A 72089-nucleotide genomic window follows, 5' to 3' on the forward strand; every position below is an offset into this window, starting at 1 on the left:
GGTAGAGGGAGGTTAAAGCAAGAGGTCTGTTACATAGCTGGGGTAAGACTGAGGGACTGGTTTTGAAGGAGAGGTGGAAATGGCCTGCAGGCCACCTGCTTCCCTGGGTGGAGTGGCATGTGGGTCTCCAGGGAGGGCTTGCTTCATTTGGGGCTAGGACAAACAATGAGTGGAGGCAGGGAAGTTAGGCAGGTTAGGGAAGATCTGTGGGATCCTCTGCATAAAGGGGCAGAGAAGGGATGGCTGGTGTTCTGCCGCAGAGTTAAGGATGAGTTGAGGGATTAGATTTAGAGGAGACTCAAGTTCTTTTCTTTTCTTCTCTTCTCTTTTTGCTTTTCTGTTCTTAAGGGGAAAATCTTAAGCTCCTACCTCTCCTCCTCCATCCCATCACCACCCCTTTAGGCCTGCGTATGGTAAATTGAAAGAAGGAAATTTAACCTTACTTATTTGGGCTGTTAAAAATTTGATCATTCTGTGTACAATATTTTAAAGTTTTACTGACATTACAGACATTCCAGTAAAACTTATATTAGCCCATAATTCTTGTCTGTGTTAGCCATGTGACTTGGTATCTTTTTCAGTGAGGCACTCACATCTTGCTTACTCTGTGTCTGGCTTTGCCTCAGTCGAATTTAGACTGAGACTTCTCTCTTCCCCACCTCTACTTCTCTCCTGGTTTCCCTGCCAATACTTCCTGCCTGGCTACTGGCCAATCAGCATTTATTTAAAATACAAGTGACAGGGTACAGACCATTGTCCCACAGCAAGTATATATTAAACACTTATATAATGGGCCTGGTGTAGAGGTGCAGGCTTTAATCCCAGCACTTGAAAGCATCTCTAAAGCATGATGAGGTCCAGAATGCTCTATTTATGCCTATATCAGAGTTAGCCATATATAATGAGATGCACTTGCAGAACTGAAAAGATGTCTCAGTGGTTAAGAATGCTTGCTGCTCTCATTTCCAAATCAACTGTTTTCCAATAGTCTGTAACTTCAGGAGATATGATGCCCTTCCTCCTCGGCTATAGAGGCACCTGCATTCATGTGCATATATCCATACACAGATACACCAATAGCACATAATCAAAAGTAAAAGTAAAATAGGTCCATTTCCCAGTGAGCCTTGTAATAAAGAACTCCTTAAGAACAGTTGCTTTGCTTTCTAGTGTACTGTGTTAGACAAACTTCATGAGATCTTCAATGTTTAGTATTATGCTGACTTTGCTGTCTTTGATTCTGTTAAATGGAGGCTAGTAGAATTATTCTGATGACACTTTTGTTAAACCAGACTGATGATCTTCAGAAGATGATGTATATAAACTATTTTCAAATTATTGTTATTTGTAATTGATGGAAGTTCACAAGTAGGCAGCCTCATAACTGGAGAAAATCTGTCACCTTAGCATCTCAAGTCATAGTGAACTAATAATCAACAGAATTTGAAGGTCATAGGAGTTCTAGACTTGTACATTCTACATAATAATAGCCATTAGATAGGTTCTGAATCTGTAAGTGCATCACTATGGGATTTGCTTTCCTGTGTGTGTCAATGAATTGTTTTGAATTTGGCTCTGTGGAAATAGATTCCATAACTCATACTCCAACCAGAAGCATTAATGTAATCCTGAGTTTCAGGACAGAATGCTTTATCCTAACATATAAGAATATGAGGAATTTAATCTTTCACTGAGACAGAATGTGGGGGGGCAGACCCTTTTGGAATATGAGCACAGCTCTTATGTGCTGATGAATTCCCCTGAATTTGCCTTACCTAAAAGTCTGGCTAACTTCTCCACCAAAGGCTCAGTGAACATTACAGAAGAAGGTACAGAAAGAATGTAAAACCTCAAATACTAGTGTTATGAAAAACCATCTTCTGGAATATTGTCATCATTATGCACATAAACTCACAGCAGCTGTGATTGCTTGAATACAGTCAAGCCAGTTAGGAATTCCTGCATGGACAGGAGATGAACTAACTGAGGCCTCAACATTAACAGAGGTGTCATTGTTAGTTGATGCTCCTGGGGTATAGTAATCACTTTTCTTCATGGGTATGGTCATTTGTATGTTGCCCATGGCCCAGCTAATGAGCCTAAACCCATTTTGTGCAGGAGAAGCACTAATTGTACTTGATATATTAAAAATAAAAATGTGTGAAGTTGGGAGATATGATGTGGGATTTTGTGGAGAGTTGGTGAGAGGTAGTGAAAGATATTTTACTTTGTGAATGTGTGTGTGCATATAATTTTTCAATAATAAAAATACCACTAAGAATCTGTGTAAAACCATTAATCTTGCTGTGCTTATGTCCAAGTGGTGATACCTAGATTATTATGGATAGAAAGAAATCTTTCAATGAAAAAATGATTTTGAAGGCACTGTGGTTTTCAGGTCTTTCCACCCCATCAATGTCACAAAATCTAGATGTGGCATCATGAAGAGCATGGTGAAATCTGTAAAATTCCTTCATCATTCACTTTGTACATTCACTATGTGCTTTAACATCAGAGGGAAAGTGGTCATTTTATTAGTTACCTATTATTATGACAAAATATCTGAGAGAAGTGACATAGGATAGGAAAGGTTTATTTTGGTTCCCTGTTAGAAGGATTCAGTCCATGATGGTGACAGCAGTATGGCAGAGTTCATGTTGGTGTGACTGAACTCATTACATCCTGACAGAGCAGAAAACACAGAGAGAGGCCAGAATTGAGTTTATGGCAATAACCTTAGAAACTTCCCTCCTTGCCTTCCTAAAGCTGAGAACATCTTCTAACTTTTCTACAATTTCCCCAAACAGCGCTACCACCCTGGAGACATATTTCCAAATAAAACAAGCGTATGGGGTAACATTTTATAACCTATCCAAACAGCTGTGTAATGTGATATTTGGAAAGGACATCTGCCTTTTTCTTGTGAAGGCATTATAATGGTCTATTCATTCTAAATAGAGCAGATGAAAATGAGAGAAATTATTCCAATCTTGTCTACCTGTATGAACCTATGAATTTTGAATCATATGTAAGAAGCAGGAATGAAGGGGTACTTACAGGAGCCTGGATGACTCAAAACTTGATACATCACCAAAAGACACCCCACCCCCAGCATGAGTAATGACCTCACAGAAGCTATATCCTAGGTGTTCCACCCTTAGTCAGCCTTTCTCTGACCTGCTAGATAGCAGAAGATAGGAGATTGGCTTGTCCCTAAGGTAGGTTCTTGTGACCCACCTACTCCTATAGTGGAAGGATAACAGCCATCTCACCACCTGCATAGACAGAAGAACGCTGTATTATTTGGCTCACTGCATTTCCATGGCCATGACCACCAAAGCAATCTCTAGTACATGAGGGCCAATGTTGTGAGTGTGTGGGATCCATTTAGTGATCTCTTCTCTGTACTAGCCCGTGGTCATGTTAAGCTCAGAGGAAACAGCTATACCCCACAACCTCCTCTTCCTCAGTCTTTGACATTCCTTCTCTCCATTTTCCTGGGGTATTTTCTGTATCGTTGATGATGGTGGTAGAGGTGGTGGTGGTGTGTGTCTGTCTGTGTATCCTAGAGCACTGGGACACTATGCCACTGTAAAGTGCATTTGTTCTCGGCAATTTTAAGTATTTGCAATTACTGCTGTTTACTGAAAACAAAAAGATATTTGCCCTCTATGACAAAAGATGAGTGTTATAGTAATCTTTTAGCACAATCACAAATGTTTAGAAGTTGATTTTAGAGATGCATTGTATCCATTGAACAACACACCAGCAACTTGTTTACTTGACTATGCCTTCCCCTGCCATAAGAGTTTGTTTAACTTAAAGTACCCAATGGCCATCTACTGTAGATCTCTCTTGGTTGCCATTAGAGTATTTGCTGTATCCATAACAACCATGCCATTTTTGCCCTCTGGGTCCATCTTGGCCAGCATATCGATTCCATAACAGTAAGACTTCACAACCAACCTGGACTGTTGAGGATAGTAATCCATTAGCTGTTTGTATCAATGACTTTTAGCACCGTCTGTGGACGTCCACAGGAAAGAAACTTCCAGTTTAGTTTTAGCTTGATTCTTCCCTGTCCTATAACCATAGCATGTGTGGTCTTCAGAAACAAGCACTTACTGTCCCTATTTCTAGTGTACAACCAACAGTAGTAACAATAGCCTGTATTTTATGGGGCTAAGGGTAACATTGGATAACTGAGTAGCCTACAACATACAGAGCAGTCATTCACTCATGACACTGGGGTTTTCATCTGCATCCTGTCCTCGGGAGCCTTTCCCCAGATTCACCGGCTGTTTGAGTTTCATCACAGTGAGTACCTGGAATCTTTTTATTCTCATGGGCATTGTTGTTTGCCAACCCAACCTCCACAAGGGCAATGTCCACTCTTAACCATCAAGTAGTCTCGTTGGCCCTAATGAAAATGATTTGATCTAGGTAGAAATATTAGTTGAACATTAGAAAGAGGTCAGCTCCCCTTGACTTATATACTGAGATCTATTTTAGAAAGCATATAACATCTCAAAAATGAAATTTTGATATCCACAGAAATTTCATTTTTAAAGTTTGCATTGGTTCACATGTCATGTGTATGTAAAGCTTGGAATGTGGCCAGCAAGAAGAACTCCACAAGTGTGCTATTCATGCCCCCTCCCACTAAATAAAAGGTAAATACATTCAATAATGTTTAAAAGGGAATTTTAAATAAGTCCCCAAAATGCTTTCATGGGTAGATTTTTTCGTGGCCCTCAATCTTAATTGTGTCCTTTTAATTGCCCAAGAAAAAGAAACAAGTGTGTTCTTTGAATTAAAATGAAACTTTGAAATACCCTCTTGCCTGAACAAGAGATTCAAGATGAGGAAGGAGGAAAGTAGAGGAAGTGTACTGGCAGCCTCTCATCCCTGTGGACAGCTGCAGGCCTGTTCTCCTATTAACTCTAACAGCTAGCATGCCACATCTGCAGATTGTTGAGAATTAAGTCTCTTCTCAAGCCACAGAGAAGCTCAGGTAATTGACTCACCCCTGGAAAGAAGGAGGGGAAGTGGGGACACAGATTCCCTGAGGTGGCCTCATCCCCAGCAGTGCTCTAGGGGCCCTGGGCTCCCTGGAGCAGAAGCAGAGGCAGCTGGACCACAGCCAGCCAGAACAGGCAATGGGCAGGTCGCACAGGAGGATAAAAATTGGTGACCAGGTTCCTTCAAGACCCCGGCCAAGCTGGCCCTACTCATGCGAGTATAGTGTCCACATTCACAGGCATTTTCAATCAGAAATTTTATTAGAGGGATCAGATGCAGAGCCGTGACTCTCAGGTTAGTGGCCTTTCCTTTTCATCCACTGCACCACAAAAATCTTGGAAGCCAGTGTCAGCTAGGGATCGAAAGAAGTCACTTGCTTATGCAACTCTTCAAAAAATTCAAGTATATGAGGCAGGGGTCATCAAGACCATGTGACTACTGCACAATAGATTGTGTCTTCTCGGGATCTCCTACTTCATGAGGTAGGTCGTTTAGACAGGTGGGAAAGCTGACTTGCAGAGATCTAAGAGCAGACTCTCTTACCCAGGTTATCTTTCTGTGTTATCATGTGTTGGTCTGTGCAGCCAGAGTCCAGCAGCAGGCTGGGGACAGGCATATGGAAGACAGAATACCCTGAGGACTGAGAGCCCAATTCCAAGGCATGTAAGGAATAAGGATTTCATGAGGAAAGGGGAAGTAATAGATACAAAGAAGGGCAAGGGAGCTGAGAGATGTCAGTGAAGAAGAAACAGGAGGGGCAAAATGGGATCTTAGAAGCTGGATAAGCCATTGCTTCTCAAACACGGTCCATTTTTCGGGACATATTTGACAATTTGTGAAAATCAATGTGTCAGAATTAAGGACACAGGTCTCTCCATAAAGAGACATGGTCTAGGCATAACATCTCCTCATCATCTCTATGAGTTGAACCTTGTTATATTCCACATCATCGAATCACGTAGATTTTGCCTGTTTGTATCTTGTGTGATTGGTGGCCAGAAGCTTGTACTTTGAGGAGAGTGAATGCAGAATTACTGATCACAGGCAGCAAATTCATTAGGATGGGTAACTGTAGTCAGTAAAAATCTATCACATGTGGCAATGAACAAATTGTGTCTGCACACAAACATTTCTAAGCATAAGAGGTGAATTTATTTGGCCAAGAGTTTGATTTAATCATGATACATCTATTAATATATAGATATTCATCAATAATGCATTGTCTTGCATAAATGAATATAATCATGATTAGCCAATCAAATACATTATCAATTCAAAAATAAATGATACTTTCCTAAATTACCCCAATGGCGAATTTGAGAAACACTAAAGAAATTTATGTGTAAGATTTATCCATGCCAGGCTTAGTCTGCAGGTATCTGGATATCAAAGAGGCACCAATCATGGGTACCTGTGAGACTTAGTGTGTTCTGTCTTTCCCCTATGCCTGCCTTTGGCCACTGCCTGAGTGTGTGTGTGTGTGTGTGTGTGTGTGTGTGTGTGTGTGTGTGCGCGCGTGCGCTCCTGAACTCCATGTTTATATTAGGTGTCATTCTTAGTGTTGTACAGTCCCCAGGTTTGGACAATTGTGCAAAGCCATGTGTTCCTCATGATGGACTACAGCACTTTTCCTACCTTTAGAAATCCTCTTCACTGTGTCTTGTCCTCCTTCCTTTTCCTCATAATTCCCTGGAAGCCACAGGTCTTTTATTCTCTTCCCAATTTTTCATTTTTCTGAATGAATAGCCACTCAAGTTCCTGTCATGCCAATGGGTGGCATATACAATCTCAGTCTCCTCTTCACGGGGGTGATCAGCTCTAATTGCAGAGTTCTCTCTTTCTGTGGATTGCTTGGGTCATGGGTAATATAAGGATAGAAGTGGGCACGGTCAGTCACAGAGGAAAGACATCTCTGACTTGAGAGCAGCCTCTGATTTTCTTTTTAACAGTCATGATGAGTAGAATAACAGGAGGTCAAGAAGACAAGCTCTGTGAGCAACAGGTCCTAAGTTCAAATTCTGGCCCCTCTGCTCTACTCTTGTCCTTCCATGGGAAAGAGATGAGTTCTCTGTGGGAATCTCCCTTCTGCTATAGATAACTGGGAGCACAGCAGCTCCTTCCCAAAGCCAGGGAAAGATTCAAGAACCACAGAAGGGTGCTGAGCCTAGTGACAGGTGCACAAGGGTGCACAAGATAGATGCAGAGGACAGATGTTCTTATGGAAATCTGTTGTGTTTAGTACATTATAGCTACACTAATCGTTAGAGTTACAATAGTCATTGATAGAACTCATCATCCAGATCCCCGTGTGATGGAGATCGATGGATCCATGATCAAGTAGTAAGCTGGGTTCATTATAGTCAACTAGGAAAGAGTGACTCATTATGATTTGGGAAGAAAATGCACACAATAACTCTAAAGAGGACATGACATTGAATCTGTGTTTTAAACAGAAGCATGTATTTTCCAAATGGACAAAGGGAACTTGGGCAACAAACTCATGCAGAATGCAGAGGAAGGGTACCCATGAGGCAGCTGTATTCTCCATAGGTCAGCAATTTTTAGCAAGGAGAAACATATCTCTCTATGCAGTCATTCACACTTTCTGGCGATGTTTTTCTTGTCACATTTGGTCAGCAGCTTCGCTATCTACAAAGTAAAGATGAGGGATATTGTTAATCACCACAAAAGGTACAGGAGGGCCCATCACAGAATGAATTATTAGGTTCCAATTTCAATAGGCTTGTGTTAAGAAACCCTGATCTGTGCACAGAGGAATTGTATGAGCACAGAGTCCATGTGTCCTGGTGGCATCCATTCAGTTTTATCTTACAGGATGTTATTTCCAAAAAACATTGAACTCCATGATATCAGAGTGTTGGGGTTGTATGGGGCTGTTGGAACCACCATTTTTGAACTTACTGGAAGGTGCTAACTCTGAAATGGGGAAAATGGTCTAATGATATCTAGAATAGAAGCAAGTATCCTGAAAAATGTGGTATTTGGAGGAGCACAGCTACCATTCCTAAAGTAGATAGTTCTTCTTTGATTTTTTTTTTATGATAAACCTGTAAACACTCAATCAAAGACCTTAGCTTATTGAAGAGGGAGTTCACCAGGGTCTGGAGAGTCAGCTCCGTGATTGACTGCTATACTTCCAGTGTACCCAAACCACACATTGAGGGGCTCAGAAGATCTAGAGGGTATAACACCCTCTTCTCACCTTCTTAGGCATCTGAACATATGATATATGTTCACGCATACACACAAACACACACATGCACACACACAGTAAATACCACCACCAACAACAATAACAATAGAAAATGTACTCACTTGTCCTATCGTTTGGATTTGGAACAATCTTAAAAACCCTATTTCTTAAGGATGTGGTTGTCAGTCCATGGCATTATTGAGAGGTGTTCTTTAGGATTTGGGGCCTAGCAGAAGGTTTTAGGACGTTGGGGGAGGGAGGTTTTGTGGTCCCTTTGAAGAGGATTATGAGATCTTTGTCTCTTTTTGTCACGCTCTTTCAAACATGTACATGCAGTCTCTGGGCTTCCTCTCTCCGTAATATGTTAATGCCATGATGTTCTGCCAGAGGCCCACGTCCATGGGACAACTTGATTGAAGTCTGTAAAACTGTGAGCAAAATAAACCTTTCTCTTGAAAGTGATTTTACAAACGTATTTTTAAAAAGATTTAGTTTTTATTCATGTGTATGAGTATTTGGATTGCATGTGCGTTCGTGTATCACATGTATACCTGGTACCTGCAGAGGTCAGAAGAGGGCATCCTATCCCCTGTATCTGGTGTTGTGGAGAGCTGTGAGCTGCCATGTGGGTGTTAGGAACCAAATCTGCCTCTACAAGAACAACGAGAGCTCTTGGGTGGTGAATCATTCCTCTAGACCCAACCATTTTCTTATATCATGTGTTTGTGTGTGTGTCTTTGTGGATATGCACATAGACAAGCTGGTGCTATTGGAGGCCAGGACATGAAAATTTCTAGACCTGGAGTTACAGGTGGTTGTGAGACACCTGATGTAATGCAGGGAATTGAAATCAAGTCTCTGAAAGAGCAGCAAATGCTCTTAACTACTGAACCATCATTCCAGCCCCCAAACACTTTCCATATATATATATATGTATGTATGTATGTATGTATGTATGTATGTATGTATGTATACACACACACACACACACACACACACACACATACATATTCTTCCCAGAACTCGGGGATGGAATTTGGGACCTTGCACTTGTCCACCACTTAGCTAAAATCTCCAATCCTAAAACTGATTTTTTATTGTGGCAAAATAAACATAATAAATTTTGCCATTTAGGCAGGGAAGTCACCAAGGAATAGAGGTTTGTTGGTAAATGGGCAAAAAGTTTCACATAAAGTTTAAAGAATCGGTATTCCTTAATATATAATATACCTATTGCAGAGCAGAGTGACCATATTAAAAATAAAGTATTATATAGTTTAAATCAACTAAAAGGCAAATTTTAAGTCTTCCCATAAAATAAAGAAAAGGCATAATGTTGCTTAGTAATAGTGCTTGCTCAGTATGAGGTTCTGGGTTTTATCTCTGGCACTGAAAAAAAACCTAAAAACATGTTAAAGAACTGAGTATTTGGCTAAGAGGATAGAATTACTTGTGGATATGGGTTTGAGTCCTCACCATCCATCTAAAAAGCCAGGGGTGGGTAACTGAGCACAGCTATGACTTATTCCTGGGTTGGCTGGAGACTGGAAGATTAATTGACTTAGTTGTCAGACAGCCTACTGCAAAAATTGCCAGCTCCAGATCCTTGAAAAATCCTCCTTCAAGGGAATTGAGAGGTTAGTAACAGAGGCAAACATATGATACAGTTCTCTGGCCTCCACACACGTTTACAGATACATACACCCCCACACACATATGCACACATGCACACATCACACAAAGTACTCTCATAAAATACCACACAAGCACACATGTATATAAAAAACTTAATTATAGAGGTAATGGTAGGACCATGGACTAATTTAATCTTATTGCATCACACACACACACACACACACATGCACATACACACACACATGCACACAACATGTGCTCCATAGAGCATGCAATTTTGATTACTCAACCAAGAATAATGTTAATAATTCTTCTATTGTTACTGTATTAACAATAGTAAGGAAACGGAATGAGCTTAGGTGCCCATCAACAGACCAATGAATAATACAAATGAAGTACATATAGACAAAGTAATTTCATTCAGCCATAAAGAAAAACAAAGGTAGGGAACCCTCAGGAAAATGTGTGGAACTGTGTATCTTTACATGGGTGTAAGTGTTGGTGGATACCAGGACACTAGAAAGGAGCTCATGCACAGGGAAAGGAGGCTGTGAGGGAGAGGGGCAGGGGAGACAATAGAACACACCTGATCTCAAAACGGAAGTTGCAAAGCAAGAGATGGAAGTGTTCAGTGGGGATGCGGGACAGGGAAATGAGGGAGGGTCGCCCAAAGCCAACGTGTATGAAATATCTTAAGGATGCATGCTACTTTGCGTGGAAATTTTTTAAAGTTGAAAAATATTAATTATTCATTTTTTAAAAAATCATCAGAAATATAAGCACTATGTAAAATTCAATGGTAGTGAGCATAATTGTGATATCATAGAACTCAATGTTTCTGTTTAGTGACAGACATTTTATTACCCCAGAAATAAATTCTACAAATATTTTCAGTCATGTCCTATTGTCCTTTTTGCTTCAGACCATGCCAACTTTTTGTTTGTGCTAGACTCATATGAATATATACACTGATACATGACTCACTGAGGCAAAGTGGACAATATAATTCAAATGCCCATCAACTGGGGAAGAGCATCCACATGAGAAAGTATTGTTTGGCTATAACAAAGGAAGTTGTGTGCCTAGAGAGGCAGCTCAGTAGTTACAAGCACTTTCTGTGTAAACCCAAGAACCAGTGTTTGGATGCTAGCACTCACATAACAAGTCAGTCAGCCTATGCATTCCTGTAGTTTGTAGAGTAGAGGGGAGCAGGAAAAAGAGAATCTTATAACTTCTAGTTTCCAGTCTAGCCAATAAAGCTTGAGCTCCAGGTTCAGGGAGAGATCTGGTCTCAAGGAAGTAAGTAGAGAGTGAGCTCTGTGCCTTCTTCTTGCTACCCTGCATGAGCAACAGGAATTGAAGCCTACCCCCACATTTGCAGATACACAACCCACACACATATACAAGCCCATACTGCCGCACCGCAGTTGAACCTTGAAATAGGATGCTTAGCAAAAGCTGTCAAGCACAGATGGCCATATGTTTCAGGATTCCATTTACATAAAGTATTACAACAGGCAAAACCAAGGGACCAGAAAGGAAAACAATGATCTGATCTTTTAAACTTTGAATTGTCTGTTACCAAAGATCATTGAAATATGCTTAAATAATTCATATAGAAATGTGGAGACCTAATTAAATTCAGATTATTTACTAGGCAAAACCAGCATTTCCCTCCAACTTATGTAGACTTAAAAATGCTACATTGCACATTCTGGGTTGTCAACTTTTTGGAAAATTTTAAGAAAAACTTACTATTTCTTTTTTCTTTCTTTCTTTCTTTCTTTCTTTCTTTCTTTCTTTCTTTCTTTCTTCTTTCTTTCTTTCTTCCTTCCTTCTTTCCTTCCTTCCCTCCTTCCTTCCTTCCTTCTTTTCTTCTTTTCTTTTTTAAATTTTTCTAGGAGGGATTTCTTTATGTAGCATTGGACTATCCTGGAACACTCCACGTAGATCAAGCTTGCCTCAACTCACAGAGATGCCCCTGTCTCTGCCACCCGAGTGCTGAGATGAAAGTCATGCTGCACCACTGATGGACATAAAACTTACTATTTCTTACAATAACTTTTGAGATATGAAGAGAGACACAGAGAAAAACAACGGGAACAAATTTACTGAACTTCACAGTAGGCAGAGTAGAGATTGAAACTGGTTCTGCTACTGTACATTGTTACATATTTGAGCTCACTACTTCAGAGCTTACAAATCAAGAGGAATCAGTAGACTGATGTACATTAAGTTGGACTTGAACCTTGCCAAGGCTTATAGTAATGAGTTAATATACACTGGGGTCCCTGAAACTGGGGAAATAGCCTGGATTTCTCACAGGAAAGTGTAAGGGGAGGACAGCAATGGTTGGAAGCTCCAGTAAAGGAACAATTTCACGGGGGATGCAAAGCAAAGGAACACCTGGGATGGAAATCTAAGAGGTCAATACAAGTGTGGGATTGATCGTGGATCAGCCTTTTTAGCAGCTTCACTTTGACAATTTGCCCAATATTGGTACATCCCAACATTCTCAGCGAGTATGAAAAGACACTCAAAATGGAGGAGAAAATAATATCACCTCTATTAATATGATGACTAAATTAAGTTATAGGCTATAACAGTAGGAGCAAGATTAATACATCTGTAATCTTCCCGCAGGATCAACCTCTTTGGTGTGGAAATGGATAACTTTTCTCCATCTAGTAGATGACCTCTGTCTACATCACCTCAGGCATGGCCTCCATGCAGGGAGTCAATCATTCAGGAGTGTCAGAGTTCATCCTCATTGGCTTCTCTACCTTCCCTCACCTTCAGCTGATGTTCTTCCTGCTGTTCCTCCTCATGTACCTCTTCACGCTGCTGGGCAACCTGCTCATCATGGCTACCATCTGGACTGAACACAGCCTCCACACACCCATGTACCTCTTCCTGTGTGCGCTCTCCATCTCTGAGGTTCTCTTCACATTTGCCATCGTCCCACGCATGCTGGCCGACCTGCTCTCCAAGCTTCACTCCATCGCCTTCCTGGCCTGTGCCAGCCAGATGTTCTTCTCCTTCACATTTGGCTTCACCCACTCTTTCCTCCTCACAGTCATGGGCTATGACCGCTATGTGGCCATCTGTCACCCACTGCGCTACAATGTGCTCATGAGTCCCCGTGACTGTGCTTGCTTGGTTGCCTTGTCCTGGGTTGGTGGTTCATTTGTGGGAACAGTGGTGACTACAGCCATTTTCAATCTCACTTTCTGTGGACCCAATGAGATCCACCATTTTGGTTGTCATGTTCATCCTCTATTGAAGTTGGCATGTGGAAAGGATGTACTTGTGGTAGCCAGAGGTGTAGGGATGGTGTGCATTACAACCCTCCTGGGATGCTTGCTCCTCATCCTCCTCTCCTATGCCTTTATTGTGGTAGCCATATTGAAGATACCATCAGCTGAGGGTCGGCAGAAGGCCTTCTCCACCTGTGCATCCCACCTCACTGTGGTGATTGTGCACTATGGCTTTGCCTCTGTCATCTACCTCAAGCCCAAGGGTCCCAAGTCACTGGAAGGAGACACACTGATGGGTATCACCTACACGGTCCTCACCCCCTTCCTCAGCCCCATCATCTTCAGTCTCAGGAACAAGGAGCTGAAGAATGCCATGAAGAAGGCTTTCCTAAGCAAACTCTACCCAGAGAAAATTTAATGACATAAAAGAAAAATCGTATGGATTGGTACACCAAATTTTACTGTTTGTGAAAATTCTCTATAACCATGTGTTTATTTATGATACTTTCATGTCAATGAAAGCTTTGTAGTCATATGTAAGTGTACATGAAAGTGTTAACATCTGGGATTTATTTGTGGATGGAAATAAGTATGAGACAATAGACAGAAAATGGTATTTGACCTTTCCAACCTGGTACAGTACACATTATTACGACTCTACTTGTGTTAAATATTTTTCAGGTGGATTAATACATGCCTCACAATATCGAACAAACCAGAACTAGCTGATGTATTTATTGTGAGAATATTTACTGCCCTCTGTCTCCCAAACTCCTGTCTTTTACAATCCTCAACAACGCATATCCATAAAGCAAAAATAATTGGAAGACTTCATGACATACTTTTGTCTGGTTGTCTGAAAGAGGCACAATATTTAAGTTTACCAAAGCTGAGATGAGAGTGCTTGCACAGGCCTTGATTCCCATTATTCTGGAGGGAGAGGTGGGAGATGCTCTGAATTCAAGGCCAGCCTAGTCTACAGAGAGAGTTCCAGGATAGCATGACAGCTAGGTCTACACAGAGAAACACTATTTCAGAGAAAAAGTATAGTAAAGACTGCCCTTTTGTTGAGTAGTGGAAAAGAAAACACCCTAAGTTTTAGAATTACCAGGATGTAAGCTAAAATGCACAATAAGCAAGGAATGGGCCAAGCGCTTGCTTAATATAAATATGGGACCTAAGTTTGGATGCTAATGTCCATGTTAACAAAAAAGCCAGGAGTGGCAGAGTGCAGCTATAACCTCAGTGATGGTGAGGGAGCACAAGAAAGGACAGGATGCTCCTTGTGCTGGCTAGGTAGTCTAGCTCAATTAGTGAAGACTAGGTTTAGCAATAGATCCTTCCAATATAAGTTTAGATGGAGTAGGGATTGACAGAGGCATCTAACATTGCCTTTTGACCTCTACATTTGTAAGGGTACCTGCATACACACACACACACACACACACACACACACACATACACACCTCTTCCCATTGGTTTTGTTCTTCTAAAGTACCCTGACTAGTACAGTTGTACATACCTGTAACCTTAACAATGGGGAGGTAGGGGCAGGTGGATCAGAAGTTCAAGACAACCCTTGGCTACAGTTTGAAGCCAATCTGAGATCCATGAAATCCTACCAAAAATAAAAAGAAGAAAACAAAGAAATAGAAGAAAGAGAATGAAATCATTATATCAAGAAGCCTGCAATCCCAACATTCACAAAACTGAGACTAGTAAATAGTCATGAATTTAAGGACAGACTGGGCTACATGGTGAATTTTGGGCCAGCCTTGGGTACATCATCATTCATCTCTCAAATGTTCAAAAAAAGGGAGGCCAGGAGAGCTTGGGATGTAGCTCAGTTGGTAGAGCACTTGCCCCGCATGCAAAAACTGAATTTGGTCCTAACATATACTGGGCACTGTGATGCACAGCTGATTTTCTAGCACTTGGGCAGTGGATTCAAGAGGTTCAGAAGATGAAGGCTCTGTAGTTCATAGATAACAGGAGTCCAGCTCGGGTGAGGTGAGGCAGTATAGACACCCCACCCCATACCATTGTAGAGAAAATGGGTCAGGGAAACAACATTCTGACCCTGACTTGACCTCAAGACCAGGACCAAGAAAAGAACACCAGAACATCCTGATCCTAACTTGACCCCAATACTAGGTCCAAAGCACAACACCTTGACCCTAACATGACATGAAACCCAAGGCAGATGCCAAAGAAAAAAATATCCTACCCTTGATTTGACCCTGAACTCCAAGACTTGGAATCCCCTCACCACTTGACTCAACATTAATGACCAAGCAATGTTTCCTGTCCTTACATACTTTCCCAACCAAGCTTTTACATGCTCTAAAAATCTCTATAAAAGCCTTCCCTTCCATTGAATCCTCTGCTGACTCTCTTCCTGATCAGAAGCAGTGGCCATTCTGTATTTCTCCCTAATAAATCTCTTGTGTAATGTTGGTTGCATGGTGTGACTTGGTGGTATTCTTTGGCCCTGGACTGCCAAGATGTCCTTGCACTGGAAAAATTATCACCACTTACAACTGTCCCCAATACTGGCCAAGTATGGGAGCAAGCAGTGTTATGAAGGGCTGTGTCTGGAATTTCATTTCAGTGGGAATCAGGTAGTTAAACAGATTTTCTGTTTTTTTAAAGGCATTATCCCTGGTTCTTTCCTTCCTCCATCCCTCTCTCTCTCTCTTTCTTTCATTTTCTTTGTCTTTCATTCTTTCTTTTGTTGTTTTTCCTTTCTTACTATCTTTCTTTGCTCTATTTAAAATAGAAAAGTTTGGTGAGTGAGCTGTTTTTTTCTACTTCCAGGCTACTGAGGCTCTGGTCCCAGAGAACTACACTTTCTGGGGACTCCATAAAAACCTTCAAAACTAATCAGAATCACTCCACTTTTGGTGCCATTGGACAGAGGTCCTTGGCTGCTCAGGAGATCTTTGTGAACTGTTGGGCTCAGGAGCTAAAGAACGGGGGCTGGCATCAGTTTGAGTGTGGACAATTCTGACAGTAGTAACAGCTGTGATGGTTCCCAAAGTTTTCTCATCCCTCCCAGCTTAGGTGTCCTGTCCTTTGGAGACTGTGGACCCAAAGCCTTCGGTCAATCAGAGCATACAGGCTGTACAAGGCATCCAATCAAGCTGAAAGTGAGAAGAGGGTGTCTCCAGTCTTGTAACTTGTGGGTGCTGTCCTAGGTGTCTGGTTCCTTGCCAACTCTGTGTCAGTTATTCTGATGACACTTTTGTTAAGCCCAGAGTGATGATCTTCAGAAGATGATGTATATTAACTGTTTTTAAATAATCATAATTTTATAATTGATAGATGTTCACAAATAGGCATAACTCTCTTATAACTGGAGAAAGAAATGTCACCTTACCATCTCAATTCTTACTGAAATAACTATCGACAGAATGTGAAGGTCATGGGAGTTCTAGACTTGTGCATTCTACATAGTAATTACCATTGCATAGGTGTTGGAGGACTCTCATTGGTTAATTAAGAAACTGCCTTGGCTTTTTGATAGGGCAGGATTTAGATAGACGGCGTAGACAGAACAGAATGCTGGGAAGAAGGAAGTGAGGCAGATGGCTCAGGCAATCGCCATGCCTCTCCTCTCTGAGACAGATGCGATGGAGCCAGGGGCCAGGTCAGACATGCTGAATCTTTCCCAGTAAGACACCACTTGTGGTGCTACACAGAGTATTAGAAATGGTTTAAGCAAGATGTGAGAACTAGATAAGAGGCTGAAACTAATGGGCCAGGCAGTGTTTAAAAGAATACAGTTTCCGTGTAATTATTTCGGGTGTAAAGCTAGCCATGTGGGAGCCGGGCAGGACGAAAAGCAGGCCTGCCCACAGCTCCTTCTACAGATAGGTTCTGAACCTGTAAGTGCATCACTATGGGATTTGCTTTTTTGTGTGTGTCAATGAATTGTTTTGAATTTGGCTCTGTGGAAATAGATTCCAGAACTCATACTCCAACCTGGAGCATTCATGCAATCTTGAGTTTCTGGTCTGAATGTTTTATCCTATCGTATAAGAATATGAGGAACTTAATCTTTGACTGAGACAGAATGGGGGCAGACCCTTTGATATATAAATACAGCACTTATGTGCTGATGAATGCCCCTGAATTTGCCTTACCTAACAGTCTGGCTAGCCTTCTCCTCAACCAAAGGCTCAGTGAACGTTACAGAAGAGGGGACAGAAAGAATGTAAACCCTCAAAGAAGACTGCTGTGAAATGCCATCTTCTGCAATATTGTGGTTGTTGTGCACATAAACTCACAGCAGCTGTGATTACTGACTGCCAGTTAGGAATTCCTGCAAGGACAGGAGATAAACTAACTGAGGCTGCATCCCTAGCTGAGGTGCCATTGGCAGTTGATGCTGCTGAGGGAAAGTAACCACCACCAGCATGAGTAATGACCTCACAAAAGCTGCATCTTTGGTGTTGCACCCTTAGTGAGCCTATGCCTGATGTGCTAGATAGCAGAAGACAGGAGACTGCCTCGCCTCTATGATGAAGGGCTCGTGACCTCTCCACCTCCAACTTCTACAATGAAAAATAACAGCTGTCTCACCACCTGCATAGACAGCTGAACACTGTATTATTTGGCTCACTGCATTTCCATGGCCATGACCACCAAAGCAATCTAGTACATGAGGGCCAATGCTGTGAGTGTGGGGGGCCATCTAGTGCTCTCTGCTTTGTCTGCCCGTGGTCATGTTAAGCTCAGAGGAAACAGTTATATCCTACAAGATCCTCTTCCTCAGTCTTTGACATTCCTTCTGTCCTATTTTCTGAGGTATTTTCTGCATCAATGATGATGATGATGGTGGTGGTGCTGTGTGTTTGACTGTGTATCCCAGAGTGCTGGGACACTCTGTCACTGTAGAGTGCATTTATTCTCAGCAAGTCATGGAAGAATGCATGTTTACAATTTCTGTTGTTCACTTTAAAAAAGGGGAGCCCTCTAGTACAAAGGCTGAATATTATGGTAACATCTGGGCATAATCACAAATGTTTAGAAGTTGATTTCCAAGGTACACTGTATCCATTTATCAAAATATAAGTAGTTTCCTTACTTGACTATTCTTCCCCAGCCATAAAGTTTTGCTTAGTTTACAGTACCCAGTTGCTATCTCCTGTAGATCTACCTTAATTTCAATTAAAGGGCCAGTTATACCCATAACAACTGTCAGGGACCATTTTCCTAAGGATAGATTTGTCAGGGAACATCGTCCTTACAGGGATAGCAGAGGTCATTGCCCTAAGGATGTTTACAGAGAACCCACCCCTCATCCCACTATCTTGAGAGCTATCCGTTAACGGAACCCACCCCTTACTCCAATGCTAATGGATCACATCTGTTAAGGGAACCCACCCCTTACTCCAATGTTAATGAATCACATGCTTCGGCTTACTCCAGGTGCTGGCTGATGACCTTCAGTTACCCTGGCAGAGTTCCTGCCTACCTACCTCCACCCCATTCAAGGGTATATAAGCTGTAACTTTCACCCCAATAAACGGAGACCTTGACAATAGAATCTTGCTTGGTCTCCTTCCTCTTTTACAGCTCATGTCTTGCAGGTTAGCGCCCCTTCAGAGGACCCTGAATAGCTGACCCTGCCAAGCGGGGGTTACAGTGGCGCCTGAACAGGGACCCTGAAGTACGGCCAACTAATCGGACGACGAGGCGCAGTCCCGGGACGAAGGAAAATAAGGTCCTGACCAGCTGTGATACTCGGACAGGTCTGCAGGACGGAGGTAGGCGCAGGTTCGTTGTCGTCTATAGGACATGGGACAATCGCTTTCAAAGGAAGAGAAATTCATATGGGAATTTCAACAGTCACTTAGGGAAAGAGGAGTAAGAGTTAAAAAGAGAGATTTAGCTGAATTCTTTTGTTTTATAGATGAAAAATGCCCTTGGTTAGTTTTAACAGGCCCAGAGATACATCCCAAAATTTGGGACAAGGTGGGCAAAGATCTTAGTAAGATGATTAGAGGAGGTGATTCTGTGCCAGAAATTGTTTTTAGTTACTGGTCCCTGATCAGGGACGTCATAAATAGTCCAGAAAAAGGAGGGGATGGTTCCCATCTCCTAACGATAGTCACTGAATTCTTAGAGGCATCCCGCCCGCCATCTTGTAAAAATGAAGAGGGTGGGTGTTCTTCCCCCTGTCCTTCGGTTGTTATTAGTATCCCTGAGGACCCCTCCCCAGGACCTATTAAATCTATAACAGCTCCCCAAAAAGAGACCGTGCCCGCTGAAGATGAGATCCAAAAGCCGCCTAAAAGCATTTATCCATCGCTGGTCGCTTTTAAAAATGAAATCAAACCCGGCCTGCAGGACTCGGATCGCTGGATTCAAAGTTCAGAGGAGCCTTTGGATTCAGGGTCCGAAAATGAGTTAGAGGTAGAAGCGGCTAGTTATGAGAAAGGAAGGTATGGTAGAGGGGATAAAGCCCCCCGCGTCTTTCTTAGTCAGCCAAAAAGGACTCCGCGGCCACCGCCTTATGTTCTGACTGCCCCCGATAGCATGCCTTTGCCCATCCCTTGATTCAGGAATTACTTAATACAAAAGCTGCCCTTAAGGCGCAAGTAGGAGGTTTTAAACAAGTGCTTGCATTACAACATGAGCTCTCAGACCTTTCTGTTCAGATTCAGGATTTACAGTTTACTATGGGAAAGGGCACGACTTTAGACAAACGGGCAAACTCTAAACTTAATCGTAAAATGGCTTAACCAGTCCTGAGCCGGTCACGAGCCAGACAAGTGGAAGAGGCTGCTGAGTCTCAGCCTGATACCACAGAAACCCCCCCAGGGCTAGAGCCAAGGCAAGAGGGCAATTATGAGCAAGATCAGATGGCCTCTGATTCGGAGGAAGAGCCTGAACAAAATGAATATGAAACTTTCCGGCCCATATATAAAAAATTAAAAATTAAACATATTAAAGATCTTCACTCTGCTGTTAAAAATTATGGGATGAATGCACCTTTTACTTTTTCTATATTGGAGGGATTGGCAGGAGAAGGATTTATGCTGCCCATAGAATGGAGCAGGGTGGTCCAGTCAGTATTGAATAGAGGACAATACCTGACTTGGAAGTCTGAGTTTCTCGATAGGGCTGAAGCCCTTGCAAACGAAAATAGAAGGAACCCATTAAGTCAGACTGCCTCCTGGACAGTTGATAAAATTGCTGGTAAAGGCAAGTTTGCAGATGAAGACAAGCAAAAAGGACTGTCCACTGGGATACTTTCCCAGACGGCACAGGCTGCTTTGGCAGCTTGGAGGGCAGTTCCCTCCACTGGCGCCACTACCACCCCGCTCACTAAAATCATCCAGGGACCTCAGGAACCATATGCTCAGTTTATGGGTCGGCTCCAAGAAACAGCAGAAAGAATCTTGGGGCCAGAGGAAATGGAAGGGACCTTGGTCAAACAGCTGGCCTTTGAGAATGCCAATACTGCATGTAAAGCTGCATTAAGGGGAAAAATGAGGAACATTGATGTTTCTGGTATGATTAAGGTGTGCAATGAGGTAGACAATTTTGGTCACCAGCTATCAAAGTCAATCAGCCTGGCCATCGGCGCAGTATTTCAGGGACAAAGGGGACACTCTCGCCCCGGAGGGAAGACATGTTTCACCTGTGGTCAACTGGGACACTTTGCGAGAGAATGCCCCTCTCGATCGATAGTTGAGAATAACCAAAATTGTCCTGAGGATAGAGGGGGTGGCCCTCCAGGACCCTGCCCCCGATGTAGGCGGGGCAAACATTGGGCAAGGTATTGCAAATCCAAGACTGATAATATGGGCAACTCCCTAACCCCTGTCTCAGCTACTGCGGTTCAGGGAAACGGGAGAGGGGCCCCGATCGGGGGCCCTTACTCACCAATTCTGTACCAGCCAGCTCATGCAAGGGGAACGACCCAACGTCAAAACCCCTTTACAGGGCCACCCCAGGGAGCGCAGGATTGGACTTGTGCCCCTCCTCCACCCGGATTATAACCCCTGAGGATGGGACCACGATTGTAGAGACTGGGCTGTATGGACCTCCTCCTCCTGGCATGTTCTATCTTATTATAGGGCGAGCTTCATGCTCCCTAAAGGGGCTTTCTGTTACTCCCTCTGTGGTTGATGCTGATTATGAAGGAGAAATTAAATTGCTTGCCACTGCTACTGAAGGCCCCTTAACTCTTAGAGCTGGACATCGCATAGCACAAGCCCTGCCATTACCTATGATGGGACAATTCCCCTGCCAAGGAAACAAACGTGGTGCCTCGAGCCCCGGCTCTTCTGACATATATTGGGTACAACAGCTTTCTGATACCCGACCTATGATGACTTTATGGCTAGATAATAAACAATTCCAGGGTCTTTTAGACACAGGTGCGGATGCCACTGTACTATCATCCAGGTACTGGCCTAAAGCATGGCCTGTAGATTCCACTGCCACCCACTTACAAGGTATAGGACAAACCCAGAATACTTTAAAAAGTTCTAAGTTATTAACCTGGAAAGACAAAGAGGGTAATTCAGGCACCATTCAGCCTTTTATAGTCCCAGGCCTCCCAGTTAACCTCTGGGGAAGGGACATCTTAAAACAAATGGGAGTTATTATGCTTAGTCCTAATAAAATTGTCACTAAACAGATGCTTAAAATGGGATTCCTCCCTGGTAAAGGATTAGGAAAGAAAGAACAAGGACTTACAGACCCTATTGCTACTGGCCAACACCAAGGTAGGTTAGGCTTAGGCGTGGACCTTTTTTCCTAAGGGCCACTGATCCTCCTGCACTCCAGGCTGATAAGATATCTTGGAGGTCTAATGACCCAGTCTGGATAGACCAGTGGTCCATGCCTCAGGAAAAGGTTCAGGCTGCCCTGCTGTTGGTGCCGGAACAATTAGAGCAAGGACATCTTGAGCCCTCCACATCCCCATGGAACACCCCTATATTTGTCATTAAAAAGAAAAATGGGGACTGGAGACTGTTACAGGACTTAAGGGAAGTTAATAAGACCATGCTACCCATGGGAGCTTTACAGCCTGGCCTGCCATCACCAGTTGCTATTCCCAAAGATTTTCACAAGATTGTTATCGACATAAAAAACTGCTTTTTTTCTATACCCCTTCACCCGGCAGATTGTAAGCGATTTGCGTTTTCCATCCCAATTACTAATCATGTTGGCCCAAACCCTCGGTTTCAGTGGCGAGTCTTACCACAGGGCATGGCCAACTCGCCCACCCTATGCCAGCGTTTTGTGGCACAATCTGTGGATCCCATAAGGTTACTTTACCCCTCTGCGTACCTCATCCACTACATGGATGACTTGTTAATAGCTGCAGACAAGGCTGATATGGCACAAAAAATAGCTCAGGATTTAGTCTTGGCTTTACAATATAGGGGCTTTATTATATCCCCAGAAAAAATTCAGACTTGCTATCCCTTTTTGTTTTTGGGGTTTCAATTGGAACCAACCTTAATTCGCACCTCAAAAATCCATATAAAAAGAACGAGTTTACGTTGCCTGAATGATTTTCAAAAACTTTTAGGTGATATTAATTGGTTACACCCTTATTTGCGACTCACAACAGGAGATTTAAAACCTTTATTTAATATATTACAAGGAGATCCTGACCCTAGTTCCCCTAGGAGCCTTACATTAGAGGCAGAAGCCGCACTTATAAGGGTAGAAGAAGCTATCTCCCAGCAAGGCTCAGGATATTTTGACCCTGAAAAAATCCTTTATCTATTGACATTTGCCACTGATTATATGCCATCAGGGCTCCTGTGGCAAGAGGAGCAGCCGCTTCTTTGGATACATGCGCCTGCTACCTCATCCAAGGTTTTGCCCTCCTATCCTTTTTTAGTGAATCAGGTTCTGTTCTCAGGTATCAAGACTGCGGTTTGATACTTTGGCCGTGACCCAGATGTTATTGTTACCCCATATTCGGGAGATCAAATAGCCTGGCTACAACAAAGACATGATGAATGGGCTGTGCTACTTGCTGGGTTTCGGGGAAAGTTTGATACCCACATGCCAGGAAACAGGCTTATCCAATTTCTTAATATTACACCTTTTACATTTTTAAAGAATACACGCTTGCAGCCCATTCCAAATGCCTTACTTGTGTTTATAGATGGCTCAAAAAATGGAAAAGCTTCATATGTTATTAATGATAAGGCCTACTCTATTGATACCCCATACAGATCTGCCCAGATGGTAGAATTATATGCAGCTTTAACCATATTCCAATTGATCCACCACCAAGAATTTAATTTGTTCTCTGATAGCCAATATGTTGTGAGGGCTATTCAGGTTCTCGAAATGGTTCCTACCATTCAGCCTTCAACACCAACGTTTCAATTGTTCTCCAAAATTCAAAGATTAATTAGAGACCGTTCATATTTGTTTTTTGTGGGCCATATTCGAGCACATTCTGGTTTGCCTGGACCTTTGACACGGGGAAATGAATTGGCGGACAAGAGCACTCGTTTAGTTGCCTCGGTCTCTGTACAGGATCCTGTACAGGAGGCTCAGGCTGCTCACTTACTCCATCATCTTAATGCCTCAACCTTGCGTCTTAGATTTGGTATAACTAGAGAACAAGCCAGACAAATTGTTAAAAATTGCAAGAATTGTGTGACCTTTTTACCTGAACCTCATCTGGGAGTCAACCCTCGGGGCCTGATCCCAGGGGAACTATGGCAAATGGATGTTACTCATGTCCCCTCCTTTGGTAAACTTAAATATGTTCATGTTACTATTGATACTTATAGTGGCTTCCTGTATGCATCTGCTCAGACGGGGGAAGCAACTAAACAGGTCATTGCTCACTTATTTCTTGCATTTTCTGCTATGGGACATCCCCAAATGCTTAAGACTGACAATGGACCTGGCTATACTAGCCAAAAAATTTAAACAATTCTATGCCCAGTTAAATATAAAACATCGTACTGGTATTCCCTACAATCCACAAGGCCAGGGCATTGTTAAACGTGCCAATCAGACTCTTAAGCATACCATCTCTAAGTTAATGACACAAGAGACTCTTTACCCCATAAAAGGCAATGCCAAGACAATATTGGCTCATGCTCTCTTTGTGCTCAATTTTCTAACTTTGGACAATCAAGGGCAGTCCGCTGCGGACAGATTGTGGCACCCTTCTACCCAATCTACTTATGCACAAGCCCTATGGAAGGACCCCCTGTTGGGAGTCTGGGCTGGCCCTGACCCTGTGCTTATTTGGGGAAAAGGCCATGCATGTATTTATGATACCAAGGCTCAAAATGCCAGGTGGCTCCCTGAGCGTTTGATAAAATTGTATAATCCAACCAGGGAAAGTAAACCCTGAGAAAATTTCCTCTTGCTGGCAGAAATCTTGAAACCACCTTGGCTATGGCTCCTTCTAATTTGGACCAACCATATCAGAGTGACGACACCCCTGTATCAACTTTTCAATTTTACCTGGCAGGTCATAAATGAAGCAGGTGACACTGCTAACTCCTCCTCCACCATAGCCGCAACTCCTGATTGGGGCCCTCTAGAGGTAGATCTCTGCAAACTGGCTCTGGGAGGCCATACAGATTGGGGAGTGGCCGATAAGTTCCCCCCTTTAACTCAGGCTCCAGAAGATTCATGTCATACCACGGAGCCTGGCTGTGCCAACAAACTTAGTAGGACCTCCCTTGCCCTTACACCAATATATGTTTGCCCTGGGGCCTCCCACAGAAATCGCTCCCTGGCCTCCAAATGTGGATATAGCTCTGATTATTTCTGTGCCTCATGGGGCTGTGAAACTACTGGGGATACATATTGGAATCCCTCTTCTTCCTGGGATTATATTCAAGTAAAGAGAAAAGATCCAGCCCAAAAACTATCTGCTCAATGTGTATCTGACAGCCAATCTAGGGGCTGGTGTAACCCCTTGGTAATTTCCTTTACAGAAGCAGGAAAAAAATTTGACTGGGCCAGCTCTAGAGGGGTAGAATGGGGGCTCCGTCTCTATAAGGCCGGAAGGGATTTTGGGGTGACTTTTAAAATAAAGTTACTAAGAACGGTCCCCCAATCCTCCGTTACCGCAGTAGGCCCCAATAAGGCATTACATTCTCTGGCTAGTGGGCAACCTAGTCGTCCATCTCACAAACAACCCCCAACCAATGGTTCCTCTGTAACAGCCCCTCCTTTTCAACCCACCTTACCCCAAGGACTTCCCTCTTCTGCTGATCTTATTCTATCTATGGTCAATGCTTCTATAACTGCTTTACATGCCATTAATAATTCCCTATATGAGGAATGCTGGGTTTGCTTTTTACCAAAGCCCCCCTTTTATGAAGGTGTGGCTGCCTTTGGCTCCCCCCATCTAACTAATGATACAAAGCATTTAAGGTGGCATCCTGTCCATGGTGAAGGTATTACGATAGGCCAGGTCTCTGGCATAGGACTATGCCTTAGGGGACCAGCTTTACGCTTTCCCCAACCATTGCAGTATACCTGCAATCAGACATTTATTGTTAATATCTCTTTTTCTTATATTTCTGCACCTGAAGAATTTTATTTTGCTTGTGCCTCGGGCCTCACCACTTATATAATTACCAATAACTTTTTGATCAATAGAGATTATTGTGTGCTTGTGCGGCTGGTGCCTCGTCTGACGATACATGAGTCAGAGGATCTCCTCCACTTTTGGGAACAGGGCACTACTATGCCCCGAAACAAGAGAGAACCTATTACAGCCATCACTTTAGCTATTATTTTGGGATTAGGAGCCACAGGTGCAGGAACAGGGATAGCCTCTCTTATCACCTCCCAACAGCAATATGCCCAACTCAGTTTGGCGGTGGACAGAGACATCCAGGAATTACAAAAGGGCCTGGAGAACCTAAAGGACTCATTAGTCTCTCTGTCAGAGGTGGTTCTGCAGAATAGACGAGGCCTTGATCTTGTTTTTCTTAAAGAAGGGGGACTTTGTGTCGCCCTTAAAGAAGAATGTTGCTTTTATTCAGATAAAACAGGCCTAGTACAGGATAGCATACAAAAGGTAAAAAACAGTTTAGAAGAAAGAAAAAGAAACAGAGAAAAACAGGAATCTTGGTATCAAAACTGGTTTTCTACCTCCCCCTGGTTATCCACACTCTTGCCCAGTTTGTTGGGCCCTCTTTTGGGACTATTATTGCTTTTATCCTTTGGCCCATAGGCCTTTTCAAAACTAACCCGCTTTATTAAGACCCAGGTTGACGAAATAACAAAAGATTCCGTTGCTGTTCATTATCATCGCCTAAATACTCGTGGCTCCACGGAGGACCTCAGAACTTCGGAGACAGAACGACATGTAGCTGCTCTTCAATTTTCTACCCTTGTTACAGACCCCAAACCCGTTAGACCTTGGAATCCCTGGAAAAAAATTTTTGGCAAGCAGCACTCGTAATCTTATATTGGAGTAGGCACTTAGGAAGGAGTTTATACCATAGGTCAGACTAAAAGGTGAATACTGGGTTTGGAAGGTGCCCTTTCTTCTTGTCCAGAGATGGAGTCATTGGTGTCCAAATTACATCTTTTATACCTTTTGTTTTAGAAGCTCCTCGCAGTCTTTTCATTAATATCCACGCAGAGGCCCAATGACGGGAATATTGTGGAGCCCTCCCCTGAACAGCACATCATACAGAGGCCGTACAGGCCGGCTCAACATGGCATGATGTCAGGGGATGAGGATTGCCCTCCACATAGCCTAAGACAGGGACCCTGCAGTCAAAGACCTGCTTACTTTGGTCTTGCTAGATACCTTTTTGAGGAGCTTCAAGGATGGGCATCTGATGGCGGGACCGCCCCCAACCTAAGACAGGGCCCTGGGAACCCTATGACGGGTAATGGGGAGAAAAACCTGGTCCCCACTCGACCTAAGACAAGAGCCCTCATCACAGGCCATCATTAAGGGCCAAAAAATAATTAATACTAACCATAAGACACCCCTCTGTTCCCAGGAGAGGATAGGAGACTCCACTCGAGAGAAGGGTCCTCCTTGCCCCAGTCCCTTCTCCTATAGGTCTGACTATGTGGTTAGATTCTGACCAGTGCTCTCCACTTATTAGCTGCCTTCCTTAATAAAAGGAAGGGGGATTTGTCAGGGACCATTTTCCTAAGGATAGATTTGTCAGGGAACATCGTCCTTACAGGGATAGCAGAGGTCATTGCCCTAAGGATGTTTACAGAGAACCCACCCCTCATCCCACTATCTTGAGAGCTATCCGTTAACGGAACCCACCCCTTACTCCAATGCTAATGGATCACATCTGTTAAGGGAACCCACCCCTTACTCCAATGTTAATGAATCACATGCTTCGGCTTACTCCAGGTGCTGGCTGATGACCTTCAGTTACCCTGGCAGAGTTCCTGCCTACCTACCTCCACCCCATTCAAGGGTATATAAGCTGTAACTTTCACCCCAATAAACGGAGACCTTGACAATAGAATCTTGCTTGGTCTCCTTCCTCTTTTACAGCTCATGTCTTGCAGGTTAGCGCCCCTTCAGAGGACCCTGAATAGCTGACCCTGCCAAGCGGGGGTTACAAACAACCATGCCACTATTGCCCTGTGAGAACATCTTGTCTGGCATATTGCTTTCATAACACTCTGGATCCATAACAAATATGCACTGTTGGTGATAGTTATCTCCTAAAAGCATGTATTAATGCATTTTAGCAGTGTCTATGGGAATCCTCAGGAAAGAGACTCCCAGTTTAGTTTTAGCTCAATTCTTCCCTGTCCTGTGACTACAGCATGTGTGGTCTTCAGAAACAAGTACTTACTGTCTCTATTTCTAGTGTACAACCAACAGTAGTAACAATAGCCTGCATATGGAAGCTGAGGATAACATTAGATAACTCAGTAGCCTACAACTTACAGAGCAATCCCTCATCCATGACACTTGGGTTTTCATCTGCATCCTGTCTTTGGAGTACATCTCCCCAGTTTAACTGGCTATTTGAGTTTCATTACAGTGAGTGCCTGGAATCTTTACATTCTCAATGGCATAGTTGTTAGCAATCCTGACTTTTGGTTATGTTTGTTTGGGGAGAGATCACAGTATCCACCTCATCTGGTTCTCTTTCCAGTTTCTAAACTCACATAGAGCATTTTAGATTTCCCTTCTTATGTACATTTTATGTAACACACACAGAAGGAAGACATGGCCTCTCATGGCTTCATATTAAAAGGATCGTATGAAGCATCATCAGTTGGCTCACTTACTGTTAGTGTGAAGCAACTCAATGACCTGGAGGAGTGGTTGAGTCTAAGATGATGCAAATTTTGAACCTTAATAACGGGGTGCTTTTGTTTGGATGTGAATTTGCCCCCTAAAGGCTCATATGTTACGTGGTCCCTGAATAGTAAATCCAAACATTGGGAGGCTACTTAATCAGGAAAACTCAATAGATTAATATATTAATGGGTTAATGGTTTCAAGATGTGTTTGAGAGGTGGTATAAATTTCAAGAGATAGAATCTAATTGGAGGCAGTAAGGTGCTGGAGGCATTTTCTAGTGAGTCTATCTTATCTCAGGCCTCTGTCTACCTATGATAGTTCCTCCCCCCTCTCTCTTTGTCTCTCTCTTTGTCTCTCTCTTCCTCTCTCTCCTTCCTCTCTCTCCTTCCTTCCCTCCCTCTCTTTCTTTTTTTACCTTTTGATTTTGAGACAGGGTTCTTCTGTGTAATAGCCCTTGTTGTCATGGAACTCTCTTTGTAGATCAGCTTGGCCTCAAACTCACAGAGATCTGCCTGTCTCTGCCTCCTGAGTTTTGGGATTAAAGGCATGTGCTTCCACCACCTGGCTCAATTAAAATTCTTTTATGCAACATATTTTGGTCAAGTTTTTCCTTCCCTACAAGTCCTCCCTGATGCCCTGAATCTCCCTACCCATCCAATTTCATGTTCTTTTTTTCTATTGCCAAAAAAGTAAGTAAAAAAAAATGAAACAAGATATATAAGAACAAAACAAAAATCCACATGGAATCTGCTTTGTGTTGGCCACTATTTCTGGGCATGGCATTTGCTATGGAGTGTGGTTAATGTACTATGTTGTGCATGTATAACACTGATTGTCCCTTTGTCAACAGGTATCAATTGGCAATAGCTTTTTAGTTAGGTCCAACCCATCTTGACTGAGTCCTTGCAGGCCATATGTGTGATACCATGGTCTCTGAGCTTATATGAGCATCAGCCCTGTTGTGTCTGTAAGACACTGTTCCTTGGAGTCATCTATCACCTTTGACTCTTACAATCTTCTCCTCCTCTTTCACAAAGATCCTGAATCCTTGAGGGAAGGGATTTGATGAAAACATCCCATTCACAATTGAGTAATCCAAAGTCTCTCACTCTATGCTCATTGTTCAGCTGTAAGTCTTTGAATTAATTGCCAACTACTGCAAGCAGAAGCTTCCCTGATGATGTGTGATAGCAGAAATGTGGATCAACTTCCTGCTATTCACCATCTTGTCATCACCAAAAAGCATGACCTGTCCAGAATGACAGGACTGAAAGATTGAAAATCCTTGGTCATTACAAATTTTACTTCAAAATATTCAGAGAAAAGATGCAGAATAAAAGAAAAAGCTACAACTCTTCCATTTCCCCTTATGTGAAAAGGTCCAAAGAGGCAAATTCAAGGTAGAAACGAACCTGGAGATTTTCAATAGTTGCGGGGATAGATCGAACTGTGTATGCTTAATCATGGTGTTCTTTTTATTTCTGTTTATATATTTGTGTCCTAACATGTGCATGTATGTCCAGACAGGGACCAAAAAGAGGGCATCTGGTACCCTAAACTGGAGTTATAGGCATTTGTAAGCTGCTTGACATAGGAGCTGGGAACTGAATTCAGGTCCTTTGCAAGGTCAATGTCCACTCTTAACCACAGAGTGGTCTCATGAGCCTAACGAAAATGATTTGATCTAGGTATAAATGTTAGTTGAACAATAGAAAGATGTAAACTCCCCTTGACTTATATACTGAGATCTATTATATAAAGCATATAACATCTGAAAAATAAAATTATGTTATCCAGAGTAATGTCATTTTTAAGGTTTGCATTGGTTCACATGTCATGTATATGTAACACTGTGAATGTGGCCAGCAAGGTGAACTCCACAAGTGTGTTATTCATGCCCCCCACTAAATAAAAGGTAAATACATCCAATAATGTTTAAAAAGGTATTTTAAAGGATTCCCACAAAATTATTTCATGACTCAATTTTTCTTAGCCCACAACCTTATTTTGTGGTCTTTTAATTGCTCAAGAAAAAGAAACAAGTATGTTCTCTGAATTAAAGATGTAACTTTGAAAATCCCTCTACCTGGACTAGAGATTAAAGATGAGGAAGGAGGAAAGTGGAGAAGTGTACTGGCAGCCTCTCATCCCTGTGGACAGCTGCAGGCCTGTTCTCCTATTAACTCTAACAGCTAGCATGCCACATCTGCAGATTGTTGAGAATTAAGTCTCTTCTCAAGCCACAGAGAAGCTCAGGTAATTGACTCACCCCTGGAAAGAAGGAGGGGAAGTGGGGACACAGATTCCCTGAGGTGGCCTCATCCCCAGCAGTGCTCTAGGGGCCCTGGGCTCCCTGGAGCAGAAGCAGAGGCAGCTGGACCACAGCCAGCCAGAACAGGCAATGGGCAGGTCGCACAGGAGGATAAAAATTGGTGACCAGGTTCCTTCAAGACCCCGGCCAAGCTGGCCCTACTCATGCGAGTATAGTGTCCACATTCACAGGCATTTTCAATCAGAAATTTTATTAGAGGTATCCGGTGCAGAGCCGTGACTCTCAGGTTAGTGGCCTTTCCTTTTCATCCACTTTACCGCAAAAACCTGGAAAGTCAGAGGCAGCCAGGGATTGAAAGAAGTCACTTGCTTATGCATCTCTTCAAGAAATTCAAGTATATGAGGCAGGGGTCATGAAGACCGTGTAACAACTGCACAATAGATTGTATCTTCTTGGGATCTCCTACTTCATGAGGTAGGTCGTTTAGACAGGTGGGAAAGCTGACTTGCAGAGATCTAAGAGCAGACTCTCTTACCCAGGTTATCTTTCTGTGTTATCATGTGTTGGTCTGTGCAGCCAGAGTCCAGCAGCAGGCTGGGGACAGGCATATGGAAGACAGAATACCCTGAGGACTGAGAGCCCAATTCCAAGGCATGTAAGGAATAAGGATTTCATGAGGAAAGGGGAAGTAATAGATACAAAGAAGGGCAAGGGAGCTGAGAGATGTCAGTGAAGAAGAAACAGGAGGGGCAAAATGGGATCTTAGAGAGAAGCTGGATAAGCCATTGCTTCTCAAACACGGTCCATTTTTCGGGACATATTTGACAATTTGTGAAAATCAATGTGTCAGAATTAAGGACACAGGTCTCTCCATAAAGAGACATGGTCTAGGCATAACATCTCCTCATCATCTCTATGAGTTGAACCTTGTTATATTCCTCATCATCGAATCACGTAGATTTTGCCTGTTTGTATCTTGTGTGATTGGTGGCCAGAAGCTTGTACTTTGAGGAGAGTGAATGCAGAATTACTGATCACAGGCAGCAAATTCATTAGGATGGGTAACTGTAGTCAGTAAAAATCTATCACATGTGGCAATGAGCAAATTGTGTCTGCACACAAAACTTTCTAAGCATAAGAGGTGAATTTATTTGGCCAAGAGTTTGATTTAATGATGATACATCTATTAATATATAGGTATTCATCAATAATGCATTGTCTTGCATAAATGAATATAATCATGATTAGCCAATCAAATACATTATCAATTCAAAAATAAATGATACTTTCCTAAATTACCCCAATGGTGAATTTGAGAAACACTAAAGAAATTTATGGGTAGGATTTATCCATGCCAGGCTTAGTCTGCAGGTATCTAGATATCAAAGAGGCACCTACCATTGGTACTTGTGAGACTTAGTGTGTCCTGTCCTACCCTCAAGCCTGCCACTCGGCCTTTCGCTGTGTGTGTGTGTGTGTGTGTGTGTGTGTGTGTGTGTGTATGCGTGTGTTTGTATGTGTGTTTCTGATCTCCATGTTTATATTAAGTGTCATTCTTAGTGTTGTACAGTCCCTAGGTTTGGACAATTGTACAAAGCCATGTGTTCCTCCTGAAAGTCTGCAGCATTCTTACTACCTTTAGAAATCCTCTTCACTGTGTCTTCTCCTCCTTTCTTTGTCCTCACCATTCCCTGGAAGCCACAGGTCTTTTATTCTCCTCCTGATTTTTCATTTTTCTGAACAAATAACCACTCAAGTTCCTGTCATGCCAATGGGTGGCATATGCAATCTCAGTCTCCTCTTCACGGGGGTGATCAGCTCTAATTGCAGAGTTCTCCCTTTCTGTGTATTGCTTGGGTCATGGGTAATATAAGGATAGAAGTGGGCACGGTCAGTCACAGAGGAAAGACATCTCTGACTTGAGAGCAGCCTCTGATTTTCTGTTTAACAGTCATGATGAGTAGAATAACAGGAGGTCAAGAAGACAAGCTCTGTGAGCAACGGGTCCTAAGTTCAAATCCTGACCCCTCTGCTCCAAATTTGTCTTTCCCTGGGAGAGAGATGAGTTCTCTGTGGTAGTCTCCCTTCTGCTAAAGATAATCGGGAGCACAGCAGCTCCTTCCCAAAGCCAGGGAAAGATTCAAGAACCACAGAAAGGTGCTGAGCCTAGTGACAGGTGCATAAGGGTGCACAAGACAGACACAGAGGACAGATGTGCTTATGGGAATCCATTTTGTTTAGTACATTATTCTTACAGCAGTAATTAGAGTTACAACAGTCATTGATAAAAGAACTCACAGCCCGGTTCCACAAGCAGAAGTGAGCCTAGTGTGATGCAGATCGATGGATCCATGATCAAGTAGTAAGCTGGGTTCATTATAGTCGCTTAGGAAAGAGTGACTCGATCTGATTTGGGAAGAAAATGTACACAAAAACTCTAAAGAGGACATGACATTGAATCTGTGACTTAAGCAGAAACATGTATTTGCCAAATGGACAAAAGGAACTTGGGCAACAAACTCATGCAGAATGCAGAGCAAGGGTACCCATGAGGCAACTGTAGTCTTTATAGGTCAGCGATTTTTAGCAAGGACAAATGTGTCTCTACGGAGTCATTCATGCTTTCTGGAATGTTTTCCTTGTCACATTTGGTCAGCAGCTCCTGCTTTCTACACAGTAGAGACAAGTGATATTGTTAAACACCACAAAGGACACGGGAGGATCCATCACAGAATGAATTATTAGGTTCCAATTTCAATAGTCTTGTGTTAAGAAACCATGCTCTGTGCACAGAGGAACTGTATAAGTGTAGAGTCCATGTGTCCTGGTGGCATCCATTCAGTTTTAACCTACAGGATGTAATTTCCAAAAACCATTGACCTCCATGATATCAGAGTGTTGAGGTTGTATGAGGCTCTACCATCTTTGGACAGATTGGAAGGTGGTAAGCTTGAAATGAAGGAAATGATCAAATGACATCTAGCATAGAGGCCAGTAACCTGAATATTGGTGGTATTTGGGAAACACAGCCACCACTCACTAAAATAGATGATAAACCTGTAAACAATCAAATACTTAGCTGACTGAAGAGGGTATTCATCAGGGTCTGAAGAGGGGACTCAGTGGTTTACTGTTTTATGAAGTTCCAGTGAACTTTCAAAAGCCCACATTGAGGGGTCAGAAGTTCTAGGGAATCTAACATTATCTTCTGGCCTTTTCAGGCACTTGGACACATGTTACACACACACATGTGCACACACACACACACACACACACCTGTGCACAAACAAATGTGCACACACACAGTAAATAGCAACAACAACAGCAGTAATATTAGAAAAAGATAATCACTTGTACAAAAGTTGTCAAACACAGTAGACCATATATCTCAGGATTCTATATATATAAAGTATGTACAACAGGCAAAACCGAGAGCCCAGAAAACAGAACAATGATATTATCTTTCAGACTTTGCATTTTCTATTACCAAATATGTACAGTTAAGAGATTCATATTGAAATGTGGAGACCTCATTAAATTCAGATTATTTACTGGGCAAAACCAGCATTTTCCCCTTTCATGTAGTCTTAAATATGCTACATTGCACCTTCTGGGTTAGCACATTTCAAGAAAAATTTTAAAAACACTTATTTATCTTTTATCTTGTTTTTGGATTTTCAAGCCAGGGTTTCTTTGTGTAGCTTTGGATCCTGCCCTAGAACTCAATATGTAGACTAGACTAGCCTCAAACTCACAGACATCCCCTGGCCACTGCCGCCCGAGTGCTTAGATTAAAAGCCTGTGCCACCATGGATGAATCTAAAACTTACTATCTCTTACAACAACTTTTGTGATATTTAGAGAAATACAGAGAAAAACAGAGTAGATAAATTTACTGAAGTTCACAGTGGGCAGAGTAGGGATTGAAACTGGTTCTGCTACTGTACATTGTTACACAGTTGAGCTGATTACCTCAGAGCTTGCAATCCAAGAGGAATCAGTAGACTGTTGTACATTAAGTTGGACTTGAACCTTGCCAGGGCTTATAGTCATGAGTTGGTATACACTGGGGCCCCTGAACTTGGGAAAATAACCAGGATTTCTCACAGGAAAGTGTAAGGGGAGGACAGCAATGGTTGGAAGCTCCAGAAAAGGAACAATTTCACTGGGGATGCAAAGCAAAGGAACACCTGGGATATACAATCTAAGAGGTCAGTACAAGTGTGGGGTTGATCTTGGATCTGCCTTTTTAGCAGATTCACTTTGACAATTTGCCTAAGATTCCTATGTCCCAATATTCGTAGTAAATGTGCCAAAGACATTCAAAATAAGGAGAAAATAATATCACCTCTATTAATATGATGGCTGAATTAATTTTTAATCTATAACAATAGAAGCAAGATTAATAGATCTGTAATTTTCTCCCAGGATCAACCTCTTTGGTGTGGAAACGATTAACTTTTTTCCATCAAGTAGATCACCTCTGCCTGCCTCACCTCAGGCATGGCCTCCATGCAGGGAGTCAATCACTCAGGAGTGTCAGAGTTCATCCTCATTGGCTTCTCTACCTTCCCTCACCTTCAGCTGATGTTCTTCCTGCTGTTCCTCCTCATGTACCTCTTCACGCTGCTGGGCAACCTGCTCATCATGGCCACCATCTGGACTGAACACAGCCTCCACACACCCATGTACCTCTTCCTGTGTGCGCTCTCCATCTCTGAGATTTTCTACACCTTTGCCATCATCCCACGCATGCTGGCCAACCTGCTCTCCACGCTTCACTCCATCGCCTTCCTGGCCTGTGCCAGCCAGATGTTCTTCTCCTTCACATTCGGCTTTACCCACTCTTTCCTCCTCACAGTCATGGGCTATGACCGCTATGTGGCCATCTGTCACCCACTGCGCTACAATGTGCTCATGAGCCCTGGTGGCTGTGCCTGCTTGGTGGCTGAGTCCTGGGTTGGTGGTTCATTTGTGGGAACAGTGGTAACAACAGCCATTTTCAATCTCACTTTCTGTGGACCCAATGAGATCCATCATTTTGTTTGTCATGTTCCCCCTCTATTGAAGTTGGCATGTGGGGAGAATGTACTGGTAGTAGCCAGAGGTGTAGGTCTTGTGTGCATCACAGGCCTCCTGGGATGCTTTCTTCTCATCCTCCTCTCCTATGCCTTCATTGTGATAGCCATCTTGAAGATACCATCAGCTGAGGGTCGGCAAAAGGCCTTCTCCACCTGTGCATCCCACCTCACTGTGGTGATTGTGCACTATGGCTTTGCCTCTGTCATCTACCTCAAGCCCAAGGGTCCCAAATCACTGGAAGGAGACACCCTGATGGGTATCACCTACACAGTCCTTACCCCCTTCCTCAGCCCCATCATCTTCAGTCTCAGGAACAAGGAGCTGAAGAATGCCATGAAAAAGGCTTTCCTAAGCAAACTCTACCCAGAGAAATTTTAATGACCTATAAGAAAATTCGCATGTATTGGTACACCAAATTTTACTGTTTGTGAAAATTCTCTATCACCATGTGTTTATTTATGATACTTTCATATCAATGAAACCTTTGTAGTCATATGTATGTGTACATGAAATTATTAACATCTGGGATTTATTTTGGGATAGAAATAACTATGAGAGAATAAAAAAACGTCATAACCTTTCTGACCAGGTACAGGACAATTATTAGCACTCAAACTGTCTTGAGTATTTCTCTGGTGGTTAATACAAGTCTTACAATACTGAACAAACCAGAACTGGCTGATGTATTTATTGTGAGAATATTTACTGCCCTTTGTCTCCCAAACTCCTGTCTTCTACAATCCTCAACAACGCATATCCATAATGCAACAAGAATTGGAAGACTTCATGACATACTTTTGTCTGGTTGTCTGAAAGAGGCACAATATTTAAGTTTACCAAAGCTGAGATGAGAGTGCTTGCACAGGCCTTGATTCCCATTATTCTGGAGGGAGAGGCAGGAGATGCTCTGAATTCAAGGCCAGCCTAGTCTACAGAGAGAGTTCCAGGACAGCATGACAGCTAGGCCTACACAGAGAAACACTATCTCAGAATAAAGTTTACTAAACACTGCCCTCTGTGTATATAGCAGTGGAAAAGAAAATACCCCAAGTTTCAGAACTGCCAGGATGTAAGCTACCAAGCACAATAAGCAAGGACTGTGGAAATGACTCAGTGGGCCAAGTGCTTGCTTAATATAAATATGGAACCTAAGTTTGGATGCTAATGTCCATGTTAACAAAATAGCCAGGAGTGGCAGAGTGCAGCTATAACCTCAGTGCTGGTGACACGAGAAGGGTCAGGATGCTCCTTGGATCTGGCTAGGTAGTCTAGCTCAATTAGTGAAGACTAGGTTTAGCAATAGACCCTTCCTATATGAGTTAAGATGAAGTAGGTATTGACAAAGGCATCTAACATTGCCTTTTGACCTCTACATTTGTTAGGGTACCTGCACACTCACATACACACACCTGCACACAACACATGCACGTACACACAGACATGCATATACACATAAACATACATACAGTTAAAGAGTAATAATGGGACTGGGGAGATAGCTCAATTGGTCAGTGCTTTCTGTACAAGCATGAGGACCAACCTGAATTTGATCACTGGCGTCCACATAAAAAGCCGAGAATAGCAGTGTGTACTTGTAATCTTATCACTGGGGAGGAAGAGACAGGAGGATGGAGGACTTGAGCTTACTGACCAGCTAGTTTATGTAAAGGAGGTTGTTGTTGCAGGTTTGGTAAGAGAGTCTTGAGAGAGAAATACAAAGAGCAGGAGAGGGACAGAGGGAAAGAGAAAGGGACAGATTCATGCAGGAGGCAGTAGAGGCAGAGACAAAAAAGATCAATAACCAGAATTTATGTGTCAAGTTGATGAGGCTTAGATTATCACAGTTTGTTTGAATGTCAACTTAACACAAATTTGAATCCCTGTGTAAGGATCCCCAACTAAAGAACTGGCCTGATTACTTAACTGACATATATGCACAAATACAAACACACACACACACACACACACACACACACACACACACACACACCTCTTCCCATTGGTTTTGTTCTTCTAAAGTACCCTGACTAGTACAGTTGTACATAACTGTAACCTTAACAATGGGGAGGTAGGGGCAGGTGGATCAGAAGTTCAAGACAACCCTTGGCTACAGTTTGAAGCCAATCTGAGATTCATGAAATCCTACCAAAAATAAAAAGAAGAAAACAAAGAAATAGAAGAAAGAGAATGACATCATTATATCAAGAAGCCTGCAATCCCAACATTCACAAAACTGAGACTAGTAAATAGCCATGAATTTAAGGACAGACTGGGCTACATGGTGAGTTTTAGGCCAGCCTTGGGTACATCATCGTTCATCTCTCAAATGTTCAAAAAAAGGGAGGCCAGGAGAGCTTGGGATATAGCTCAGTTGGTAGAGCACTTGCCCCACATGCAAGAACTGAATTTGGTCCTAACATATACTGGGCACTGTGATGCACAGCTGATTTTCTAGCACTTGGGCGGTGGATTCAAGAGGTTCAGAAGATGAAGGCTCTGTAGTTCATAGATAACAGGAGTCCAGCTCAGGTGAGGTGAGGCAGTATAGACACCCCACCCCATACCATTGTAGGGAAAATGGGTCAGGGAAACAACATTCTGACCCTGACTTGACCTCAAGACCAGGACCAAGAAAAGAACACCAGAACATCCTGACCCTAACTTGACCCCAATATCATGTCCAAAGAACAACACCTTGAGCCTGACTTGACATGAAACCCAAGGCAGATTCCAAAGAAAAAATATCCTACCCTTGACTTGACCCTGAACTCCAAGACTTGAAACCCCTCACCACTTGACTCAACATTAATGACCAAACAGTGTTTCCTATCCTTACATACTTTCCCAACCAAGCTCAATGTACATGCTCCAAAAATCTCTATAAAAGCCTTCCCTTCCATTGAATCCACAGCTGACTCTCTTCCTGATCAGAAGCCGTGGCCAATCTGTATTTCTCCCCCATAAATCTCTTGTGTAAGGTTGGTTGCATGGTCTGACTTTGTGATATTCTTTGGCTCTGTCTTCTAACTTTTCTACAATCTAACAAAACAGGGCTACCACCCTGGCGAAATGTTTCCAAATAAACCAAGCCTATGGGGTAATACAAACTATCCAAACAGCCATGTAATGTGACATTTGAAAAGGACATCTGCCTTTTTCTTGTGAATTCATTATAATTGTCTATTCATTCTCAATAGAGCAGAAAAAAAAAATAAGAGAAATTTTTCCAACCTTGTCTACCTGTATGAACCTATGAATCGTGTGTAAGAAATATGAATGAGGGGGTACTTACAGGAGCCTGTATGACTCAAAACTTGATACATCACCAAAAGACACACCACCCCCGGCATGAGTAATGACCTCACAGAAGCTATATCCTAGGTGTTCCACCCTTAGTCAGCCTTTCTCTGACCTGCTAGATAGCAGAAGATAGGAGATTGGCTTGTCCCTAAGGTAGGTTCTTGTGACCCACCTACTCCTACAGTGGAAGGATAACAGCCATCTCACCACCTGCATAGAAAGAAGAACGCTGTATTATTTGGCCTGCTCCATGTCCATGGCCATGACCATCAAAGCAATCTCTAGTACATGAGGGCCAATGCTGTGAGTGTGGGGGGCCATCTAGTGCTCTCTGCTTTGTCTGCCCGTGGTCATGTTAAGCTCAGAGGAAACAGGTATACCCTACAACCTCCTTTTCCTCAGTCTTTGACATTCCTTCTGTCCTATTTTCTGAGGTATTTTCTGCATCATTGATGATGATGATGGTGGTGGTGCTGTGTGTTTGACTGTGTATCCCAGAGTGCTGGGACACTCTGTCACTGTAGAGTGCATTTATTCTCAGCAAGTCATGGAGGAATGCATGTTTGCAATTTCTGTTGTTCACTTTAAAAAAAGGGAGCCCTCTATTACAAAGGCTGAATATTATGGTAACATCTGGGCATAATCACAAATGTTTAGAAGTTGATTTCCAAGGTACACTATCCATTTATCAAAATATAAGTAGTTTCCTTACTTGACTATTCTTCCCCAGCCATAAAGTTTTGCTTAGTTTACAGTACCCAGTTGCTATCTCCTGTAGATCTACCTTAATTTCAATTAAAGGGCCAGTTGTACCCATAACAACCATGCCACTATTGCCCTGTGAGAACATCTTGTCTGGCATATTGCTTCCATAACACTCTGGATCCATAACAAATCTGCACTGTTGGTGATAGTTATCCCCTTAAAGCTTGTATTAATGCATTTTAGCAGTGTCTATGGGAATCCTCAGGAAAGAGACTCCCAGTTTAGTTTTAGCTCAATTCTTCCCTGTCCTGTGACTACAGCATGTGTGGTCTTCAGAAACAAGCACTTACTGTCTCTATTTCTAGTGTACAACCAACAGTAGTAACAATAGCCTCTATATATTGGGGCTGAGGATAACATTAGATAACTCAGTAGCCTACAACTTACAGAGCAGTCCCTCATCCATGACTCTGGGGTTTTCATCTGCATCCTGTCTTTGGAGGTACATCTCCCAAGTTTCACTGGGTGTTTGAGTTTCATCACTATGAGTTCCTGGAATCTCTACATTCTTAAGGGCATAGTTGTTTGCCAACCTAATTTTTGGTTTTGTTTGTTTGGGGAGAGATCACAGTATCCCCCTCATCTGGTTCTATCCCCAGTTTCTAAACCCACATAGAGCCTTTTAGATTTCCCTTCTTATGTGCATTTTAAGTAAACACAGAAGGAAGACATGGCCTCTCCTGGCTTCATATTCAAAGATGGTATGCAACATCCTTGCCTGGCTCACTTACTGTTAGTGTGAAGCAACTCAGTGACCTGAAGGAGTGGTTGAGTCTAAGATGATGCAAATTCTGGACCTTATTAAGGGGGTGTTATTGTTTGAATATGAATTTGCCCCCTAAAGGCTCATATGTTATGTTATGTAAAGACCATATGTTATGGTCCTTAGATAGTAAGTCCAAACATTGAGGGGCTACTGTATCAGAAAGACTCAATAGGTTAATATAGTAACAGGTTAATAGTTAATAAACATGGGTTTGGGAGGTATTATACATTCCAAGAGATAGAATCTAATTGCAGGCCATAGGATCCTGGAGGAATTTTTTAGTGAGTCTATCTTATCTCAGGCCTCTATCTACCTGTGATAGTTTCTCCCCATCTGTCTTTCTGTCTCTCTCTTCTTCTTCTCTCTCTCTCCTTCTTCCTCTCCCTCCCTCCCTCCCTCCCTCTCTCCCTCTCTCCCTCCCTTCTCCCCTCTCTCTGTGTCTCTCTCTCACTGTGTGTGTGTGTGTGTGTGTGTGTGTGTGTGTGTGTGCATGTGTGTGTCTCTGTCTTCCTCTCTCTCCTTCTTTCCCTCCTCCAAATCTGGCTTTCTTTTTTACCTTTTGGTTTTGAGACAGGGTTCTTCTGTGTAATAGCCCTTGTTGTCATGGAACTCTCTTTGTAGATCAGCTTGGCCTCAAACTCACAGAGATCTGCCTGTCTCTGCCTCCTGAGTTTTGGGATTAAAGGCATGTGCTTCCACCACCTGGCTCAATTAAAATTCTTTTATGCAACATATTTTGGTCAAGTTTTTCCTTCCCTACAAGTCCTCCCTGATGCCCTGAATCTCCCTACCCATCCAATTTCATGTTCTTTTTTTCTATTGCCAAAAAAGTAAGTAAAAAAAAAAACAATGAAACAAGATATATAAGAACAAAACAAAAATCCACATGGAATCTGCTTTGTGTTGGCCACTATTTCTGGGCATGGCACTTGCTATGGAGTGTGGTTAATGTACTATGTTGTGCATGTATAACACTGATTGTCCCTTTGTCAACAGGTATCAATTGGCAATAGCTTTTTAGTTAGGTCCAACCCATCTTGACTGAGTCCTTGCAGGCCATATGTGTGATGCCATGGTCTCTGAGCTCATATGAGCATCAGCCCTGTTGTGTCTGTAAGACACTGTTCCTTGGAGTCATCCATCACCTTTGACTCTTACAATCTTCTCCTCCTCTTTCACAAAGATCCTGAATCCTTGAGGGAAGGGATTTGATGAAAACATCCCATTCACGATTGAGTAATCCAAAGTCTCTCACGCTATGCTCTATCCTCAGCTGTAAGTCTTTGAATTAATTGCCAACTACTGCAAGCAGAAGCTTCCCTGATGATGTTTGATAGCAGAAATGTGGATCAACTTCCTGCTATTCACCATCTTGTCATCACCAAAAAGCATGACCTGTCCAGAATGTCAGGACTGAAAGGTTGACAATCTTTGGTCATTACAAATTTTCCCTCAAAATGTTCAGAAAAAAAACATGTGTTATTTGCAGATACCATCCAGGCATGGATATCCAAACTGGCTCCCACAGGTTGTCCTCTTAGTTTGATGCATATGCTGTGGCTGGCACACACACGCACACACACACACATGGGTGTGCGTGTGCGCGTGCACACAAACAATAAATAAACAATTTTACACCTGTAATAAAGGCACTATTTACATGTCACAAGGTAGAAAAGACTTAAGTGGTATACAGAAAGGGCTAGATCCACATAGCAGGTGCATATTCAGCTTCATAAAGGAATGAATTGCTAATACATAATACACAAGGAAAGAACGTTGAAAGTGCTGTACTCAGTTAAGAAAAAGCCACAGCTCTTCTGTTTCCACTTATGTGAAATGGTACAAATAGGCGAATCCAAGGAGGAGACGAACCTGGAGATTTCCACTGGCTTCAGGGATAGACTGAACTGTGGCTGCTGTGGAAACGAAGTTTCCTTTGGCGATTCTGAAAATTATGGTGTTCTTTTTATTTCTATTCATGTGTATGTGTCCTAATGTGTCCCCACTGGGACCAGAAAGAGGGCATCTGATACCCTGAACTGGAGTTATAGGCATTATTAAGCTGCCTGACATGGGAGCCGGGAACTGAATTCAGGTCCTTTGCAAGGTCAATGTCCACTCTTAACCACAGAGTGGTCTCATGAGCCTAACGAAAATGATTTGATCTAGGTATAAATGTTAGTTGAACACTAGAAAGATGTAAACTCCCCTTGACTTATATACTGAGTTCTATTATATAAAAAATATAATATAATATCTCAAAAATGAAATTATGTTATCCAGAGCAATGTCATTTTTAAGGTTTGCATTGGTTCACATGTCATGTATATGTAACGCTGTGAATGTGGCCAGCAAGGTGAACTGCACAAGTGTGTTATCCATGCCCCCTCCCACTAAATAAAGGGTAAATACATCCAATAATGTTCAGAAAAGGTGTTTTAAAAGATTCGCATAAAATGTTTTCGTGACTGAATTTTTCGTGGCCCTCAACCTTATTTTGTGGCCTTTTAATTGCTCAAGAAAAAGAAGCAAGTATGTTCTCTGAATTAAAGATGTAACTTTGAAAATCCCTCCTGCCTGAACATGAGATTCAAGATGAGGAAGGAGGAAAGTGGAGGAAGTGTTCTGGCAGCCTCTCATCTCTGTGGGCAGCCGCAGGCCTATTCTCCTATTAATTCTAACAGCTAGCGTGCCACATGTGCAGATTGTCAAGAATTAAGTCTCTTCTCAAGCCACAGAGAAGCTCAGGTAATTGACTCACCCCTGGAAAGCAGTGAGAGGAAAGTCAGGACACAGATTCCCCGAGGTGGCCTCATTCCCAGCAATGCCTTAGGGGCCTTGGGCTCCCTGTAGCAGAAGCAGAGGCTGCTGGACCACAGCCAGCCAGAAAAGGCAGTGGGTAGGTAGCACAGGAAGGATAGATAATGGTGACCAGGCTCCTCTAAACTGCCGGCCATGCTGGCCCTAGTCATACCAGTACAGTGTCCACATTCACAGGCATTTTCAATCAGGGATTTCTATTAGAGGGATCAGGTGCAGAGCCGCGACCCTCAGGTTAGTTGCTTGTTCCTCGCGTCCACCTCACCAGGAAAGACCTCGGAAGCCAGCTTCAGCCAGGGACTCAGAGAAGTCACTTGCTTCTGCATCTCTTCAAGAAATTCAAGTATATGAGGCAGGGGTCATGAAGACCGTGTGACAACTGCACAATAGATTGTATCTTCTCGGGATCTCCTACTTCATGAGGTAGGTCGTTTAGACAGGTGGGAAAGCTGACTTGCAGAGATCTAAGAGCAGACTCTCTTACCCAGGTTATCTTTCTGTGTTATCATGTGTTGGTCTGTGCAGCCAGAGTCCAGCAGCAGGCTGGGGACAGGCATATGGAAGACAGATTACCCTGAGGACTGAGAGGCCAATTCCAAGGCATGTAAGGAATAAGGATTTCATGAGGAAAGGGGAAGTAATAGATGCAAAGAAGGGCAAGGGAGCTGAGAGATGTCAGTGAAGAAGAAACAGGAGGGACAAAATGGGATCTTAGAGGGAAGCTGGATAAGCCATTGTTTCTCAAACACAGTCCATCCTTCAGGAAATGTGTCAAAATTCAAGGCACAGGTCCCTCCATAAAGACAGGGTCTAGGCATAACATCTCCTCATCATCTCTATGAGTTCAACCTTGTTATATTCCTCATCATCGGTATCACGTAGAATTTGCCTGTTTGTATCTTGTGTGATTGGTGGCCAGAAGCTTGTACTTTGAGGAGAGTGAATGCAGAATTACTGATCACAGGCAGCAAATTCATTAGGATGGGTAACTGTAGTCAATAAAAATCTATCATATGTGGCAATGTTAAAATTGCCTCTGGCACAACACAGAAACTCCTGAGCACTGAGGTGAACTTATTTGGCCAACAGTTTGACTTAATCATGACACATCTACTAATAAATAGGTATTCACCTAAATAGTCATTGTTTTGCATAAATGTACATATCCATGATTATCCAATCAAATATATTATCAATTTAAAAATAAATGATAGTATTCTAAATGTCCCTAATGCTGAATTTGAGAAACACTAAAGAAATTTATGGGTAGCATTTATCCATACCAGGTATCTAGATATCAAAGTGGCACCAACCATGGGTACTTGTAAGACTTACTGTGTCTTGTCCTTCTCATATACCTGCCTCTTGGCCTCTCCCTGTGTTCCTGTGTGTGTATATATGTGTGTGTGTGAGTATGTGTGTGTGTGTTTGTATGTATGCTCCTGAATTTCATGTTTATATTAGGTTTCATTCTTAGTGTTGTACAGTCCCTAGGTTTGGACAATTGTACAAAGCCATGTGTTCCTCCTGAAAGTCTGCAGCATTCTTACTACCTTTAGAAATCCTCTTCACTGTGTCTTCTCCTCCTTTCTTTGTCCTCACCATTCCCTGGAAGCCACAGGTCTTTTATTCTCCTCCTGATTTTTCATTTTTCTGAACAAATAACCACTCAAGTTCCTGTCATGCCAATGGGTGGCATATGCAATCTCAGTCTCCTCTTCACGGGGGTGATCAGCTCTAATTGCAGAGTTCTCCCTTTCTGTGTATTGCTTGGGTCATGGGTAATATAAGGATAGAAGTGGGCACGGTCAGTCACAGAGGAAAGACATCTCTGACTTGAGAGCAGCCTCTGATTTTCTGTTTAACAGTCATGATGAGTAGAATAACAGGAGGTCAAGAAGACAAGCTCTGTGAGCAACGGGTCCTAAGTTCAAATCCTGACCCCTCTGCTCCAAATTTGTCCTTCCCTGGGAGAGAGATGAGTTCTCTGTGGGAATCTCCCTTCTGCTATAAATAACTGAGAGCACAGCAGCTCCTTCCCACAGCCAGGGAAAGATTCAAGAACCACAGAAGGGTGCTGAGCCTAGTGACAGGTGCACAAGGGTGCACATGACAGACACAGAAGACAGATGTTCCTATGGGAATCCATTGCATTTAGTACATTAAGCTAGAGTAATCATTACGGTTATACAGTCATTGATAGAAGAACTCACAATCCAGATCTACAAGCAGATGTGAGCCCAGCATGATGCAGATCAATGGATCCATGACCAAGTTGTAAGCTGGGTTTATTATAGTCACTTAGAATAGCGTGACTCGATCTGATTTGGGAAGAAAATGAACACAAAAACTCTAAGGAGGACATGATGTTGAATCTGTGCCTTAAGCAGAAACACATGTTTGCCAAATGGACAAAGGGAGCTTGGGCAACAATCTCATGCAGAATGCAGAGCAAGGGTACCCATGAGGCAACTGTATGCTTTGTAGGTCAGCGATTTTTAACAAGGACAAATGTTTCTCTACGAAGTCACTCATACTTTCTGGAATGATTTCCTTGTCACATTTGGTCAGCAGCTTCTGCTACCTACACAGTAAAGATGAGAGATGTTGTTAAACACCACAAAAAGGCACAGGAGGGCCCATAACAGAATAAATTATTAGGTTTCAATTTCAATAGGCTTGTGTTAAGAAATCCTGCTTTGTGCACAGAGAAATTGTATGAGCACAGAGTCCATGTGTCCTGGTGGCATCCATTCAGTTTTATCTTAGAGGATGTTAATTCCTAAAACCATTCACCTCCATGATCGAGTTGGTTGGGGTTGTATGGGGCTGCTAGAACCACCATCTTTGAACTGATTGGAAGGTGCTAACCTTGAAAAGCAGGAAATGATTAAGTGGCATCTAGACTAAAAGCCGGTAACCTGAAAGTTGGTGGTATTTGAGGAACACAGCCACCACTCACTAAAACAGATAGTTTTTCTTTGATTTCTCATGATAAACCTTTAAGCAATCGAAGACCTTAGCTGATCGAAGAGGGCATTCACCAGTGCCTGGAGAGTCAACTCAGAAGTTAATGCTATATTTCCAGTGCACCCTTGTTTGGTTTCCAAACCTCACGTGAGGAGCTCAGAAGCTCTAGGGGATCTAACATTCTCTTCTGGCCTTCTCAGGCACCTGAATGCATTTTACATACACAGATGTGCACACACACACACACACACACACACACACACACCTGTGCACAAACAAATGTGCACAATGCAGTAAATAGCCACAACAGCAACAATAATAATAGAAAAATGTAGTCACTTGTACAAAAGTTGTCAAACACTGAAGGATATATATCTCAGGATTCCATTTACATCAAGTATGTACAATAGGCAAAACCAAGGGACTAGGAAACAGAAAAATGATCTGATCTTTCAAACTTTGTATTGTCTGTTACCAAATATGTTATAGTTAAGTGATTCATATTGAAATGTGGAGACCTCATTAAATCACATAATTTACTGGACAAAAACAGCATTTTCCCCTCTTATGTATACTTAAATATGTTACATTGCACCTTCTGGGTTGGCACCTTTTAATAAAAATTTAAGAAACACTTATTATTTCATTTTCCTTGTTTTGGATTTTCAAGCCAGGGTTTCTTTTTGTAGCTTTGGATCCTGTCCTGGAACTCAATATGTAGACTAGACTAGCCTCAAACTCACAGACATCCCCCTGCCTCTGCCACCCGATTGCTGAGGTTGAATGTGTGTGCCACCATGGATTTAAAACTTATTCTTTCTTACAACAACTTTTGTGATATTGAGAGAAATACAGAGAAAAACAGTGTGAATAAATTTACTGAAGTTCACCGTAGACAGAGTAGGGACTGAAACTGGTTCTGCTACTGTACATGGTTACACATTTGAGCTGATTACCTCAGCGCTTGCAATCCAAGAGGAATCAGTAGACTGTTGTACATTAAGTTGGACTTGAACCTTGCCAGGGCTTATAGTCATGAGTTGGTATACACTGGGGCCCCTGAAACTGGGAAAATAACCAGGATTTCTCACAGGAAAGTGTAAGGGCAGGAGAGCAATGGTTGGAAGCTCCAGTAAAGGAACAATTTCACGGGGGATGCAAAGCAAAGGAACACCTGGGATGGAAATCTAAGAGGTCAATACAAGTGTGGGATTGATCGTGGATCTGCCTTTTTAGCAGATTCACTTTGACAATTTGCCCAATATTGGTGCATCCCAACATTCGCAGCGAGTATGCGAAAGACATTCAAAATGGAGGAGAAAATAATATCACCTCTATTAATGTGATGACTGAATTAAGTTATAGGCTATAACAGTAGGAACAAGATTAATACATCTGCAATCTTCTCACAGGATCAACCTCTTTGGTGTGTCCAGGTAGGGTGGAAACTGATAATTTTTCTCCATCAAGTACATTACCTCTCCCTACCTCACCTCAGGCATGGCCTCCGTGCAGGGAGTCAATCACTCAGGAGTGTCAGAGTTCATCCTCATCGGCTTCTCTACCTTCCCTCACCTTCAGCTGATGTTCTTCCTGCTGTTCCTCCTCATGTACCTCTTCACGCTGCTGGGCAACCTGCTCATCATGGCCACCATCTGGACTGAACACAGCCTCCACACACCCATGTACCTCTTCCTGTGTGCGCTCTCCATCTCTGAGATTTTCTACACCTTTGCCATCATCCCACGCATGCTGGCCGACCTGCTCTCCACGCTTCACTCCATCGCCTTCCTGGCCTGTGCCAGCCAGATGTTCTTCTCCTTCACATTCGGCTTCACCCACTCTTTCCTCCTCACAGTCATGGGCTATGACCGCTATGTGGCCATCTGTCACCCACTGCGCTACAATGTGCTCATGAGCCCTGGTGGCTGTGCCTGCTTGGTTGCCTGGTCCTGGGTTGGTGGTTCATTAATGGGGACACTGGTGACAACAGCCATTTTCAATCTCACTTTCTGTGGACCCAATGAGATCCACCATTTTGCTTGTCATGTTCCCCCTCTATTGAAGCTGGCATGTGGAAAGGATGTACTTGTGGTAGCCAGAGGTGTAGGTCTTGTGTGCATCACAGCCCTCCTGGGATGCTTTCTCCTCATCCTCCTCTCCTATACCTTCATTGTGGCAGCCATCTTGAAGATACCATCAGCTGAGGGTCGGCAGAAGGCCTTCTCCACCTGTGCATCCCACCTCACTGTGGTGATTGTGCACTATGGCTTTGCCTCTGTCATCTACCTCAAGCCCAAGGGTCCCAAGTCTCTAGAAGGAGACACCCTGATGGGTATCACCTACACGGTCCTCACCCCCTTCCTCAGCCCCATCATCTTCAGTCTCAGGAACAAGGAGCTGAAGAATGCCATGAAAAAGGCTTTCCTAAGCAAACTCTACCCAGAGAAATTTTAATGACCTATAAGAAAATTCTTGTGAATTGGTACGCCAAATTTTACTGCTTGTGAAAATTCTCTATAACCATGTGTTTATTTATGATACTTTCATATCAATGAAACCTTTGTAGTCATATGTAAGGGTACATGAAAGGGTTAACATCTGAGATTTATTTAGGGATGGAAATAACTATGAGAGAATAAAAAGAAAGTCATAACCTTGCTGACCAGCTACAGGACACATATGAGCACTCAATTTGTTTTGAGTATTTCTCTGGTGAACTAATAGAAGCCTCACAATACTGAACAAACCAGAATTGCCTTTGTATTTATTGTGAGATATTTACTGCCCTCTGCCTCCCAAACTCCAGCCTTCTACAATCCCCAACAACACATATCCATAAAGCAACAAGAAATGGAAGGCTTAATGACATACTTTTGTCTGGTTGTACTAGAGAGGCATAATCTTTAAGTTTACTAAAGACAAGATGACAGAAGTGGCATACACCTTGACTCTTAGTCTTTTGGAGGCAGAAGCAGGCGATGCTCTGAGTTCAAGGTTAGCCTCATCTACAGAGTAAGATTCTAGAAACCCTACTTCCAGGAAAAAAAAAGTTTACTGAAGACTGCCCTTTTGTTATAGCAGAGGAAAACAAAACACCCTAAGCTTCAGAATTCCCAGAATTTGTATACATAGAAGTTACAAAGCAGAATAAGAAAAGACTAGGGAAATGACTCAGTGGGCCAAGTGCTTGCCTAATATAAATATAGGACCAAAGTTTGGATGCTAATGTCCATGGCAACAACAAAACCAGATGTGGAAGAATGCAGCTGTAACCTCAGTGCTGGTGAGGGAGCATGAGAAGGGACAGGATGCTCCTTGTGCTGACTAGGTATTCTAGCTCAATTAATAAAGACTAGGTTCAGCAATAGACCCTTCTAATATAAATTAAGGTGGTATAGTGATTGATGAAGGCATCCAGCATTGACTTTTGGCCTCTTTATCTGTAAGTGTACCTGCACACACACACACACACACACACACACACATGCATATACACATAAACATACATACAGATAAAGAGCAATGACGGGTCTGGGGAGATGGCTCAGTTGGTCAGTGCTTTCTGTACAAGCATGAAGACCAACCTGAGTTTGATCCCTGGCATCCATATAAAAAGCTGAACATAACAGTGTGTACTTGTAATCTCATCACTGGGGAGGAAGAAACAGGAGGATGTATTACTGGAGCTTGCCAGCCAGATAATTTAGGTAAAGGAGAGGGCTGCAGGTTCAGTAAGAGACTTTGGAGAGGGAAATACAAAGAGAGGGGGAGGGACGAGGGAAGGAGGGAAAGAGGGTGTAGGCAAGCCGAGGTAAGGGCAGGACAAGAAAAGAGAAAGTGGATTCTCAGAATAAATTGATGAAACCTTGTGTGAAACTCAAACACTTATAGACAGACATCGATTTCTTTATTGTTGAGTCAAGTAAACACTCCCACTGTGAGATATTGTCTGCTAAGATTGCAGAGACCACAGGTAGCTCTATTGAACAGAGTGATTGTGGGGCCCAGGGTAGATGTTTAGGTCATGGTTCTAAGGACTAAATGATTACTAGTTTTTCCATAAAGAGGGACTTCAGTATGGTATTTTAACTTGTTAAAACAGACATTTTCATATAGAGATTGAATAAAAAGAGACTGCACATCACTACTTCTGAAGTATGAATTCATTGAGCAATGAGAATATTTGGCAAATGTGTGCAGCCAGAGGCAAGTCGCAAACAGTTTTATCTAAAGTTTGGAAACTCAGAAAAGTCCCTTTGCAGAACATGTACTGTGCTGCTTGTTTCTATCTTTTTGTTCTTTTCACATATCAGGCAGCTTGTCATTACAGACTCTTAAGGCAGGAGCAGGACGAAGAGAATCTACCTTTGCCATGTGATGAGGTGGACCTGTTGCTCCAAAGATGCACGATTTGTCAAAGATCACCAAAACCAAAGTTCCCAGTTTCCAACATGAGTCTTTTCTGACTACACATCTTTTCCACTGCATGTGTTTCATGCAATGTTCTTACAAACTTTATGGGATCAAATTCCAGAGAAGCTGGCATTCCCCATATTCGAGAGTCTAAAGTCTCAGAGTGTGTAATGGTACAGGTGGACACATGCAGCCCACCACGCACTGACACATGCATCCTTCAATAGTAATGAAAGATTTCAAGTCTGAGTCTTTCAGGACTTTAAGTTTTATCGTTTAGGAATTTGCCAGCAATTCCTATGCATTGAGCTTCCCCAGGAACAAAACCAATATGGACAAGAATGAGAGTTAGATTCTTCATTCTTCTCCCCTTTTGAATTTATTTGGCTATTTCATACATGTATATAATACATTTCAATATTATTTACCCCCAACTTTCTCCTCTCCTTCCTTCTGACTCAGTAGTCCCATTTCCCTCCTCCTTCTCCACCTCCGTCTCCTTCCTGTAAGCCATTATTACTGCTTGTTGAAATGTTGACTCATCATGTTGGCTTGATCTTATGCAGGTAACTCTAGTTCTTGTGCACAACAATCATATCATATCCATAAGACAACTTTTCATAGAAATCCTCTACATCCCCTGGCTATGTTTCTTCTGCCCCACGAGCCTCTAAGGGGAGTAGGGATCCCAGGTAGTGTTGAGCAGTCAGCTGTCACTGATTCTCATTGCTTTGTCTAGTTATGATAGTTATGAGTTGCTACAGAAACTGCTGCCTACTGTAGAAAGTTAGGTCACTAGGCAAGGTTGAGCACAACACGAATCTATTCATATAACATAAATAGAAGGCAGTTTGACATGTAAATTTAGCAGAACAACAATAAAAGATTCCTTCCCGCCACAACTTATGATCTCCAGAGTCTTTCATTTTCTTAAAGATCCACTTGACTCTTGGCTGTGCTGTTTTCTGTGTGAATAGAAATCCTGAATAATGGAGAACTGTCTACTGTGACTTGGGCAATGTCTCAGGCTAATTTGTGATGACTTGGGCTACAAGCTTTGTAGTATCAGGATATTTGCTTATTCTGTCCCTCTTTCAAACAGCGCCAACACATTTATATATCATCAATTGTCCCATGATAATGAACAACCCAGACTGTTGGCTTGTTTATTTACTGTGAGAGACCTCATTGTCCTTCAAAAAATAGCAAATCCAGGGTGATCTGGCTTCAAATATTGCTTATGGATGATATTCCCCATCCAAAAAGATCAATACCTTACACGTACATTCTACACCTGTGTGAAAAAAGATTGTACACAGTATTGGCATTTGTTATCTGAAAATAATGGATAAATTCACTAATAAAGAACTGTTATACAAAATTAGTTCAGTTTATAAAGTGGAACACAAGATATCTCTTCCCTTGCTCTCATTTCTGTCCTTCTTCCATCTTGACTATCCCGTTCTGTCAAGTTCTCCTCAACTCTCCCCTTCTCCCCTCCTCTTCTCCCCCCCCAGTCCCATGCTCCCAATTTTGTCTGATGATCTTGTCTGTTTCCAATTTCCAGGTGGATCTATCTATCTATCTATGTATCTATGTATCTATCTATGTATCTATGTATCTATCTATCTATCTATCTATCTCTTTGGGTTCACCTTATTACTTAACTTCTCTAAGATCATGAACTATAGGCTCAATGTTCTTTATTTATAGCTAGTATCCACTTATGAGTGAGTAGATACCATCTTCATCTTTTTGTATCTGGGTTACCTCACTCAGGATGGTGTTTTCTAGTTCCCATCCATTTCCATTCAAATTTCAAGATGTCATTTTTTTAACCACTTAGTAGTACTCAAATGTGTAAATGTGCCACATTTTCTTTATCCATTCTTCACTTGAGGGGCGTCTAAGTTGTTTCCAGGTTCTGGCTATTACAAATAATGCTGCTATGAACATAGTTGAAGAAATGTTTTTATAGTATGATTGGGCATCTCTAGGGTATATGTCCAAGAGTGGTATTGCTGGATCCTGAGGTAGGCTGATTTCCAATTTTCTGAGAAGCTGCCATGCTGATTTCCAAAGTGATTGTACAAGTTTGCATTCCCACCAGCAATGAATGAGTGTTCCCCTTACTCCACATCCTCTTTAGCATAAGATAACATTGGTGGTTTTTATCTTAACCATTCTGACAGATGTAAGATGGTATTTCGTTTTTCTTTTTTTCAAGGACCATACAAAGGTATTTATATGAATTTTTATCATATTAGGGAGTTTCTTTTTTATTAGACTTTTAAAATATACCAATCCAAATTTCCACTCCCTTCCCTCCTCCCATTCCTTCCCCACACCCTCCAACCCCACCCCCTCTAATCCCAAGAGAGGGTAAGGCACTTTACTTTGTAGAAGGTCCAAAACACTACCTACTACATCTAGGCTGAGCAAGGTATACATCCAAAGAGAATTTTCATGGTAGCTAAAGATGTTGAACATTTCCTTAAGAATCTTTTGGTCATTTGAGATTCTTCTATTGAGAATTCTTTATTTAGAGGTATCTTGATTGAGGGAGCTATTATAGGGATAGCAGAAACCTTGCTCTAGAGAAATTCCCAGGAATCCACAAGGATGACCTCAGCTAAGACCCTAAGCAGTAGAGGAGAAGGGACCAGATCTTGACTTTCCCTGTAGTCAGACTGATGAATATTTTAAATATCACCATAGAACCTTCATCCAACAACTTATGGAAACAGAGGCAGAGACCCACATTGGAGCATTGGACTGAGTTCCCAAAGCCAAGTTGAAGAGTGGGAGGAATGAGAATATGAGCAAAGAAGCCAAGACCATGATGGGTTCACCCACTGAAACAGCCTACCTGAGCTAATGGGAGCTCACCAACTCCAGCTGGACTGGGAAGGAACAAGCATATGACCAAACTAGTTCCTCTCAATGTGGTTGAAAGTTGCATGGCTGGGGCAGACTGAGAGGCCACTGGCAGTGGCACTGGGATTTGTCTCTACTGTTGTACTGGCCTTTTTGGATCCAGTTCTCTTTGGATGGATTCCTTGCTCAGCCTAGATATAGTAGGGAGGGCCTTGTACGTTCCCCAAAGCAATGTGCCTTACCCTCTCTGAGAAATGGATGGGGTGGATTGGGAAGGTATGTGGAGGGAGTGGGAGGAGGGTACGGAGTGGATACTAGGATTAGTATTTTTTTTAAAAAGTCTAATAAATTAAAATAAATAAAGTGGAACACAGACAACCATGACAATAGCTCCATCTTGTACTTCATTCAAATCCCTCCCTAGGTGTCCCATTAGATATAACTTTATATATCATCTACAGAGGGATAAACCCTGAATTCCAAACCTTCCCAACCTGTTTTTGACATCTTTTCATGAATGTGGAGTAGGCATCTTGAACCTAATGAGTAACTCTCAGATATTCTGTTTTTTATTTTTATGTTTTCATGAGAGAGGCATACAAGCACATCTTTATATTTTTGTATTAATGCATTTGAGAGAGAGAGAGAGAGCATGTATAGGTGTGATTTGGATGTTGAGAAACATTCTCAATCACTCTTCCAACCTATTTTTTGAGGACAAAAAAACATTCAAATCTAGAGGTCCCTGATAGGATTAGTCTCACTGGTCATCTTGTTCTGGGGATCCCTTGTATTAATCTTCTAGTGCTGGGATTAATTTAGGCTACCACTCTCACCAAAATTTTATGTGGATTTCAGAGGCCCAAGCTGCAGTCCTCATGCTTTTATGGCTAATTCTTTAAAGCTGCTGATCTGTGTCCTTAGACCCTCTAATATTATGATTGTCTCTACCACCCCCTCACATCAGAGAAAACACAAATCCAACTCCATATTTTGGAACATTCTGACTCCTTCCTTTTACCTTACATCCCACCCACCTGCAAATAAAGATTAGATCTTGTTTTAAAGTGTTTACATCTGGCTTGGTTTGCTACTTAAAACAACTCTTTTGACTCTTCCCTAGTCACACTCCTGTCATGTATTCTTTCTCTTGGTGTTTACTCTCATCTATGTTCATATTATCATGCAGCTTCTTTGTGTTTGCTAGTTTAAGTCTACTTCTAGCCAATGGCTTATAGAGGAGTACGGGGCTTATCTGATCCATTGCTAAATGGTAGCATATGATAGACTCCCAAATATTTGTTGAATAAATTGATTTAGAACACAGAGAAGTAAATCTAACCAGGTGAAACAAATTTGTCTCTTCAGTTGTTAAGATTGTGTAGTAAATGTGTAGATATAAACTTTTTCATCCTTTGTATAAGCCTGCCCTGTAAGAAGTACCTGCCTTCTAAGACAAAGATCAAAGATAAAAAACACAAGATCAAATGGAGGCAATGTCTGTGAATGTCATTGCATGGTGCTTCGCACACACATTCAAAAAAAAGTACCCATGATTCAGTCATACTAGACGTCTGACTTGAATTTTTCATCAGACTGATATGAGACAAAGAACTGTCCTCTTGAAGACCAACAACCTTATTGCATATGTCTTGACACGTAGTGTGGGAGATTCTACAGGACACTGGACCAAAGCCTGTGGTCTACAAGGAAGACATATTAATAGTGCTCCAATTGAAAGTCACAGTCTCTTCCCCAGAATCTGTTTTGCCAGGAACAGCCTACTCCCTGTGGTGCTTCACCTCCAAGAATGGTCCCCATTCCTTATCACGTGACAGCAGTTCACAGAAGTGACAAGGAACTTGCTTTCAAAAAGAAATGATGACCTGTCGGAACAATTATGCACAGTACTTGGACGATAGAAAGAAATTTTCCTTGGGTAAATTGTTCTTTATTAGACTTAGTTTGCTAGCACTGAAATGGCTGTAATTACAATGGATTAGGAGGGCTGCTAGAACTAAGGAACACATCTGATGTAGGACAACTGACAGTTTGCGGCACAAAGAAAGCAAACCCGAAGTGGCCAGCAAGGAGGCTCAGTGGGTAAAGACACTTGCCACCAAGCCTGATAACTTGAGATCGATTCCTGGGATCTTCATGGTAGAAGGACGGAACCAACATGCACAAGATGTCAAGAACACAATATACAGAACAGCTCCCTGTCTTTGCTGACTATACATAAATGGAAAAAAGACACAACCCTGCTATGTTTATTCAACAAATACACTGAGCTCCTGTTGTGTGCCAGACAGTTTCACATTGCTGATGTTAAAACATTGACTCAGAGAGTGAAGTCAATGGCTAAGAGTACATGCTGTGTTTGCAGAGGACCCAAGTTCAGTTTCCAGCATCCACATCAGGCAGCCTACAAGCACCTATGACTCGAGCTCCCATAAGCCCAACACTCTCTTCTGCTCTTTGTAGGCACTAACCTATATGCACAAACCTGCAAACACACGCACACAATTAAAAATGAAAATAAACTCTTAAACAATTACGACCCAATTAGACAGGAACAACAATCTCAGTGGTTACATTTGACAGGGAATATATATACAAATGATAAACACATATATGACACTATGTACATAGTATACAAACACATGTATCACATGTAGGATATATGTGCTATATATGACATGTAAATGTTAATACAACACATAACATATAGCACATACGTGTGTTTATATGTACATAAACAACTGTGTAGTCAGAACTCCACTTCTATGGGCTCCACATCCTTAGATTTAACCAAATGCAGATTGAACATATTAAACAACATTTCATTTATTTATTTATGTGTGCATAGTATGTATATGTTGTGCATATCTCTGAACATGTAGAGGGACAGCTTGCAGGAATCAGTTCTCTCCTTCCCTCATGTTGGACCTGGGATTAAATTCAGACCAAAAGGAGGATCTTTTACCCACTGACCCATCTCACTGGCCTTGACCTTATTTAAAAGTGGCATTTTTACTGTTTTCTGCTTATCACCTAAACAATGTAGGACATAACTGTTTATATAGCATTTATATTGTATTACCCTTTCCAAATAATATATAGGTGATATAAAGTACATGGATTTTATTTTTGTTTCCATTGTATATGACACTACATTATATGAGAAATATGAATATTTTCAGAGTTTGGTTTCTTGCAGGGATAAGCTAGAAGCAGTCTTCACAGAAAGCCACATGTGGTTGTATTATTTAATATGTGTAATAAATTTTGACAAACTACAAGTTTTAATACAGGAGAAGAGCCATTCGGGGGGCATCGGTGAAGACACTCCTAAGGAGGTGGCATTCAGGTCAGACCTTAATGCACATAGAAATAAAAGAAACGGAATCCCAGATAGATGCTAGAGCAAATGCAAGGAGCCTGAGGTATGAGTGGGCTTGCTTTTCCACAGGAGAATGCTGAGGTTGGAAAGCTGAAAAGACTCAGAGATTGAATATAAATGCAAAGTGGTGATTTATTGTGTGGTTCTCACAATAAACCTAGAATTATATATAACAAAGCAGTGTTTTCAGAGTTTCCCTTTGGGAAGTTCCTTCTGGCTGCTGGGTAGAGTCAGCTTATAGTACGATAAGAGAAAAAAAAATACCCTGTGTAGGAGCCTAGAATTTACCCACAAGCAAGGCCATTGGGTCAGTGTGGAAGGAAAGGAAAACAGTGGATTGAAGGCAGCTTGTCTCCTCTCCCAAGCTGGCCTTGTTCTCTAACAATTAGTTTCAGAATACTTAGCTCCAATTAGTTCAGAAAGGGGTGTCTGAAGGTCTGGGGACCTCCATGTCAACAGCCCTGTCTTTGCGTACCTGCCCTTTAATTACTTTTCTGGGCTCTGCCCCAGGGAGACCAAAGAATGCACAGAGGGAACCATTAAGAAGGAAGGAAGAGCAAACAGTAAAGAACGCAGGGAGTATGGGATTCAAAATTAGAAGCTGATTAACAGAGAGGTGAGGACAGGGTTTCTGGGTCCTGGTGGGAATTACCAATGTTAGCGGTCAGAATTTGAGGTTATCTCCTCTCCTACAACATGCGGGTCTCATTAGTCACACACTGCTGTATTTGCAGGCTTTTAAACAATTTTGCATTTACTCATATTCTATATTTAGAAAATTAATAATGGCTTGTATTTGTAGTCTATGGAAAGAAAAGAAATGTAAGCATTTGTCATCATTGAGGAAAGATTAGCTGGAAAGATAGTCGTGATGAGCACTTAACATAGAGACACCAAAAATTTCATTAACCAGCTTAAACTATTTTCAGCATAATGCTTTTCCCTCCACATTTTCCTCACTTTTAAAGTGTATATATACTTTATACACACAGCTGTATGGATCACACTGCTCAAATGCAGTTACACTAAAACTATTGCATGAAGTTGCATTAAATCTGCACATAGGATGCTTATGAAACATAAATATATTTTATATTTACATTTGGGTCCTATTCCCAAAGTATTTTACTATATATATGGACATATTCTAAGATCTAAAAATATGGTCTGAGACATTGCTGGTTCTAGACATTTTAGATAATAGAGACTTTTCCTATATCTACTCATGATGCTATTTTTTATATCAATGCATCTATGATCTCTGCTTTAAAACACGAGAGCCAGTTTGTCTCAATTTACAATGTACCCCCTCAAGTCTTATACACTTAATATTTCTTTCCAAATCATGATTAGAGTATGTCCTGTATTTTTGACTCATTTGGTTCATGCATTCCAGATTTTGTCTCTTGTTCCCATGAACCTTCCTTTCCCAACCTGGAAAAGGCCGACTTTCTGAACTTACAACCCATGAGAAATACACTCCGAGAAGAAATTCCATTCTAACATTGTAGTTTACTGGGTAAGACTTTAGTTAAATGTCTTAGTCTCGTTATAGCTCAATTTGCTCATCTTCAAAATGGAACTAATGACCCTACCTCCTCTGTAAAGCAAAACAACTCATATGCTTTTCCTTGTTTTACTTAAGATCTCTTGTTACTCTTTAGGGAAATGCAAATCAAAAGCCCAATAAGACTGGGACTATAGCTCACTGAACTATAATCTATTATAGACTAGTAAGTAGAATGCCTGCCTACCATACACTGCCCCCTTGGTCTGAGTAGCAGCCCTGCAAGTTTTAATTAAAATAAAGGTTCTAGCACAGTGACTCCAGTGGGCAAAGGTATCAGCAAGGAGAGTCCTGAATTTTAACCCAGAAAGATGGAGGGAGAGAACTGACTCTACAAAATTGTCCTCTGACCTCCATTTCATGGTACACACACACCCTCACACATAGACACATAATAAATACCATAATATTAAATCTTTTAAATAACATAAAAATCATTTAAGCATACCAAAGTGGCTATAATCTGAAAGTCAGGAAATAATGAAGAGTTGTCAAGGATGTGGAGAAATCAGAACCCTCACACCCTGCTGGTAGGAATATAAGCTGAAGTAGTTACTTTGGAAGACATTGTGCCAGTAATTCATATAATTAAGTGTAAATATACATTATCACCCATAAATTTCATTCCAGTATGTACAGTAAAAGGTATGCCCAGGTGGTGGTGGCACATACCTTTAATCCCAGCACTTGAGAGGCAAAGGCAGACAGATCTCTGTGAGTTCAAGCCCAGCCTGGTCTACAGAGTGAGTTCCAGGACAGACTCCAAAGCTATACAGAGAAAGCCTGTCTCAAAGAACAAAAAAAAGTTATGAGGACATACATTCATAAAAAAAACCTCTATATAACCATGTATACCAGCATAGTTTGTAATGGCCCAAAAGGTGAAAACAGTGCAAATGCCCACTAATTGTGGAATGAATGTAGACTGCTCAATGAGTGGAATAGTATGAGTCCATGTAAAGGAATAAAGCAATGATCCACACTACAATGGAGATGAATCTTAGACATGATGCTGTGTAGAAAGATCCATCATAAAAGAATATACATTGGCCGAACAGTAGTGGCGCAAGCCTTTAATCCAAGCACTTGGGAGGCAAAGGCAGGCAGATCTCAGTGAGTGTGAGGCCAGCCTAGTCTACAAAGTAAGTTCCAGAAAAGCCAGGACTGTTGCACAGAAAAACCCTGTCTTAAAAAACAAAACAAACGAATAATATATATTGTATGTATGATTCTATTTATTTATAAAAAATCTGAAGAAATAAATTCACAGATACAGTATATTAGTGGTTTTGAGGAACTGACAGAAAGAGATAGTTGAAGGTTGAGAGTTCATTCTAGGATGGAGAGGTGATTTAATTGGAAAAGCGATTGCCTCACAAATTTGAAGTCCTGAGTTTGATCCCCAGTATTCACCGTGATGGCTGGCATGCACTTATAATTCCAGCCTCGATGAGGCAGAGACGGAAGGATCAGTAGGGCTTGAAAGTCAGCCAGCCTACTTTACTTGGTGAACCCCAAATTCAGCGAGAGACCCTGTCTCAAAAATAAAAAAATAGATAGTTTTTCTGGGTAGTGGTGATATACACCTTTAATCCCAGCACTTGGGAGACAGAGGCAGGCAGATCTCTAAATTCAAGAACAATCTGGTCTTCAGAGTGAGTTTCAGGACAGCCAGGAATACACAGAGAAACAATGTCTCAAAAATACCCCCAATAAAAAGGGTAGACAATACTCCTGATGAGCTACATTTGAGTTTATCCTCTGGATTCAAACATACATACAAACCACCACATACATAAACACTCAAAAGATCTATCTTCCCCTCCTCCCCGCCCTTTGAGACAGAGCCTCACTATGTAGTCCAGGTATGTCTTTACCTCACAGTGTAATCCAGGCTGGTCATCTCTTTAGCCTCCCAAGTACTGAGATTATATTTTACAACACTGAACTCAGTTGGGATTCAGAGAAGGGGGTTAGATGAGATAAAAAGAGTTCTAATAAATAGTGTCAGCTATTGGTTGTGTAAACCTTAAAATGGTAAATTATATGGTATGTTAAATTTGGGATGGAGATACATATAAATAACTATTAAGAAGAAAGAAGGTGCAAGTAGAAGGGTGAGGAAAAGAGAGAAGAGCAGGAAGGGAGGGGAGCAGAGAAGGAGGTGAGGGGGAGAATGGAAATGAGTAAAAGAAAGAAGAGAGAAGAAGGAGTAGGAGGAGAGGAGGAGAAGGCAGAAGAGGAGAAATAGAGAATAGAAAGACAGAAGGAGGACAAAAGAATTTCTCCCTATAACACTTCTTCCAGAAAACAAGTCTCTTCAGGAGTTTCGCAGAAATAATTTGTTGAGGAAAGCCTTCTTCATGGTTACCTTCAGCTCCTTGTTCCTGAGACTGAAGATGATGGGGCTGAGGAAGGGGGTGAGGACTGTGTAGGTGATACCCATCAGAGTGTCTCCTTCCAGTGACTTGGGACCCTTGGGCTTGAGGTAGATGACAGAGGCAAAGCCATAGTGCACAATCACCACGGTGAGGTGGGATGCACAGGTGGAGAAGGCCTTTTGCCGACCCTCAGCTGATGGTATCTTCAAGATGGCTGCCACAATGAAGGCATAGGAGAGGAGGATGAGGAGAAAGCATCCCAGGAGGGCCGTGATGCACACCAGACCTACACCCTTTGCCACTTCCAGTACATTCTCTCCACAGGCCAACTTCAATAGAGGGGGAACATGGCAGAAAAAATGGTGGATCTCGCTGGGTCCACAGAAAGTAAAACTGAAAATAGCTGTTGTCACCAGTGTCCCCATTAATGAACCACCAACCCAGGACCCAGCCACCAAGCAGGCACAGCCACCAGGGCTCATGAGCTCATTGTAGCGCAGTGGGTGACAGATGGCCACATAGCGGTCATAGCCCATGACTGTGAGGAGGAAAGAGTGGGTGAAGCCAAATGTGAAAGAGAAGAACATCTGGCTGGCACAGGCCAGGAAGGCGATGGAGTGAAGCGTGGAGAGCAGGTCGGCCAGCATGCGTGGGATGATGGCAAAGGTGTAGAAAATCTCAGAGATGGAGAGCGCACACAGGAAGAGGTACATGGGTGTGTGGAGGCTGTGTTCAGTCCAGATGGTGGCCATGATGAGCAGGTTGCCCAGCAGTGTGAAGAGGTACATGAGGAGGAACAGCAGGAAGAACATCAGCTGAAGGTGAGGGAAGGTAGAGAAGCCAATGAGGAGGAACTCTGACACCAATGAGTAATTTAGCCCCAACATGGTAGCCAGACCTAAAAAGGGTAAAGGCGCATGACTTAGTAATTAGGTTCACAATGTTTGCCTGTTTGTTTCTTGCTTTGTGTGTGTGTGTGTACTCTTCTTAAAAAGATATCTGAGAAGTTTATCTATCTAAAACATGATTAACGTACCTAAAACATGTATTTTTGCAGTCATCCCTTGGTAGTCACAGGAATTGTTTCCAAGACTCCTCACCATACACTAAAATGTTTTGCTACTCAAGTGCATTATGTAATATACGGTCGTATTTGCATAGTCTATGAGGATCCTCTCCAGACTTTAAATCATGTCTAAATAGCTTAGAATATCTAACATTATGTACACATCACATAAGTAGTTGTTATACTGAATTATTTAACAGCCAATGACAAGGGCATGGGGATTTAACTCCACTGTAAAATTGTTTGTCATGAAAGCATATGGATATGAGTTCATTTTCATAAGCCACACTTTATTTTATTATTTGTTTTAAAATCTTATTTTACGTACGAATCCCAGTTTCCTCTCCCTCCTCCCACTCCCCCACTTCATCCCCCATCCTCTCCTCAAGGAGGAAGAGACCTCTCATAGGGAGTCAACAAAGCCTATCACATCACTTGAGGCAGGACCAAAGCCCTCCCCCCAACACACCCTGTATCTAGGCCGAACAAGGTATCCCTCTATAGGGAATGAGCTCCAAAGAGTCAATTAATGCACTAGGGATAAATACTGGTTTCAGCACTAGTGGAACCACAAACTGTCCAAGCCACACAACTGTCACCCACATTCAGAGGGCCTAGTTTGATATTATGCAGGTTCCCTAACTGCCAGTCCTACTAGCTTGGGTCAGTTGTTTCTGTAAGTTTTTCTATCATGGTCTTGACCCCTTTGGTCCTAATATCGCTCTTCCTTCTTCAATAGCTGTACTCCAGGAATTCAGGCCAGTGCTTAGCTGTAGATCGCTGCATCTGTTTCCATCAGATACTGAATGAAGGTTCTATGATGACAGATATAGTAGTCATCAATCTGATTACAGGGGAATGGCATTTTAGGTACCCTCTCCACTGTTGCTTAGATTCTAAGCTGGGGTCATCTTTGTGGATTCCTGGGAATTTCCCTAGTGCCAGGTTTCTTGCTAAACCCATAACGGCTCCTTCTTTCAGGATATCTCTTTCCTTGCTCTCCCTCTCTGTCTTTCACCTAACTTGATCTTCCTAATCCCTCATGTCCTCCCCCCTTCTCCTTCTCCCCTCCTCTCTCCCCTATCACCTTCCCCTGTCCATCCATGCTGCCACGTTACAAAAGAGTTCGTGTCTACTGCTCCTTCCCTGGGGGAATCCATGTATGTCTCTCTTAGGATTCTCCTTGTTTCCTGTCTTCTCTGGGGTTGTGGACTGTAGGCTGTTTATCCTTTACTTTATGTCTAATAGCCACTTATGATTGAGTACATACCATGTTTGTCTTTCTGTGTCTGGGTTACCTCACACAGGATGTTTTCTCCAGTTCCACCCATTTGCCTGCAAATTTCAGGATGCCATTGTTTTGTTGTTGTTGTTGTTGTTGTTGTTGTTGTTGTTGTTTTACCACTGGGTAGTACTCCACTGTGTAAATAAACCATATTTTTGTCCATTCTTTGTTTAAGGGGCATATGGTTGTTGCAGGTTCTGGCTATTACCTATAATATTGCTATGAACATAACTGAGCAAATGTCCTTGTGATATGGGTCTGCATTCTTTGGGTATATGCCCAAGAGTGGTATTGATCAGTCTTCAGGTAGATTAATTCCCAATTTTCTGAGAAACTGCCATACTGATTTCCAAAGTGACTGTACAAGTTTGTGCTTCCACCAGCAATAGAGGAGTGTTCCCTTACTCTGAATCCTCTCCAGCATAAGCTATCTTCAGTGTTTTTGATCTTAGCCATTCTGAGTGGTGTAAGATGGTATCTCAGAGTCATTTTGCTTTGCATTTCCCTGATGGCTAAAGTTCCTGAGCATTTTCTTAAGTGCCTTCCAGTCATTTGAGATTCCTTTGTTGATATCTGCACCCCATTTTTTTAAAATCTGGATTATTTGTTATTTTGCTATCTAGTTTCTTGAGTTCTTTGTATATTTTGGAGATCAGTCCTCTGTCAGACATGGGGTTGGTGAAGATCTTTTCCCATTCTGGAGGCTGTCATTTTGTCTTGTTGACCATGTCCTTTGCCTTACAGAAGCTTCTCAGTTTTAGGAGGTTCCATTTATTAATAGTTGATCTTAGTGTCTGTGCTATTGGTATTATATTCAGGAAGTAGTCTCCTGTACCAATGCATTCAAGGTTCTTTCCCATGTTCTCTTCTATGAGGTTCAGTATGATAAGCCACATCTTAAAAGCTGGGCGTGATGGGTTACACTTATAATCTCAACACTAGGTATGTGGAGAAAGGAAGATTCCTGGGTAGCACTAGTCACCTAACATAGCCTTGTCAGTAAGCCTCAGGAACAACCAAGAGACCCTGTCTCAGAAAACGAAGTGAGCAGTATCTGAGGAATGACTTCCAAGGTTGGCCTCTGGCTACATACAAGCACAGGGGCACAAATACATAATACACATATACCACACACTCACATACACACACACACACACACAGAGAGAGAGAGAGAGAGAGAGAGAGAGAGAGAGAGAGAGAGAGAGAGAGAGAGAGAGAGAGAGAGAGAGAGAGAGAGAGAGAGAGAAATATTGAAAAGACCCTTCCCAGGAGAGCTGGCCTAACTCTTGATGGCCTGGAAGAACTGCCCTCTCCCTTACCAGTGGCTTTAATGGGAGAGCTGGTCCTGAACACTTGCCCCAACCCCCACCATGTGTGCATGAGACCTGGCCCTGACTCTCACTGGAGGCAGGAGATCTGGTGGAGGCCCAGACTGACCCACTCACCTACCACCCAGGCCCACATCCAGGGCTCTGAGTTGGTCCACTTCAACATCTACCCAACCTATGACCTATGGGAGCACATGAACGGAACAGTCCTGTAGAATCATAGTCTAGGATCTCCATGACTGGGGTCAACAGCAGGATATCTGAGAGAAGTTTCAGTGAGGGTTCATTATTGATGTTGTACCAGGAACCAGAGGCCTTGAACCAGACCAACAGCAACAATTTCAATTAATATTTGCAAGCACAACTGTCTGGGCATAAGAGTCTGCTGCATGACACGTCACAGCTCCCGGTGCCTCTAAGAGGAATGAGTAGACAGTGGAGAGGCAAGAGAGATAGAGGAGTGAAGTGGTCTTGTCTGTTTGTTTAAAATTATATTTAGTTTTTAGTCCTTCTTTTCAAGGAACAGGCTACATGTGTGGAGCGCAGACATAAAAGGACTGGGAAATGAGTGGGATTGGGATGCATCATGTGAAATTTCCAAAGAATCAATAAAAACTATGTTAATAAAAAAAAGAATATTGAAAAGGAAACAGGGTAGTTTATTTTCAATGCAGACACATAAAACCTAGATAGGACTACATTTGAGACACAAGTAAAACCCATGGGTACAGTGAACAGACTGTAATAATTTGTGCAGGGTCAAACAAAATCAAGGATGCTAGGTTTGTGGTCAGAACTCACTAAATAGTAAAAATTACTTACTTACTTAATTAAAAAATTAGTACTAATACTACTATTTTCAAGAAATTTATTTGATGCCAGGAGAAATTGCTCATCTATCTCATCTCTGAAAAGCAATGGCTACGGTTGAACAGGAATTGGGTTTTGTTCCTAGAATCCATGCTGGGTGGCCTACAACTTCTCATGACTCCAGTTCCAGGGAATCTGAAGTGTGTGCATATGTGTGTGTGTGTTTGTGTGTGTGTGTGTGTGTTTGTGCGCGTGCACGTGCGTGTGGTATACCAATCAGAACTTTCAACCACAATAGATGGAGAAAACGAAACATTTCATGATAAAACAAAATTTAAACAATATATATCTGTAAATCCAGTTCTACAGAAGGTGCTAGAAGAAAAACATCAACATAAAAAGGATAACCACACCCATCAAAACACAGCAAATGAATAATCTCAGACCAGTACGCGATGAAGAGATGCTACATACACACACACGCGTGGACACACACACACACACCATACTCATGTATGCATATACATATTTTTAAAAGATTATGTACGTGTCTAAGTGTGTGCTTGGGTGTATGTATGTATATGCATGCCTATGGATTCCAGAAAAAGGTGTCAGATCCCCTGGAACTGGAGTAATGGACAATTGTGAACCCAATATAGATGCTAGGAACAAAACATGATTCAGTGAGAGACTGTCTCAAAGCAAAGGTGGAGAGTGATAGATGATACCTGACATCCTTCTCTGGCTTCACAGACTTGTACATCTGCACACATATGTACACATACACTAGACACACATACACACATATCACACTCATAACATGCACATGCACACACAAATAAGAGAAGAGAGAGGGAGAAAGTAGGAGGAAAATCCTAAGAACTAATCAAAATGAAAAGTTGGAATTGAGACAGGAACATTGAAAGAATGTTAACAGAAAATGTCACAGACTGTAAGGAAGACCTACCACTTGTTTAAAAGTGTTCTTATAGATGTTAGTGCTCTTGTAGTTGCCTTAAGCTTATGTGTGGTGCTCTCAAGAGAAGGTAGGTGATATTCAGAGGACCAAACTTTAAATCCCTGCACCCACATTGCGCTGTCCACAATCGCCTCTAATTCAGCTCCAGGAGATCTGATGCCTCTGGCTTCTGCAGGCACCTGCAGTCATGTGCACATACCTACCCATACACATAAATAAAAATAAACTAAATCTTTAAAATATAATAAAAGGAAGTTCTCTATTCTGCTTGTGATTTTTTGGGGTGGGTAATATCAAAGTTAGCTAAAAGTAAAACAGTAAAAACAAGGTTTTTATTCAAAGTAACAGATAAAATATATAGGAAGTAGTTTAATAGGAACCATAGAAGTCCTCCATGGAGATCAGTTAGACCATCTAGGTGCATGAAGCATAATGGGTACTTTAAATACCTTTATGAAAGTGAAAGACCAAAACAGTAAGGTATTAATTCTTCTTGAGGTGAGCTTAAAAAACAAAAAACAAAAAACTGTGCTCTCAAAACGGCTGTTGGATCTTTTCCCGACAAAGTGAAAATTCAAAATAAAACAAAACTAGACAAAAACTTCCATAGTAGAGCAAAGGTTCATGAATAATTAATTGAACCGTGAAAATGATTAAGAGAAGGAGCAGGCAGGAAAGCACCTTCCAGGTCACTGAGTCAGATGAGTAAACTTTCCAAATAATGCACTAGGGATTAGAGCAAGACCAAAGAGACTAACTTCAGAATGGAGGCATCAGCTACTGAGAAGAATGAAGATTGCTTTCTTACAGCACAGATCCATACCCAGAGAAGGAATTGTTTAGGGGATGCTGTGGGAGAAAGTATCTTTTTATAGAGGTGAAAGCAAAGCTGGCCTCCCTGTGAGATCACAATCAAAGAGAATGAAGAACATTGAAAGAGCTGTCAAGATAGCTTGCTGGGTAAAGACATTTACTGCCAAGCCTGAAAATCTGAGTTCAATCTCCAGGACCCACTTAGTAGAAGGCGGGAACCAACTCTCTTAAGTTTTCTTCTGACCTCATGCACACCCTGGAACATTTGAAGAAAACACACACACACACATGCACACATGCGCGCGCACACACACGCATGCATGTACACAGACATACACCTCTAAATATATATATGATTTTAAATGCTAATATTAAGGATAAAATCATAGTTACTCAAAGAAATGTTGTGTGATGTTTGTAGTTGACAAAAGACTTCTTTAAAACTAAACATTAGAAAACAAAAGCCCAATCTGGGCAGGGTGCCACTAAGCCTTACAACCTGCATTTGGTCTCCCGTGGTAGGAGAGAACTGCTCCCTGCAAGTTGTTCTCCAACTTCCACATATGCACCATGGCAGACACACCTGCACAATACATGCACACACACACACACATTCGTACACACACATGCACACATGCACACACACACGCAAAGAGAGGGGGCACACATGCACAATCACACACAGGGGCACATGTACAAATAACCATAGAAAAGTTTTAAAATGTCATATGGTGGAATACAATGAACTCAAAAGTCTGCATTTTGACAAGAATTTGTGTGTAGATATTTTTCATATATGTTTACATGCACCTCTGTCACTATCCAGGCTCCTGTTTTCATAAGAGAGTTTCAAATGCTAAATAACTATGCAATTAGACTCACTCCAATATTACAAACTTGACTCTACCATGCACAGAGGGTTCTTGAGTCTGTGACTTCTGAGCCAAGAATCCTGGAAAATGAACAATTTAGCTTTACTCAAAGAAGGGTCATGCATGAAAGAAGCAATTATAGTCTACAGGGAACCCTCCCAGTTGAGCTCATGCCTAGTGCCACTTCTCTGTCCTTCCTGCCCATTAGCCACCATTTCTGGACTTCATGCCCTGTGTGTCCAGTACATACCCCCAGCCTCAGCTTTGGTTTTGTGTCCCATCTCTTGAAACACTGTACCTTCATAGTTCCTCTCCTTTTCTCCCAGTCTTCTCTCACAGTAGAGATAATTCTCTGAGTCGATTACGGGTTGTGGAATCATGTGGACCTGTGGCTCCAGTCACGGGTTTTAGCTGAGTATCTTCGGATCACAGAGAGGATGCCATGCCAAGTGCTCAGCATAAAGCCCACCAGCTGGCATTGTTAGAATCAGCACCATCTGTGACATTGCTGATGGATGTCATTCACAAGTCAGGTTATCCACAGGGGCTCCGTGTCATTTCAGAATCTCACCCTAACTTCAGGGTAGTTTTTCCTCTATTCCTGCCTGCCTCCCAAACCTCAACACTCACAGGCTCTAGAAGTCTTGCTCCTAACTGAGCAAATGTTACTAAAATGGCAGAAATGTTTCCTGGCTTTGTTTCTCACTGGTATATGCTTTGTTCTATAATTTCTCAGAACAGCTCCTCTGAAAGACTCTCCAAGAGGGCCCTTCAAGTCATCTACAGGAAACTGGATCTACAGAAAAACGAAAGGCCAGCATTTCCAGCACTGACAAAAAAATCCAGGCAGAGGCCTCCATGGGTGAACATGGAGATGTGTCCTCAATCTGGTCCCAGTGCCTACCTTTTTCAGGGGGTGCATACAAAACCTATGTCAGCTCTGTAGATCTGTGTCATAGACAGACTGTGAACATAAGTACAAATGCAGACAGCCAAACCCTGCTTCTCAGCTGCACACTCTTGGTTATACTCAATAAATATACAGAAATGGAGACAATTGCTCACTCTATACACACCTACTGAGAATGTACCAGGTAAACCAAGGACAAATAGCATCAACACACCCAAGAGTTTTGTTTTGGTTGAACAACATCTCCCAGAGATGCTTGTCCACCTGTAACCTCACACTGTGACCTTATCTGGAAATAAGTCTTTTCAGATTTTAACCAAGGCAGAGAGAGCTCTTGAGATGAGCTCATCCTAGACTAGAAGGTGGTCTCTATACAGAAACTGGCATCCTCATAAGAAAAGTAGAAACTGGCAAGATGGTTCAGTAGGTAAAGGTGCTGTCTGCCAAACTTGATTACCTGAGTTTGATCTCCAGGATCCACATAGAAGGTAAAAGGATGGAACTGACTCTCATGAGCTGTCCTCTGACTTCTACCTGTGCACTGTGGTACATGCATGCCTAGACCCATACACATCATGCATGCATATTCACAGTAAATTGTTGATTTAAAAACTAAAAAGATAGTAGAAGCCACATAGTCATAAAGAGACCATAAAGCTAACAGCAAATGTTGGGATGACATTGCTCCTGGAAGGTAGTAGACACAAGGAAAGAGTCTCCCTTAGTTTCTCTAGGGTGTGTGGCTCTGTTGATATGTGGGTATAGGACTGCTAGTCTTCAAAGTTACAAGAGTTCATTTCTCTGTTCTAAGCCATGATCTTTATAATAATTTGCTACGACAGTGATGAGAATCTAATAGAGGTTCATGCCACACACATACACACACACACACACACACACACACACACACACACGTGCATGAATGCACATACACACACACAAAACTATGTGACATCCACACAGTACAGGTGACATAAACACACAGGACAGACACTTGATCTTGCCCTGCCTCAGAAATGTTCTCCTTTCCATACATCATGAAAGCTCATCACCCCCAGAATGAACCCTGAAAGCAATGGCTAACACTGAAAGGGGTGTGACAGGGAGTAAATAGATTGTGTGGGCCACTAGGAACCAGAACAGGACCTCACAGCTAGGAACCAGGACCCTGTGTCAATAGACAATCCACTATACATTCTTCCACTGTCTTTTCCTGACCCAGAATTCAAAGCTGCTCTATGCTTTATTTTTCCTCTGTCTTCAGCTGTCCAGTGCCCACAGCATGTGATCTACTTATCCTAGAAAGAAAGAGCTCCACTTACCTTTGTGGAGAAATTTGGGGACGGTCTATAGTGCAGCCTGCAGAGCCCTGCTTATAGACCACTAGAGCTGCAACGGGAGTTTTATCACCGCAGGTGCCTTCCCCAGTGACAGGGTCCCAGATGCCTTTCCACTGAATGTGACTAAAGATGAGAGATTCAGAGTCCTCTATATCCAGGGAGGGTGACTAGAAACCCAAAAATAATGTACCACCCTCCTTCTTATCTATCTATCTATCTATCTATCTATCTATCTATCTATCATCTATCTATCTATCTATCATCTATCTATCTATCTATCATCTATCTATCTATCATCTATCTATCTATCTATCTAGTTTTCTATCCATATCTATCTACTATCATCTATCTATATATCTATCATCTATTATCTATCTATCTATCTATCATCTATCTATCATAGCTGTCTACTAATGACTATCATCTATTAACATCTACTTTTCCTTGGTTATCTCTTTCTGTATACCTCCTTCCTTCCCTCATTTTTCCTTCCTTTGTCCCCCCTTTTCATTCTCTTCTCTCTCCTCCTTTTACTTGGGACACCTCTTCCTTCTATGCTTCCTCTAACCTTTCTCTGTCTGTTTTTCTCTTTAGTTCTCAACTTAACTCCCCCACCCCTGAAAAATTTCTGCAGGGACCTAGAGATATGACTCAGTGGATAAGAGAGTTGCTGTGTAATTTCAAGGACCTGAGTTCAAATCCCTAGCACCCACACAAAAATTTGGACATAATTGTGCATACCTACTCTACAGAATTGTAGGGACCAGAAACAGGAGGATTGAGGGGGCATATAGGTCACAGGCATAACACCATGTCAGTTAAACAATTCTTTTGAGCCAGGGACCTTAACTGAACCTGGTTTATTCAGTAAAGGATGAGATAAGATACTTAATGTCCTCCTCTAGTGCATCCACACAAACACATCTATATCATGCATGCACGCGTATGCACCCCCACATACATGTGTGAACACATTCACGCATTCATACATGAATCCATGCATTCATGCATGCACACAGAACAAAAGAAAAAGACAACTCTATCAGCATTTCATTACCCACCACATCAATACTGGGTATCCAAAATGGGCTGGGCTTCTCTAATCATTTTGTGAAAACTGAGTCAGGTGTGTAGATAACATTTTCCGAGATAGTCCTTACTCTCAGTTAGTTATAAGCAAACGAGTCTGGAGAAGTATAGAATGCTTCAGAATAAGCCCTCTTTTGATTTGTTGGTCGGGCTCATCTAAGATATTCCCAAAACTTGCCCTTGGTTGTTTCACACAGGCAGAGATGAGCCTCTAATGATGATGACACCATGTGTTTGGACACAGATCTGGAGGATCCGAGCTGGGTGTGAATGGTAAGCATTTGCCCTGAAGACAAAAGCAACCAGCCTTGCACAATATCCCTGAGGGTGAAATAATGGCACACATGCCAGTAGCCATCACCTCTCTAATTGGACTAAAGGCCCACCCAACAAGAGGGAAACCACACCTGATATAAAAGCCATATGAAAACCTGCTAGTGTAGAAGCTTCCATATATAATCTAGTGGCAATGTCTTTCCAATCTCTGCCCTTATGGAATGCCTTTATTTTAAGATTTATTTTTATTGCTCATTCATGTGTTGTGTGTGTGTTTACTAATGAGTCTGTGAGGTTATGCCA

General features: G+C 42.1%; 4 protein-coding genes across 4 annotated transcripts; 3 read left to right on the forward strand and 1 right to left on the reverse strand.

The window, feature by feature from the left end:
• The first annotated feature begins 12589 nt into the window (after nucleotides 1–12589).
• Nucleotides 12590–13546, forward strand: LOC119808020 (olfactory receptor 10H1-like). The gene has a single exon (XM_038320311.1). The coding sequence runs from the start codon at nucleotides 12590–12592 to the stop codon at nucleotides 13544–13546; it is 957 nt and encodes a 318-aa protein (XP_038176239.1).
• Nucleotides 13547–35171: 21625 nt separating this feature from the next.
• Nucleotides 35172–36128, forward strand: LOC119807275 (olfactory receptor 10H1-like). The gene has a single exon (XM_038319334.1). The coding sequence runs from the start codon at nucleotides 35172–35174 to the stop codon at nucleotides 36126–36128; it is 957 nt and encodes a 318-aa protein (XP_038175262.1).
• Nucleotides 36129–47874: 11746 nt separating this feature from the next.
• Nucleotides 47875–48831, forward strand: LOC119807276 (olfactory receptor 10H1). Its single transcript, XM_038319336.1, has one exon. The coding sequence runs from the start codon at nucleotides 47875–47877 to the stop codon at nucleotides 48829–48831; it is 957 nt and encodes a 318-aa protein (XP_038175264.1).
• A 12126-nt stretch (nucleotides 48832–60957) lies between these two features.
• Nucleotides 60958–61908, reverse strand: LOC119808035 (olfactory receptor 10H1-like). Its single transcript, XM_038320351.1, has one exon. The coding sequence runs from the start codon at nucleotides 61903–61905 to the stop codon at nucleotides 60958–60960; it is 948 nt and encodes a 315-aa protein (XP_038176279.1). The 5' UTR covers nucleotides 61906–61908.
• Nucleotides 61909–72089: the final 10181 nt, after the last annotated feature.

The sequence above is a fragment of the Arvicola amphibius genome, chromosome 2 (assembly GCF_903992535.2).
Source record: "Arvicola amphibius chromosome 2, mArvAmp1.2, whole genome shotgun sequence".
Lineage (NCBI taxonomy): Eukaryota > Metazoa > Chordata > Mammalia > Rodentia > Cricetidae > Arvicola > Arvicola amphibius.

Bases quoted from the DNA above. Each gene is read 5' to 3' on its own strand.
- LOC119808020 (XM_038320311.1), top strand. From the start codon at position 12,590: ATGGCCTCCATGCAGGGAGTCAATCATTCAGGAGTGTCAGAGTTCATC.
- LOC119807275 (XM_038319334.1), top strand. From the start codon at position 35,172: ATGGCCTCCATGCAGGGAGTCAATCACTCAGGAGTGTCAGAGTTCATC.
- LOC119807276 (XM_038319336.1), top strand. From the start codon at position 47,875: ATGGCCTCCGTGCAGGGAGTCAATCACTCAGGAGTGTCAGAGTTCATC.
- LOC119808035 (XM_038320351.1), bottom strand. From the start codon at position 61,905: ATGTTGGGGCTAAATTACTCATTGGTGTCAGAGTTCCTCCTCATTGGC.